This window comes from Calonectris borealis, chromosome 2 (assembly GCF_964195595.1).
Source record: "Calonectris borealis chromosome 2, bCalBor7.hap1.2, whole genome shotgun sequence".
Classification (NCBI taxonomy): Eukaryota; Metazoa; Chordata; class Aves; order Procellariiformes; family Procellariidae; genus Calonectris; species Calonectris borealis.
Window position 1 is genome coordinate 40211514 of NC_134313.1, and position 71765 is coordinate 40283278.

General features: G+C 43.6%; 2 protein-coding genes and 1 long non-coding RNA gene across 3 annotated transcripts; 2 read left to right on the forward strand and 1 right to left on the reverse strand.

Moving 5' to 3' along the window:
- Positions 1 to 25539: 25539 nt before the first annotated feature.
- LOC142078739 (uncharacterized) lies at positions 25540 to 26130 on the forward strand. Its single transcript, XR_012672338.1, has 2 exons — positions 25540 to 25577; positions 25997 to 26130. It is a non-coding gene; the product is annotated as an uncharacterized LOC142078739 (long non-coding RNA).
- Positions 26131 to 31907: 5777 nt separating this feature from the next.
- On the forward strand, positions 31908 to 50779 carry CYP7B1 (cytochrome P450 family 7 subfamily B member 1). Its single transcript, XM_075141765.1, has 4 exons — positions 31908 to 32504; positions 32948 to 33154; positions 39221 to 39399; positions 43378 to 50779. Exons 1-4 carry the CDS (start codon positions 31928 to 31930, stop codon positions 43672 to 43674), a joined length of 1260 nt encoding a protein of 419 aa, XP_074997866.1. The 5' UTR covers positions 31908 to 31927; the 3' UTR covers positions 43675 to 50779.
- Positions 50780 to 58504: 7725 nt separating this feature from the next.
- BHLHE22 (basic helix-loop-helix family member e22) lies at positions 58505 to 59419 on the reverse strand. The gene has a single exon (XM_075140652.1). The coding sequence runs from the start codon at positions 59417 to 59419 to the stop codon at positions 58505 to 58507; it is 915 nt and encodes a 304-aa protein (XP_074996753.1).
- Between the last annotated feature and the right edge of the window lie 12346 nt (positions 59420 to 71765).

Below are 71765 nucleotides of genomic sequence, written 5' to 3' on the forward strand. Positions count from 1 at the left end.
AATTTAAATTCCAGCTAGCACATTTAATAGTGTACAAACTGTTTAGGATAGATTACTTCAGGATAATTCTGCCCAGAATCTTGCTTTTTATTAGAACAAAGTGGTGTGAAAATGGGTTGATTGCATGATCCCACATCTGCTCTGTTGTCCTATCTCTTACTTGGTGTCATGATGTTTTCTTTGCAGTTTCTCTTTCTCCATAATCTTTCAAGTCCACTTGGAAGTATGATCTGTACTCCTTCTCCTGCTCCTTACTGCTTTTAACTGTACATTGCTTAATCACCGTCTTCTTGTCTTTCCTCCTTTCGCTCTCCTTTCCTTTGTAGCAATATTTTATCTATTCTCTTTGTCTACTTTAATAAAATCTCATTGTTGAAGGTCTGAATTAGTGACAAGTCATAGTCCCCTCCATTCATTTACAGACAGTATTTGACTCAGTAAATAGCTCAAGGAGATGACATAAGAAAGCAAAGACTGTTGGGTGGGAATGTTGCCCCGTAATGTTTTTGTAGAACAGCTGCAGTTGGTATCACCTGCAAGAATCAGAAGGTTTCATCCTACTACTAGTGCTAACATCAGAAAGACATAGGCACTTCCTGAGAAAAATAAAGCAGGTTTGGACATCAGAAAACCTGCTGTACCCTCTGAGGTGAGGTGTGGAGATTCCTTCTTGGAGGTGGTACGGGTTTGAGCAGCAGGAAGGCTGCATGTTGGCACTAATTGCACTGAAAGATCGTATTAGCTAGAACTAATAGTCTTTCTTTATATGACCCACAAGTTGCTTAGTTTTAAGTTTTAAGGTGAATAAGTAGGTATTCGCACAGAAACTCTCCAGGAATACAAAGATCTGAAAGAAAGGAAAGAATCAGGTAGATCTTGTTCCTTGTATATGGCTCAAATATGGTTAAAACTTCAGTCAAAACTTCAACTGATGAAGTAAAAAGCTAGATAGGACTGAATTTATATGAAAAATGGCATTGTGAGCAGTAGAGTCAGCACGCACATGAAGCAGTACAATTTTCAGCACTATGGCTGTGAGATGAGACCTCTGCTTCACTAGCTGCAAAAAGCATTTATTGGCTTGTGTGTTTTTATCTAGTGTTTCTCTTTCACAAGTCGATTTTTACAGTGTATTAATACAGAACAAGCAAGCTTTTGGTCTAGGGTTATACCTGAATGAAGGCTGTGTATTCTCTTGTGTCTGTTTCTGGCTTCCTTCTTCCCCTCCCCAAGTCAGAAACCTGATTTATTAACATTTTGTGTTTGTCATTTTATGTTTAAAGGTAAGAATGGTCAAGATGAGACTAGCAGCTCCCCTAGCTGGGTTTCGTGTCGACTCCAGGACCAGCAGCGGGTGCATGCCAGGGAGTGCATGGCAGGATAAGCACACACAGACACATGCCTTTTGCCTCTTCCAGTTTCTGCGAATCTGTGACTCAGGGATTTTCTGACCTATGAGCAGTATTTTTGTAATTTTAGACTTTCCATCCATGGATTTTGCTAATTGTTTGGTTAACATTTCAAACTTTTAGTTTCTACAGTACAGTTTCCACAGACACCCTGCCAGGCTGATTTGATGCCTTCTAAAGGGCAGACCTTTAAAACCTATGGGATCTGGACCAAGTTGATTAAGAGATTTCCTTCTTGTTCCCTGGAGTTCAGCATTTTTATTTCTCTTGTTTTCTGTCTTCCTAGATCTTTGGGTGACTCCCAAATCTATTCCTTTCTTTTTCAGCTTGATGTTCTCCATTGTTTCATTCTTGATCCTGTTCTCCTTTCTCCCTCTTCCCTTTCCTTCTTCCCTCTCCAGGAACTTATCTCAGGCAGCTCTGCCCAGCTGGCTGGTTGGGAAGGTGTCTGCTGTGCTCTCACACAGTAGAGAAGGGACCCACTAGCCGAGCGCTGGGTGTTGCAGGCACATCATGGATGGAGCCAGCGCAGCCACCGAACATGTCTCTGCTCAGTCACGATGTCGAGCTGGGCAGGGAGGACAGGCGTCCTACCAGCACAGCACCGAGCACGTTCTGGTGGTTAGAAAACTGGCATTTTAGTGGGATTATCAGCTCCATTTCTGAGTCAAGAAAGGCTTCTAATTAAGAACATGGGCTTTTAATATGTCAGTGATGTCTTTAAAATGAGATGCTGGCATTGCTGCATGTTGTCTGGGAGCACAACTGGTTTAAAGCCCCTAGGAAGACATCTCTGACTCACTGGCTGCAAGGCAGAGTTGAACTGATGGCTGATGTTTGTTTTCTGTGATGAAACTTCCCATGGATGATATTGAAGGCTGAAGAGCCTTTCCAAGGCAGACTAGAATATTTTATGTAAACAAGTAAGTGGACTGAATGCTGTGCGAAATGGCATATTACAGAGACTATAAGTATTTTGCCACATTTCTTGCACAAATAAGCAGGCTCATAACCATTTATGCACCTGTACTTAAAAATGAGATAATCCCAGCAATTTGAGAAAGTCTTATATGATTAATATCCATTTCCTAGTTGCTTGCTGCAGTGAAAGATAATTAATTGTAAAGACATTTTTAGAAGCAATGCAACAATCTTCTCTAACCAAAAGCAAATGTTTAAAAAGTAAGAAAATTGATAATGCAATTAAATATGTGGATATTACAATAAGCTAACCTCCGTGGTAGAAAGTTGGTGCCTAGGGACACTATTATCCACACATTAAATTGAAATGAACAATAACATTCTCTTTATCATTGCAGTCTAGGAGATGACAGATGTAACATAGCTGCAGCCCTACGGAGTTGTTTGGGTTGAGATTTCAGAGCAGTTCCTGAAGATGCGGATCTGTGTTCATCGGTAGATATTCATAGAAGGTCTGTCTATATAACCTAAAAAGGATGTTTCAGCTAGAGATTTTAAGACTTCACCTAAATGTATTCATAGGCTTTACACTGTAACAATACTCCCTTATTTCACAGGTGGATTTGTATCTAGATGATGGGTTAATGATGCTGTGTCCAACTCCTTTCCAGCTTTAACCTGTTTTAAATACATTAACTGCACAAGTAAGCATTTGTTGAACATGGATTTTTGTTAATTGTAAAGATTATATTTCAAACTTAGCCATATTATTTTCAAAACAAACCTTAATGAGGGAAACAATAAACATAAACACTTGATTTTTAATATGCTAATTTACAAGAAAATAAATAAAAGATATTGTTGGTAGTAGTTATGGAAAATAATACACAGTTACTGCAAGCTGTTGAGCTGAATGTTTTCTTGAAGGACTGTAAACTCTTAACCAATTGGGTATGTGGTTATAATTTACCTACAGTATTTTGCTAATATTACAGATGGCAGTAGAAGCTCAAGATTAAATTACTTATCTGGTATTCAATTAGACTTCAACAGGTTGCTTATAATATAACAAGAAAATGAGCATTTAAAGTCATATCAGTTGTAACAGTAAAATGATAATGCACAAGTAGATAAAATACAGCACTGATAGTAAGGAAAATGGCAGGAATTGAATTGGCTCTGTATAGGTGTGTGTAACAATGTGTGTATTTTTATATATAATGTGAATGTATGCTTTGTTGTTTATTCATTATAAAAGAGAGAGGTCAATATGAGCTTTATTAGTAAAAATGAAAAAACAATATATCTGTGGCAAGTAGTAGGAAAAAGTTTGCACGAAATATAGAGGGACAAAAGGAAGTTTTTGTGTTTGATTTGTTGGTTGTTGATTTATTTGTATGTATATGTACACATAGACATACATTTCTCTAATCCTAAGTAGTCTTTACAGCAAACCATGAAGTGTCTGCCGTGCGATTCTCTTTCCTATGGAGAATCGATATGCCGTTCAGAGGAAGAGTATGATGTGCCCTGTTGTTGGGATGCAGAGCAGCAGAGGCTCAGAAGCTGAAGGCAACATGAAGGAGTGGAGATTTATGAAATAGTTGCTCTGTAAGAACTTTGCTGTATGAGTTTTGAACTTGATACCTGATTTCTGCTGCCTTCCAGCTGACTTCACGTTGTGGTACACACAGTATCTCCTGGCCTCTGCCTCTACCTGGGGGAAATTTGGACTTGCAGGAGCTCCTGTGGGTTTCAGCAGGTATTTGTCAAGAGAATCTGTGATTCTTCTTGTTACAGTTGAAATGGGGCCCAAACGAAAAAAGGGTCGTTTTTTACCCGTACTTGGAAACCATCGCAGATTCATGGATTAGGTGAATGACATCAAGCTTGTCCTTACTTTCTTTTTATGGTCTGTATGTGGCCTGGCCCTGGGCTTGAGCCAAGATGGCTTGAGCTAGCAGAGCCATAGCAAGACTCGTCACTGTGAGTAGAGTGTGTGTTTCACACAGTGCCATCCGTCAGTTCGATCAGGAGGTCATCACCTGTAGCAGGCAGTTCAGAGGTAGCTACATTTCATTTCTTTTTCCTTACAAATGCACTTAGAGCCCGTGCCATAGCACAAAAACTCTTCAAGTTACCCAAGCATCAAATCACATGAAAATAAAAGCATTGCCCATAACAACAACAACAAAAAAAATTTAAAGTCCACCTTTGGATGTTCAGATCCATATTCTGTAAATAGCTGCATGCTTAATTCTGCGGTGTGGTTTGAATGAAACGTTTGCTTGTGTTCTGCAGGGTTTGGAGCCATATATTACACAGTGCTTAAATGTGTTGCTGGCACGTCAAGACCACGATATTCTAATGTACATGTCCTGAATTACATAATACTACTGAGCACCCTTTTTAATTTTCTTAATGCTGTGAGTCGTTCGGCTTCTGGGCATTAGTTAAGTTGTTACATAGATGATTTCCCTCATAATTGTAGACAGTTTTGCTGCCTTGTTTTTCTCTTTTTCTTTGGCAAACAGGATGGTTTCACTAGTGGTAATAGAGTTGCCTGTTGCTATTGCGAGTTTAGCCAGCTGTGAAGCTGCATTTACATTTGTTATTACCCTGCACTTGGTTATGAAATGCAGCCTATTAATTATTTCACTAAAATGTAGCCACTGGGCCCGATCCTGGGGGATATGCCACTTTCTCCTGCAGCTTTACATTTCCATTCATTTTCATGGCAGTTCAGGCTATTTCTTTAGGTTTATGTGTAATTTCCCTTGGCTGTCACTGCCCGTTCCTTCTAGATAGTTCAGTCAATATTTTCCACTGCTGTTTAAATTCAGGTTTCTGCTCGGGAGCTGTCGTTGTAACTTCTGGTCTCTTATTTCCCCCTCGATGCTATAGTTGAACATTGAGGTGTACAGAGGTGGAGGTCAGGAGTACAACACTTCTGATTCATCGTGGAACAGCTTTCCAGAATAATACCCATCTTTAAGCATTAAAATGTTTGACCCATACCCCGCCTTGGTTGCCACATATTATTTGACATAATAGCTCCATTTTGATTTTTTTTTTCCTTTGGCTCTGATTGGTATTGCAGTGGACTTGTTGGGAAGTTAATAGCTATCATGACAATTTTTATTTTCTAAATGAAACAATGCCCCCTGGTGCTCTAGGATTCAAGAGGTCTGATTTTACAGTCAAAATGAAAATAAAACCAAATAAAATCTTTTCAGACAGATACTTCTTGTCCCTAAATCTGCCAGCTACCACTCAAATGCTGTCACTGTCACTCACAGGGAATGGGAAGAACACTGTCAGCACTGAGCAACAAAGAGAAGTCACAAGGAGAGTAACAGGGAATAAAAGCACACTTGAAAAGAGACACACGTTGGTTAGGAAGAGTAAAAGCAAATTACAGAAGAGGAAAATAAAATGAGAGGGTCAAGACAAGAAAGTCTAACGAAAGGAACAGTCAGAGAAAAGTAAAATTAAAACTGTCTGCTTAATGAAATGTAAAATCTAGATAGTAATAGAGAAGAAGCAATAATATTAAAAAATGGAAGTACTTTTTTATAAAAAGATTGAATTTAATAAAGGTATTACAGAAGAAAAGGACAAAGAGGGTAAGTGTGAAAAATATGCAATTGAGAGCATTAAATTAAAATGGTAAATCTAAAAAGGAAGAGACAATACAAGGTATATATTAAGTGCATGAATACTACAGAAATTAGTAGAATAAATGTAGTTTGATATTTTCTGTGCACTAACAAAATAGATTATTGATGCAGAAATTTAAACCAAAGTCCCTCCGGAGTGAAAATATAAGCAAAGCTGATAAGCAATGAAGTGAAACTCTCTTCCGTTTAGCCTGTCACTAGCAATTGATTTTTTAAAAATTAAGATGCTAAATTACAGAATGATTCCTGATGGGTACGGCATGCACGTGAACCACAAGAACATTGCTTGTCCTGTTTGCAGACAGCAAACCAGCGCAGCGTGCCTTCTTGCAGCCTTACGGCTGACGGGAGCCTCAGCTTTTGAAGGCCAATCAATAGAGCAGAGACTGCCATGAATCACCATCTCTGATGGAGCACGGGCCTGTGAACGCTACCAGAGCTATCTGTAAAGCCAAAACAGACAGAAAAAATGAAGGCAGAAGAAAGGCAAAGGAAACCACCCCATTGCTGCAGCTGCAAGATGTGTAAACAGCCCATGCTCTCAGGTTTTTTTTGAGTCGCAGGCAAGGATAAAATAGCACAGCTCAGAAGCAGGGATGTCTGAAAATGGCTTTAAGGGAGCTTTATGTTCCCACAGTCCTGGAGCAGCGATGAGTCAGTCAAGTTCCTCACTGTAAGTTAGGATAGCCTGAAGGCTGCTCTAAATCATTCTGGCTGCCAGTGACCCTGTAACAGCAGAGAGGGGTTGCTGAGGCATAGCAGACTTGGCTGTGCTTCTCTTCCTTTGGCCATGTCCTCTACCCTGGCCAGAGGAGCTGTTGGGAGGGGGCCGAGGGGGCATCGGGGAGAAGAAGAGAAGGGAAAGCATGGAAATGGCCGTGATGCCTGTTCTACTGGAAGACCCCAGCTTCTGCTGCAGTTGGCAGAGGTCCCAAGGCTGGTTGTGGTGGGAACTGGTCCCAGCACAGGCAAGAGAGATTCTGTGGCTCTGCTGTGGCCAGGAGCAGTGGTAGGGTTTGTTTTTAATAATCTGCTTTTCAAAGGTGTTTTTAGAGAGTTCTGCAGATGACAGTGTGTCCCCTTTCCCTGGGAATCTCATCGTGATGGTGACTGGTGTGTAGGTCCTACACATTGGTGGGTGTTCATATTCTGTCACCACCACAGTCAGTTTTGATAGTGTACCAATGTTAATCAGATACTATTCCTTATCCAGTATCATTTGGCCTAGCAATAGCAATATTTAAATTAATGCTGCTATGTGGATTTATACCACTGAGTGTAGCTTGTGATTGTGATTTGGTTTTTATTTACCTGCTCTTATAAACTAAATGTGTATCCCAGATTGGGAGAAAAACATGAGACTGTGATTTGCTCTTTTCCTTTATTTTTTTCTTTTAAGAGGAAATTTCTAAAGAATTTAAATACTAAATATCAGCAATAACTGTTTGTTCAGTAATCCTAACTTCAGATATTTACATTTTGCATTTGGATGGTTTGATGCTGTTGTCAGTCACCTGTGAGGTGACCCTATATGTGATGGAAGCTGCAGTTAATAGTGTGATGTGATTCCAAACTCTTCTGTAAATGTCCCAATCTTGCTACTTCGGTGTTAACAAAATGTTTGTGGCTTAGAAGAAGATCATGATGCTTTCTGAGCCAAAGGGCATACATTCTGAAACCTTCCCTTTCTCCCACTAAGCAGTGAACAACCCAACCTTACTAGTGGGTAGCCATCAGAATTTGAATGCTATCGAACCAATTAGTAACAACACGTAATTGAGCGGGCTGTTAGAGGAGATCCCGTGGCAGAGGAAAAATTATTATCCCTTTTAACAATTCCTTAAAAGCAGTTCCCAAAATTTCATTTTCAGTCAACTGGGTATTCCATGATGTGCAACAGAAGTAGAGTGATTTTTTGAAGTACTGAGCAAGACCATTGGTCTTGTAAGTAGTAGACATCTCCTATCTTGCATATCTCTGCAGTTATGCAGAGACATATGCATAACTGGCACATCCAATGCAAAGGATATATTTTAATAAAAGTGTAAGGAGGTACCTTCCCCACTGACTAAACCTCTGTGAAGGCAGAGCTAGAAGGTCACAGACATTAAGCCACTCACTGCCTCTAGTTATCTCAGGCAAAAGGATATGATCCCTTGACCAGCAAATGGTAGAAGAATGGTAGTTTGTAACCACAGGTGCAGTGTGCATGTGAGGGAGCGCAGATGCTATAATCCATAATTAAATTTAATGCCGTTGATGCTGTAGCTTATAATGTCTTGGCTTTTTCTGATAGTTTAGAACACAAGTTTTTAAAGGAAAAAAGAAAGATGTACGTGTTGGTTGAATGTATGTCAACACTGGTTGACACAGTCAGCAGCTGAGAACTAGATCTTCAGGGTGTAAATTCATTTAGCTCAGTTGATGCCAGGAGAGCTGTGTCAGTCTGCAGTACTTTAAGCTCTGTCCTGAAGACACCCAGTACCATCAGCAGGAACCTCTTACAAGGGATCAGTGTTGTTCCTTGGAAAGGATTCAGTGCTTTCCTGCCAGGAGCTTCAGCACCGGCAGTGGTCCTGAAGATCTAGTGCTGCCAGAAGAGACACATAACCTCTGTCTGTTGCCTTTAATCACAACTGAGGGGAAAATTGTTTCATGTTATCTTCAGGTCTGAAAACTGCTAACATCCCAAAATATTGAAGATCATCTGATTCTGTGGGATTTGCCCGCTGCTGTCTTCTCCCTGGCCTTCTTAGGTAGGACAGATTGCAGCAATTAATGCTAGCGTGTGGGAGATTGTTCCAGAGTCTTACCTGTGTCCATCCAAACACAAAGACCTTCTTCCAATGGTGAGCATTTTATCCCATCCACAGTATTGTCTTAAAAATACCTAGTTCACCAGGTTGAGGAGTCATTGCAGCTAGTTCTGGTTCACAAATCAGAAGAACATTTATGGTAGCTTGGGGGAGGTGGTGAAAACTGGATATTCTCTGCACTCCCAGTTAATGCATAGGGCAGTACTGGAGAATATGTCCAGATGTATTCCTTTGCATGGGAGAACCCACTGAGCAGGTATCTTTGATTTAGCAGCAGGATGGAGCTGAAATCATGTCCTGACATGCAAGCATTTTGGATTATTTAATAGCTTAATTTTTCCTTGAGGATTGATGGCTTAGTCTGTCATTTATTTGTTTGAGATATTTTATGATCTGATGATTTCTCCTCACATATTTTAGTCAGGCATATTATGTATCATTGTTGCTTTATGTTTTCTATTACTGGGAATTAATTTTTCACACAGTATCTTCATTTAATTATATAATACAATCACACGTGCATTTTGCATGAATAGGAAGAATGTGTTTTAATTTAGCCATTATATATTTTGCTATCTTGGGTTTTCCAGTTAAAATTCCCAAGTTTTTTGTTTTAGCATAACAATAAGTCATATTCATTGCTTCTTACATTATAACAAAAGCACTCAGATGTCAGTTCATAGATTGACATAATCAGCTTTGTCTCTTAATTAGAAAAGAGAATAAAGCTGTTTAGGGGTGTCAATAAAATGACAGATGTATCATTAACAGAAGGCTACATTGGATCAAAATGGTGCAAATGCTTGGAATTGAAATGTTAAAATTTTTTACTTATAACCTTTCATTTCTAATTTTCATTTTCTTAGGATTTTTTTCTAATTGAAAAATAATAAAGCCAAAAGTACATAATACAGCATATAAATGGAACAATTATTGGTGATGGAGAACTTAAATTCCTTCTGTAAAGACTCAAGTTTATAACCAAAGTAGAGCTATAGCTGGGAAAATCTGTTACTCAGGATTCCTGCCTTCCCTCAAAACAAAATTCAGCATGACCAATGCACCCTTTGGCCAAGCCTTTGATGCACTTCTCATCATCCCTAGGATGTCACCAATTGTTTGTGAACAACGGGACAGCATGTAGATTTTAACAGGAAATTCAGGACACACCCCATACCTGACTTCTTGGTGCAGCACACGACCTGAAGTCTTTTCACAATTACTCTGAATAGTCAGACTAGTATTGACTTCAGTGAGTCCATATTTTGCACATTTCTCCATCAGTTTACAATGCTGTGGATATCCACCCTTTGGTATAATGGAAGTCCATTGTACTTGTAAGACACAGCGGCTTTCAACTGGAGCAAATAAAAATTGCAGAATCTGATTGAATTCCAAATATTCAAATACTGGGACAATGGGAAGTACATGCTTCGGGATTCAGGCATACAGATGGAAATAAGATTGCAAGCTGCATCTATGATCTATCTGAGGTGGCTCATCCCAGCAGGGTCTGACGGCCAGGGCATTCACAAGACCCAGCATCTCATATCAACTTCACTGGCAACCTGAGCTAGAGGATTTTGACTTCCTACAGATCCAACTGTCTTCTGGCAAGCAATATTAAGGTCCTTCTTGGAAGAAATCTAGGCTGTTTTGTCTATTTAGCATCAGTCATATGACAAAATTTGAGGTGCAAATGGGCTAACTGCTGGGTCAATAGCCAGCCACATGAGAAAGCACCCTTGAGTGTATTCTAAAACACCCACACCTATGGCTTTCTGTATCAGATGAGTGGCTGTACAGCCAGTCTTGGCGGCGTTTCAGCAAGGGGAATGATGAATGGGTGAGACACCTGGCCGTAGTCCCAAGTTTGCATCCATTTCTTCACAGTAATATCAACGTGGATGAGGTGTCCTGAATCTTTGTCTCTTTCTCTGGCTGCATCCACTTTCTTTTCATTAGAACCTGTAAAGCTCATTATCTCCCCAATAGAAATGTTTTAAACTTTTAAGATTTCATGAAGCTTTGACACTTCCATGAATTTTGTGTCCCGTGTATAGACAGCTGCCTCATCTGCTGTTGGGGATTCAGCATTTAATTATGCGGGGTTTCAAAACAGGTGTAATAGTATCCAACTGGAATAGCTGGTTGGAAAATATTGAACATTTCTTTAATACAATTTCTAATTTTCAAATTCAAGCCTTTTACTTGATGAAATATGGAAATTACTGTTACCTGCGCCAGGGAGTTTAGATCTATCCTATACTCTTGAACCAAAGTAGGAACTTACTCAGTGGCCGAGGCGAGCAGCTCTGGTGCTGGCAGGATCCGCACAAACAGTGCTCTCCTCTATCCTTCCAGTTGCAGGGAATGATGAGGGAAGAAACAGGAAGAGCGAGCAGATCAATACCTGGCTCCAAGCCTGGTGTCACTGGTAGAATTCTGGGTTTTTTGATCATGGGTCGGTCTACACGACACCAAGCCTGCTGGCAAAAGACGGGGTACACCTGTCTCAAAGGGGGAAAAGGATCTTTGCACAGGAGTTAGCAGGGCTCATTGAAAGAGCTTTAAACTAGATTTGAAGGGGCAAAGGGATAAAAACCAGGCTTCCTAGGGATAAGCCTGGGGGCAGCACGCCAATGTTTGAGGGACGGTGTGCTAGCGAGGTCCTTCGGTCTGCCGTCTCAGTGGAGGTAGGGGGTGGAGATCCATGCAGCAGCAAAGACACAAGGGTTATGGATGTGCTGGAAACCACGGAAGAGCCTGAGAAAGAATGGTCAGATAGGAATTAGGGCTTCTCCCCCCAAAAAGGTGACAAGATCAATAGCCCAACTGAAGTGCATCTGTACAAATGCACGCAGCATGGGCAACAAACAGGAGGAGCTGGAAGCCATTGCGCAGCAGGAAAACTATGATATAGTTGCCATCATGGAAACATGGTGGCATGAAGTGCTGCGCTGGATGGCTATAAAGTCTTCAGAAGGGATAGGCAAGGAAGGAGAGGTGGTGGGGTAGCCCTGTACGTTAGGGCGTGTTTTGATTGTCTAGAGCTTAATGGTGGTGACGATAGGGTTGAGTGTTTATGGGTAAGAATCAGGGGGAAGGCCAACAAGGCAGATATCATGGTGGGAGTCTGTTATAAACCACCCAACGAGGATGAAGAGGCAGATGAAATATTCTATAAGCAGCTGCGAGAAGTCTCACAATTGCTAGCCCTTGTTCTCGTGGGGGACTAAATTACCAGATATCTGCTGGAAATACAATACAGCGGAGTCCAAGAGGTCCCTGGAGTGTGTGGAAGATGATAACTTCCCGACACAGCTGGTGAGTGAGCCAACTAGGGGAGGCACCCGCTGGACCTACTGTTCACGACCAGAGAGGGGCTCGTGGGTGATGTGATGGTTGGAGGCCGTCTTGGGCACAGCAATCGAGTGTTCGATTCTTGGAGAAGTAAGGAGGGGGTCAGCAGAACTGCTGTCTTGGACTTGTGGAAGGCAGACTTTGGCCTGTTTAGGAGACTGGCTGACAGAGTCCCTTGGGAGGCAGTCCTGAAGGGCAAAGGGGTCCAGGAAGGCTGGACATTCTTCAAGGAGGAAATCTTAAAGGCGCAGGAGCAGGCCGTCTCCGTGTGCCGAAAGATGAGCTGGTAAGGAAGAACACCGGCCTGGCTCAAAAGAGAGCTTTGGCAGGAATTCAGGAAAAAAAGGAGAGTTTAGGACCTTTGGAAGAAGGGGCAGGCAGCTCAGGAGGTCTGCAAAGATGTCGTGAGGTTATGCAGGGAGAAAATGAGAAGGGCCAAAGCCCAACTAGAAGTTAATCTGGCTACTGCCAAAAAAGACAATAAAAATGTTTCTATAAATACATTAGCAACAAAAGGAGGGCTAAGGAGAATCTCCATCCTTTATTGGATGCGGGGGGAAAAATAATGACAAAGGATGAGGAAAAGGCTGAGGTACTTAATGCCTTCTTTGCCTCAGTCTTTAATAGTAAGAGCAGTTGTCCTCCGGGTACCCAGCCCCCTGAGCTGGAAGACTGGGACAGGGAGCACAATGAAGCCCCCATAATCCAAGGGGAAATGGTTAGCGACCTGCTACACCAATTAGACACACACAAGTCTATGGGGCCGGATGGGATCAACCCAAGAGGTACTGAGGGAGCTGGCTCACCAAGCCACTTTCCATCATTTATCAGCAGTCCTGGCTAACCAGGGAGGTTGACTGGAGCTTAGCAAATATGATGCCCGTCTACAAGAATGGCCGGAAGGAGGATCCAGGGAACTACAGGCCTGTCAATCTGACCTCCGTGCCGGTGCAGGTTATGGAGCAGATCATCTTGAGTGCCATCACACAGTATGTACAGGACAACCGGGTGATCAGGCCCAGTCAGCATGGGTTTATGAAAGGCAGGTCCTGCTTGACCAACCTGATCTCCTTCTATGACCAGGTGACCCACTTAGTGGATGAGGGAAGGGCTGTGGATGTGGTCTACCTGGACTTTAGTAAAGCCTTTGACACCATTTCCCACAGCATTCTCCTGGAGGAACTGGCTGCTCGTGGCTTGGACGGGCGTACTCTTCGCTGGGTAAAAAAACTGGCTGGATGGCCGGCCGCAAAGAGTTGTGGTGGATGGAGTTAAATCCAGTTGGCGGCCAGTCACAAGTGGTGTTCCCCAGGACTCAGTATTGGGGCCAGTTCTGTTTAATATCTTTACCAATGATCTGGATGAGGGGATCGAGTGCTCCCTCAGTCAGTTTGCAGACGACACCAAGCTGGGCGGGAATGTTGATCTTCTTGAGGGTAGGAAGGCTCTGCAGAGGGACCTGGACAGGCTGGATCGATGGGCTGAGGCCAACTGTATGGGATTCAACAAGGCCAAGTGCCGGGTCCTGCACTTGGATCACAGCAACCCCATGCAACGCTACAGGCTTGGGGAAGAGTGGCTGGAAAGCTGCCCAGCGGAAAAGGACCTGGGGGTGCTGGTTGACAGCCGGCTGAACATGAGCCGGCAGTGTGCCCAGGTGGCCAAGAAGGCCAACGGCATCCTGGCCTGTATCAGAAACAGTGTGGCCAGGAGGAGTAGGGAGATGATCATGCCCCTGTACTTGGCACTGGTGAGGCTGCACCTCAAATTCTGTGTTCAGTTTTGGGCCCTTCCTACTACAAGAAAGACATTGAGGTGCTGGAGTGTGTCCAAAGAGGGGCAATGAAGCTGGTGAAGGGCCTGGAGCACAAGTCTTATGAGGAGCGGCTGAGGGAACTGGGGCGACCTTATAGCTCTCTACAACTACCTGAAAGGAGGTTGTAGTGAGGCGACTGTCAGTCTCTCGTCCCAAGTAACAAGCGATAGGACAAGAGGAAATGGCCTCAAGTTGTGCCAGGGGAGGTTTAGCTTGGATATTAGGAAAAATTTCTTCACCGAAAGGGTTGTCAGGCCTTGGAACAGGCTGCCCAAGGAAGTGGTTGAGTCACCATCCCTGGAGGTATTTAAAAGACGTGTAGATGTGGCGCTTAGGGACATGGTTTAGTGGTGGACTTGGCAGTGCTAGATTAACTGTTGGACTTGATGATCTTAAAGGTCTTTTCCAACCTAAACAATTCTATGATTCTATGAAATTATGCAATTAGATGGTATCTGGTTTTGGGGAAAAAAAAAAAAAGGATAATATATTTCAGTAAATCTAGCACAGGCAAGTCTTGGACTCTTCAGAAAGATGATCCTTTTATAACCCAAATATTATTTTGTTCAGGAAACAACTTAGGAAAACAATGAAACAAGTATTCATTTGCAATTGTAATGTCTCTGATTATAGTCCCCAAATTGACATTTACTCAATTTAATTAAAAAAAATGAGAATTGTATTTATATTTTCTACTCCATCTTTCACAGCAGAGGGATTTAAAACATGTTCAGACCTACAATGTCCCAGTTACTGTTCCATCTGATAATCTTCAACTGATAATATTTTACTTTCCATGACTGCAGCATGAAAGTGTATTCTTGATTTACCTAAAACTGGAATTAGTTAGGTTACCTAAAACCCACAAGGATGTTGTACATTCCAGAGAACTCACACAAATACAAGACCAGGAGCTTCATTTAGCCTTAACCCTCATGCCCTTGAACACAATAGAGTTTACATAAAAATTTAAGAAGGGCAGCCGCAGACCAGTTAAAGGAATGTATTTTCCAAGCATCGAACCATTGTTTCCAGGCAATACACTGAAGCTCTTAAATTAATACATATTAAATCTGTTACGGGCTCAGCAGAGTTTTAGGCTCAGGGGAGGGAAAAGCAGATGAGAGCACCCCAGGGGGAGGTCGGGCAGATATTGCCTGTGAGACGCACGACCCACCGCTCAGCTCACAGGGTGCCTGCATGGGCTGTGGGTGGCTGCAGGCTGCTCCGCAAATCCGCTCAAGGAGGAGAGGGCACAACCATCCCTCTCGTTAGTCCTTTCAGCATCCTGGGAAAAATTGTGGGCACGCTGAGAAGGCTGCGACTGTCTTCATTCTGATATTTGCTAAATAAAATTGAGGAGCAGCTGTTTTGTGGGAAATATATTTAAGATTTTGTTTTTTATCTTTAAAAATAAAAATGTTTTAAGATACTTCAGAATTTCCCTCATAATGAGAGGTCTAGTTTCAGGCTAGTCCTACCCAGAACTGCTCAGTAAAAGTCTGCACTTCATATCCGCTCACTTCAGACTAAATACTCGATGGGTTGTTGTTACATAGTGCGTAGCATGAATTATAGAATCATACGCATGGTAATACTACCCAGCCCTAGAAAAATAAATTTGCAAATAATCAGGTTTGTTGCCCTGTAATTTTGGCAGCTTGTTAAGGCAGGGACAGGACTTACCTACCTATGAACTATGAGAAAGCCTGGCTTGAAAAAGACCCATGTGTGCTATTGCAGATGGGGTGGAGCCAGAGCAGAGCTCAGGGGAAGAGGAGAAGAAGGAAAGGGTGCAAGTGAAATGGAAAACGGTGTGGTGGAGTTTTGGAAGAAGAGAAGGGATGTGAGGAAAGAGCATAGAAGCACGTCTAGGAAGAGGGAAGAAAAGGAGAGACTTGTTGCAACTAGTGAGGAGCAAAAGAGGAAGAGCACAGATTGCAACATGCTTTCTGCTGAAATAAGTCACCTATAGTCTCTGCTGAGAGAAGTAAAATCAGTTCAGATGGAGAAACTGAGATGTTGATCTAGGCTGGTGGAAGAAGGAGATGAAGCAAGAGAGAATGAATGTGTAGTGGAGTCTTCAGTGACAAGACCGTTTCTCTTAACATGTGTAATAGACTTGTAGCACTGGGAGGAAAAGAGAGAAAACAAGGATCTGGGAAGCAAGTATGTGTAATACTTTAAAAGGGAAGAAGACTTGCTAATACTACGTTCATCTTACAAACATCGAGGCTTTTGAAACATTCACCTGATTATGGTATTCAGTTATTGGTTTACTGCAACGTATGCATTAGCAACAGGATTAGTTACCTTCTCTCAGTATATCATTTCAACTTTGAGTTGTATTTACAAATAAGTGGACTAAGTAAGGTACCTGAGATATTTTTGTATTTATTCAATTGTTCAGACTATACTTTGGAATTTTTCAACACATTTTTGAACAAAACGTGTATGTCCTGACTGTTAATTCTGTAATACAATTCATGAATGTCTGACATCTGAAGCTCTAGGGGGAGAGGAGGGAAATTGCTTGCAAATCGCCATGTGCTGCTGTGCTTCCACTTGGGGAACGCATGGCCATTACTGTGGGAGTCATGAAGTCGTTAATTAAAGACTTCATAGTTGTGTTGCATCCTTTTTTAAAGATGAAATACAAAATTTTTTATTCATCTAAAGCTATGCACGTGCAGATTTTAAGACAGAGTAAGCGGCGCTGTTTCTCTAGTTAATTACCTCGATAAATCAGGAGTGGGCTGCTGGTATTTGAAAATCATGTGCGTGGTAGACAGAGCGAGCGAGAGAAGAGTTTTCTACAGTGTTCTGTGATTGGCCTCTAACGGTATATAACGCACTCAGGTCAAAAGGGTGGTCCTGATACGACACCACCATGGTTATAATATCAGAAGTTTACTGCAATAAAACTAAATATTGCAGTAAAACTAAATGTTTGTGTTACCATTACAAAAAAATTGCAACATCACTCAATTTTTCCTATGGTGAAGTTACTCTCTGTTTGCATATATGCATATGTGTGTGCATATATAGACATAAGTATGCTTATATACACATAATCTGTGTTCATAAATACATGTACACACACACACGCACGCATTCTGAATGAATTGTGCTTGCTTCTTGAAAACGGCTAATATTCTCTGGAAGGGGAAATGGAGAGATGGAGTGATTTTATTGTTACTAGTCAATCTAACAAATGAAGATCAATTTTGCAATGAACAGTGCAGACATACGCTGTAGAAAGGCTGTTCCTATCTCTGTCTAAGACAGGAGACAACAGATGGGTATAGGCAAACAGGAGAGCATGGTGGGGAAACTGGACAAGACTCACCAAGAGCCTTATGCTTTCTCTTTGCCAATGCAGTATGTATGTGGTCTGCAGCGGTGACAGTGGCGGTCAGGATTCAAGAAGGGATTTGACTGAGGATGAACTGGAAGTGAAAGCAGGTCGACAATATTTGGACTAAGAATATATTGCAGGAGGTGAGAGCAGAGGCTCCCCAGATCTGAACAGGAGCTTGGTTTGAGAAGAAAGTTAACAGTGGATGATTGAAGGGGCTGAATGGTGGTGGCAGGTCCACGGAGACACCCCAAGAGGGATGGGGAGGCAGGGTGGAAGTACGCAGGGGGATCATGGGGAGGAGAAAAAAGTTTGCACGTGAGCTGGCCAGGAAAATTGACATAAAAAAACAAATGTGGGAAGAGATGTGACAGAATTCGGGAAATACAGGGAAATACAGGGGAGTCATCCGCTCTTTGCTGCCTAAGCGAGCAACTCTAACCTATCTGTATCGTTGATAAAGACCAATACTTCCAAAAAGCCTCTTCACTCCTTTTCTCGCTAGTGATTATAGAGACCTTAAAAGATGTCTGGCTTAACCAAGATACCAAACTTTTGGACAGCTCAGTTACATGAAATGAAGGGTCTATTTTCATTACCCTTTTTGTTCTAATGAACATCCTGCATTACTTAGCATTCATATGGTTTTATAGGAAATAATATTTGATTTTTACAATTAATTTTTTTTTTTACTTCTGAAATTATACACTACATAGTCAAAGAAAATACAGTTGCTGCACACAGAAGCAGCAATATCTTTCCATCCTCTTTCCTTGTTACCAGGGTTTTTTAAACGTGATAATGTCCCACCACTGTTTCTGAGATTTCCTGAATTTATTTGTTTGCTCTTTATTACGTAAGGAATGATTTCTGCCTGTTTGAATATATTTCTGTGGGGAGTGCTGACATTCTTATCCACACTTCACTTGTCATTTCTAGGCCAGACGGTTAATATGATTTCCTACTATGAGCTACTTACTGCGTACAGTTTTAACATGTGTTGCAGCGAGGCAGTATATTAAAATGCAGAAATGGTTTATGAAGGAGATGGATATTAGGAGAGAGTCGCTGGGTTCTCTTAGGTAAAGTCAGTTAATGTGCAGCATAAATATGTTCGTGATAGTGGTAAAAGGAAATACTGGTGGACTTCATATTCTGATCCCATCCTTCTCACATGAATACAGGAAAAAAAGTGTTTATGTTTGTGGATAATAGCAAAAGCGGAGCGGCTGCAAGCCTGCAAAGGAGGGATTAGCGTTCCAAATGGCGAACTGGAAAACACAGAGGACTAATCAACAGCATCTGGACAGGACCACAATCTTTTCTCTGGGAAAAGGCTGAGGGCTGTAACGGTTCCCAAGCTGGGTTTTTATTAATACGGTGGTGAGTTTGCACAGAAAGCCGAGTTTGTGCTGGGAGGCAAAGCCGGCTCTGTCACCCTCGAGATGAAAGAGGTAATTGCTCTGCTGAGCTCAGTGCAGGACACTGCCGTGGAAATAGGTGTGGGCTGATAGAAAGTCAAGAGGGGAGTGACATAAGTATGTAGAGGTCTAGAAAATAGTTATGAGGAAATACTGGAAGAGATTGAGATTGTTTAACCTAAAGAAGACTAAGGGAGACCATGATAAGTACCTTTAAATACATTAAGTGCTCCTGCAGAAGTGAAGGGAATCATTTATTCTCTTATCCTTCGCAGGCAGAATGAGAAGTAGTGGGCTTGAGGTATGACATGAAAATAAAAGCTAGATGTGATGTGAAACTTTCTGATAATGAGGACAGATTGGTTGGGGAGACTGTAGAGACTCCGTTACTGAGTATCTTCAAGAACAGCATAGACAAATATGAGGGAAGATATAGGTGCACAGAACCCTACCTGGGATATGAGGCATGGAATAAATAAGCTCTCATCATCCCTTCCTGGCCTATTTTTCTTTGATTAAAGCTGAATTAAAAAAGGAGAAGCCCTGGGCTGGGCAAGTGATCTCAAACGTAAAACGTAATAGAATAACCTTGGGCTTGGTCAGGGAAAGTGTTGAGTAGTCGTGGCTGCTCTCATTGACCTCACCCAGAACAGAAACAAAGTAGGATTTCAAGGGTGGGGCCATAAGCACTGAATTTATATTAACTTTAATATTGCTGAATTATTGTTGCATTGGCCAGGTCTTGTCTTCACCGTGACTCCTATACTGGCTGTTATGAAACTTTACATTACATTTTGTGTAGGACTTTTCTGGGAATTTTCAGCCTCTGATAAAACCTGAGCCAAAAGGGCTTTTTCAGTGGCTTTCCATTTTAAAACTGTTCAGATTACTTTCCCACAATGGTATTTACTTGCCTTTTGGCTTTTTAGGCAATGTCCCAATCAGTCACTCAAGTAGTGGTTGAATTTATGGATGTGTCCTTCAACACGCAAGTCTGAAGTGTGAAGAGTTTGTATGTACAATGTCAACCTACAATTGTTGAGATAATTTAGCCTGAAAAACTGCAAAGGAATAAGATTTCCTAGAGAGCAATATTTCAGAGCTACTGAATGAGTTGTTGAGTATTGGTATTTTTTGGATATTTGGGGATAACCCAAATGAAATTACTGGAAGAGAGAAAAAAGAAGAGCCTCTTGTGATGAACGGATTACAACACAAGTTAGAGATCATAGCAACAAAAAGCTTGTATGCTTTTACAGAAAAAAAAAAAAGTATTTTTATTAAAATCCCAGAAGTTGTTGACATGAAAAACTTTCAACAAAAGGATTGCATTTTTCTGTGAAACTCACTGGTTGGTTGGTTTGTTTTCATCAGCATCTCTCCCAGTTTGTCTCACATTACCTCTAGAGTCTGTCTTTGCTGTACTGCTCTTTTTGGGAGTGCAGGTAAACTCCTCTCTCCTTGGTGTGCTTAAAAGTGTATTTGCTACTTTTTCCTAAGTCTTTTTCCTTTTCTTTTACCCTAATGAAAAAGATGAGGTTATCAGTACTGCAGCATGAAATCACTTTACCTAGGCAAAAGTATAGGCGGCGGCAGCATGAGTATTTTTCCATCCCAGGGCTCTTGTTTCTTCTTCTTCGCTGAGTCAATCCGTGTCTGCATCTCTCTGTCAAGACTTGACCTACTGCATCCATTTACTCCACATAAGCCTCCAAATAGTGATCAGATAGGAGCAGCAGCTCATCCTTACCTCCATAGGAGGTATGTAAGCTGAGAATGCAAAGGTAGAAGGCCGTATATTGCTAAAATCCTCATTTGGCTTGTTCTGCAGGGAATACTTTTTCATACCGCATGTATTCAACCTGGAAAATTTAGAGTTCCAGGAGGTCACTGAGGCAGTAACCTAGACGGGGTATTTAAGGCATGCATAATTTTATAAGTATCAAAAAACTGTGTTGTGGACAAATATTTGGAAGATAATACTTTTTTCTGCCCTCACAGATACAAAACACCTAATGCTATGAGCAGGTCTGGGGGGGAAACTGTAACTGCTAAATTAAAAAAAATAGGAAGATAGACGTACTGGCTTTCTCCTGTCCTAAGTTTCCTCTCTCTCATAATACAAGAAGACACTCCAGACACCACATTTCTGGGGATTACCTTTCTTGGAGTTGAAGCCTTTGGCCTCATTCTTTTCCTCACAGTTAGAGTGTTCGTAAGCCTCTGGAAAGACACTGTCTGTCACGTCTTGTTGCTTAAATATTGTGATCGAGCCTGTGAATAATCTCAAACTGCCTTGACATGTTCATAATAGCTTTTGTTCTACTTCTGTACCCATCCCTTTCTGTTCCTTAAAGTCCCCCGGCACGGTGTGTTCCAGCTTGGACGTGGTATGTGATGGTTTGACCAGAGATGCTATGGGAAAATCAGACCAATACCTGTAATTTTTGTGTGTGGTGACAATGATTTGGAAAGTGGAAAGACCCCTCGGTGGCAAATGATATTGCTAGACCTTTTTCTCCCCGGCTTGCTGGTTTTTTCACCCTTTGGTGAAAGTTGTTGAGAAGTGGTCAGCTGAACCGGAGGTACCCTGCCGAGCGAAGTGTTCGTGTAGGGCTTTTTCAGCTGTGCTGTGTGCAGTGAAGGCTGCCTTAACACCAGATGCCAATCATACACCACCAGTGGATTTGCAAGATTATAGGACAGGAAAAAAGATGAAGGTTAAGCACAGGGCACAATAGAGATTACTTATGGTAATGAATTGTATAATTTTTCTAGACAGATCTGGATTAATGTTTATCCCAGGCAAGAGATTACTGTATGTCTGATTCTAGTTGTAAACAGACATTATTAAACAGAAGGTTTATGTTCATGAAATGCGACTATGGGTGTTAAAGCACTTATGATTTATTATGTGCAAAGAGAAAAATTAACCTGTTCATCTGCTATAGTACAAGATGCACCGTGGATTTTTGCATAATTTGGAAGGCATCTGCTCCTTTGGAATACAAATAACCAGTGAAATGAGAAGGATTCTGCTCTCATTTACACTGATCCTATGCCCTACACTGCAGAGGAGCTGAGGTGGTGTAACCAGCAAAAGAATAGTCTTGTATGCTTTTAAAAAGCAACAATATTTCTATGAGAAATAATGTTGACAAAGTCTATTTGCTTGTGAATCTTTAGGGTATTTGCTTTACAATTAAAAAAAAAATGTTCAGAGAGCTTAACAAATTACATTATTTGGGTTTCCCAAATAATTCCCTTTCATTAATTGAAAACATAATGTTTAGAGACGTTGAATTTAAAAAATATATTTTTTAATCTATTTTTCACATAATTTGTGTTGCGGACAATTTTCCTCCTGCTTTGTTGCATCACTGCTGCTTTGCATAAGTGAGACATAGGTACAATATCCACAATTTTTAATACTGCTTTACCTCAGTAGCTAAATAATCACACCGGAGTCAGTGACTTCTGTGTTTTGGGTGAGCTGAAAAATCTCCCTTAAACAAACTCCAACACTTTCCTTCTTTGATCGAGTAGACATTTCAACTTTATTACTTGCTAACAAGGAAGTATCTTTTCTCTGTGAAAGCAAAGAAAAATTACCGTTATCAAAATCTGTTCATTCTATTTATGGGCTGTATTTGTAGCCGGCTGATTTTTGCATAATGCCATTTGAAATTATCCATTTAACAATGATGGATGATACAACTGCGTTGCTTTCCCTCCACTTTGTAACTGATCTGTCTACTTATAGATTGCATTGGACATGTTGCTGATGCTTTATTTGTAAAACTCACTCACATATGTGAGAAATTTGTCCGTTGAGTCTTACTGACTTCAGAGAGGCTTCTCAGATAAGTAAATGTATTCCTGTATATAAGCAAAAGCAGCCCAATCTGTAAAAAACATAGGAACGTGGAGCGAAAAGGACAGGGAATATTACGAGGTGTGTTAAGTGAATTAGAATTTAAGCAGTTGAACCAGGACTGCATAAAACGTAATCTGGTAAGATGTTCTGAATGCTTCAATTTAAAAAGTTGCAGTCTTAAATTGCCATCAAAATGCTTCATATTGCTTTTTTATATTTCTTAACTATATTTTACGTTTGATACAAAAATAAATATCACGAGAAAAATTTAACTTTAACATTTGTAATATTTTGCTTAATTATCAAATTTTACAACAGCTGTGAAGTGTGAGTCCGGAGTTGAAGTTTGTCAACAAATTAATTAACCAGTAAAAGTTTCTGTGGGCTTTGTTAGTGGTTCAGTGTAGCAGGTGAAGGCGATGGGAACTTCAGGAGATACCCAGGATGCGGGTGACGGGCCTGACGGAAGCCGGGGTCAGCTGAACTGCACTGCCTAAAAGTTTGTGCAGCGAAGCATTGTATTTTGGGAGGCACTAAAATATACACGGCGCTCTTTTCTTTGCTGTGTGTTGGCAGACGTCTATAAGTCATGAAGATGACCTCCATCTTCCAAAGAGAAGGAAAGCTAGAAATGAAGACACATTTCTGTTATCAGTCTGCTGTGGGTCGTAAGTTGAACTGGTGTTACATTTTCCTCTGAAAGCCGCGTAGCCTTGACACGGTGTTTAACAGTGTTAAGCTTATTGCTGCTGAGCTAAACATGTCTGAAGCGAACGATGACCCTCACGTCTTTGCGATAGCAAAATGTCTCCCTGATGTGATCCCTCAGACTTGGAGCATTAAGTTAATTTTCCCCTGGATTTCTGAGCTGCCTCCTTTTTACCCGGCGGAGAGCTTGTGAAGAATACAGCTTCTGACCGAATGACAGAACGTGGAGGGTGAAATTAGATGTATTCAATTAGAAGATGACAAAAAGCCTATCTAAATATCTGTCAGGATGCTACTTATGGGATGTAGTGTCCAGCCCGGGAAGTGAAAGGAGGCCACTCTCGGGACTTAATAGTCTGGGGAGGAAATGTGTAAATCATCCAGATTCTTTATGGGCTTGGAGAGTATAATTGAGGGTATCGAGTGGGCTGCTATGCTTCCAGGGCTGGTGATCCCTCTCCTGTAATCTCAGATTAGTTCTTTTCTTGTATTCACTTAATACAGAATTAGCCGTAACAAAGTTTTCTGGACCACTTGAGTAAATAGTGTTGTTATCTGACTGCTAGAGGATGGATAATGCAGTGGTTTATGGGGGGTATTGAAAAAAGAGGCACTCCGCCTTCTCCACAATTAAAAAAAACCCGCCACAAAACAAACGAACGAAACCGCAAAGCCACAAAACCCAAAGAAACAAAAAAACCAGGGCATATGTGTCGCCTGTGAGATGGTCGGGTTTGGACCCGAAGGTTTACTGGTTTTCCAGAGGACAGAGAGATGTTCTTGAAAACTGACATTCAGAATTAGTAGTCAGTTAAACAGAAAGAGATAGAGATATGCAACTCAGTTTGGCCACATCTGTTTATCTGTAAATTAAATTTATAGCAACTTTTTAAAGAGACCAAATCCCTTGTAATTTCCTGCTCAGAAAGTTTTAATTACGAAAATAAAAATTTTAAATGCAGCAGATCATGTTGACCTTTTTTTTTTCCATTTCTGTTATAGCAGTTCAAGGGAGAATGTGACTATGATAGGGTTAATCCAGCTACATAAAAATCCATGCTGTGTATGATAGTAGTAAAGCTTGTGATCCCTTGATCTTTGATTAGATCCAAGCTAGTAAATATCTTGTGTTTAATCAGAATGAGTTGTTCTGCATGTAGTATAAGTCACCTTCACAGATGGGATGTAGCAGCAGAGTTGTTTGTGAATATTTGTTTTAATCTTTTCCAGAGCAAGCACGCTTTATGTTTCTTTGTTGTAAATCAGATTCAAGCAACTAAAGACCAGCATGAAGGAAAGACATTTACTTGCAGTCAGGAATAGGACAGTGTGGGAACCTTTCTTCCTTTTTAATGAAAAATTTAACTTACTAGATTCTTAAAAGGTATTTTATACTATTCCATAAACATAACTAACACACCGTGGCTGCTTTTTTAGGCTGGGATGCAAATATCTTTATCTAGAATTTCATCTTAAACTGTTCATACACATTTCTAGCTTAGGAGACTATAAACATACGGAGACTAAGATTTATTATGGTAAATGTTCAGCCTCTGTTATTATTCTATATTTTAAAGTATTTAGTTAGAATGGTAGCTGGTCGGTGTGCTGGTAAATGGAAATTCTTAAAACGTTATCTGTAAGGCTAGTTGTTTTGTGTGGTATGTCAGCGTCCTATTTACCTAAATCTGTCATAATTGCCTTCCGATACATCTTCCTCTGACACGCCAAATATTGAAAATGAGAGGACCCTTTGCTGGGAGATTTTCTACCGAATGTCATTTTTCTGCGTTCGTAACTTGATGGTAATAACTGGACGACCTGTAGTTAAATGCATCTCAATTTCTCTCACTTATTTTTCCTAATCACCACACAGAGCCTTCTGTGCTCAGTGGTGTGATTAGATTTAACCTGCCATCATATCTGAAGAACTTTCTGTACGACATATTATACATTGCAAGAATTATATATGTAGATGGTGGGTCTAAGTGTAATATATAAATAGATACAAAGATGAGTTGCTCTCATGCCGAAGTTAATTCCTGATGATTTTTTTTTCTATGTTTAACAGGAAGACTGGAGAGCCTCCGCTAATAAATGGCTGGATTCCTTACCTTGGGAAGGCTTTGATTTTTAGAAAAGATGCTTTCAAATTCTTACTGGATCAGCAAAAGAAACTTGGAGATATTTTCACTGTACATATTGCTGGTGAGAAATATTTTAGTATTTCTCTTGATTTTTTCCATCAGTGAGGCTAAATACTAATTCAAATGTTTAGTTTAGTATCTTCCTTAACCAAAAACATCTTTGTGTAGCTTAGGCCAACAAAAATTACTTAAATTAACATATATTGTATGCATAATAAGTATCCATAGGATATAATTACGAGCATGTGGATTTATATACAGCTATAGGTATATATGCATATTGACAGAATTTGTAGACATGTAATGTATGAACATAGATTTTGCCAGCACATTTAATTGTGTATTGTTTTTTTTTTTCCTAAAGAAGGGAGAACTAACATCATCTTGACACCGCACAGAAAAATATCAGATTAAATTTAGAAAACACTTAAGAAAAAAAGTGCAGAATATGTTCTCACACATTTTACAACTGGTTGACAGGAACACAAGGGAATGAATGACACATTGACTCAGTGATACAATCAGGACTGGAACACAGAAACTTCCCGTTGCCAGCCTCTTACTCTGATCATGCTTGCTGAAAATAACAATATAATAAAATATGATACAACCTTGCTGCTTTCTGTATTTATAGCTGTATTACTATACTAGCTTGAATACAAACATTTGAGTTCATGTAGACACTTAGCTGTAAAAGAAAAACATAGAATGAAACTGGAATCTTGAATGAAACTTAAATATATAAATTTACATATATATATATACACACACACAGATGTACTTTTTACTAAAATAAATTTAAAATTCAGTATTTTCCTCTGTTCAGAAAAAGGCAAACTCTTCTTAGTGTAGGTGGATGTAATGGATCTTTTGCCCCTTTACATGCTGATATCCGTGTTCAAATGATCAACTTTAGAGTTAAGTCTATCTCGTTTTTAGCTATTCCTGTATTTTTAGGGAGTTTCAAATAAAAATGTAAAGTATAAAGTTTGCTTTGTAATTTCATGGCAGTAGCATTAGCTTTATAATTCCATATAAGTAATATTTTGCAATAAAAATTATTTTTTTCTTCAAAAGTCAATTAATTAAATTGCAAGCCGTATGTTTAATTAATAAAATTTTTTTTTCCTCTTACCAAATCTGTTCTTTTTTATCTTTGGAAGAGCATTTTTACTGCTATTAAATGTGTGAGTTTTTTACTCATTCAGGGTTTTTTCTTTGGAAACTGGTATGCTCAGATTTTTTTCCATCTTGAAAGTGAGTTTGACACATTACAAGACCAACTTTTGTTGAAATACAATCTTTTTTATTGTTAATGTATATTCACACTGCATACAGTTGTGGCTTCTTACGAATAGATATTAATAATTATAATTCAGAGACTACCTTAATACATTCATAAAACCAGATACAGTCATACTTAAGAATCCTTATTGTGTTTAATCAAATATTTATTTCTCTTTCACCTCTTTATTATTTTATGCAAGACTATGTTTAGAGATTTGTGTGTTTAAGCAATCTACGAGTGTAATTTAGTTTCACGAATTTCTGTTTGCATGGTAAACAAAATTCCATTTCAGCTTGTCTCCCTGAGTTCAGGTATTTTGAGGAAGCCTTCCTTGATAGAGACTGAGGTAAATGGAGTGAGTTCTGGGTATCATTTCAGCCTGATGCAGGGAAATCTTTGATTTTGTGAATTTGTCGTATCAGAGATACCACTTCAAGTTCTCTTTTTTCGGTATAAAAATACTGACCATCAAGACTTCACTACGGAGAAACAGTTTGTCATCCACAAGTCAAGGAAGAAGCCGAAGCTAGTTAGTACCTCCTATCATGTCCTGATCCAAAGACGTACAGAATTTCTATATGTCTTACTGATTTGACAAAGATGATGTTTATACGTTCGGCAAACATAGTGTAGCCTGCTGTATATGGACTATCATTACTTTACCCCCCTGGTGGGTGTCTAAAGGTCCTGTCAAAAAATTCTATCAATATATATTGTTCTAATTATTGGTTCTCAAACTAGTTCATTTGGAAAATGCGGAACGATGCTTGGAGTTTCTGGCGTTGCCCCGTACCGGTAATGCGATTTCGCTGATTGTACTTTCCCATGTGATGAGCAAATGATTGTCATCCCTTAAAGTCGCAAGGGACATGGATGTCATCTTAATAAAGAAATTAAAAAGCACATCTTTCTATGAGAAACAATGTAAATTCCTGACCTGTCGCAGAAAATAGTTCTCTAATTGGTTTTGTGTGGTGGTGCAGCAGAATCGTTTTCCCCAAACGTCACGCCGGCGAAGCACCACTGTACATCATTGTCAGCAGTTCAGCAGAATCTCCCTAATAAGAGGACGATTACGTAAATGCGATAGTCTTCAAAAAAAAAAAAGATAAAAGAAAAGAATAGGGAGGGGAAAGACAGAGAGAGAGAGAGAGTCTGTGGTGTTGAGGTGATCATACTTCCCAAGCCAACCTCTCTGCTTGTTAAGGGTCAGCAACGTAGGCAGACGGCTAGGTAAGAACTTAAAGAGCTTGAAACAGTTTTGTCATTATTTCCCAGGATTAAACTTTGTCTCCTTTTCCTGACAAGTTATTAGGAATGATACCGAACCTTACAACACTCTCTCTGAGACTAACTCAACTTTTAATAAAATAATCTTAGGTTTTTTTACTAAGCACACGCCTTTTCGAATACTGCTGCTAAGTCATTCTTTTCTTGTAAATCATGATACACCTCCAGTAACATATCACATTTTTCTCTCTTAGGCAAAAGGTAATTTACATTAACTCCTTACCAAGCTGAAGCCTGCTGCAAGCTTTACTGAAATAACATCCATCATTTGATGCCATCTGAAATGCTTGTCTTTCATCATTAGCATTAAAAAGCTCCAGAATGCATTATTAGAGTAATTTCTTAACTATCATACAAATACTGGCTTCTGTGCTCGGATTTACCAAAGTTGACAATTTTCATATTTTCCACATCAATCTTCTATTTCTAGAAGACTGTATAAACTAAAGGGAGATAACCAGGCTATTTGCAGCATGGGTGTCATGCAGATTGAAGGATTGGATGGGAAAATATGAATTCTCTATATCCATATTAAAAAAAAAATCAGAGGGCTTTTTACAGAAAGAAGCATACCTCTTTTATTTTGTCTTTTTTCTACGGTACTAAATAAAATAGCTCAGTGACTTAAACTATTGGGATTTGGAGTGTGACATTTCTGTATGGACATGTCTACTTAGTTTTTTGTGTTGAAGGATTTTTTTACAATCTAACAAGGAAAGGCTTGGTCCCCAGCGGTTTCTGTATAAATACCTTCAATATTTAAGGCTTCCTGATTTGTGGAGTGTGTGATATGCCTCCACTTTTGGCTGATCTGGCATTTACCTTTACCAGTACTCTGATGGAAACTCATGAGCATCAAGATTTTGGTTCGGTTTCAGAAAAGGCTACTTTTAAGAGGTGGTTCTTGGCATTAGCTGCAATGGAAAGGCATGGGAGGGGAGGGGGAAAGCTGCATTTTAAAATACCGAATATTAACTGGTAGCTTCAGGAAAGATTTGCATTTATTGGTCTCTGACACCAGCAGGGACAATCAGTGGGAAGAGACCTCATCAGGGACAACGTCAGGATTTAAAAAGCAAAATTAAGAACCATATTGACACTTAAAAAATTTAAAATCATAACTTGAGGTGAGAAAGTTTGTTCCAGTTCGGATGTTTGCTGCTCATGGTAGAGGGGCATGGTTTTGTAATTAGCAATCTGTTCCTGTATGGAAGAGACTGGGGTAACCAGTGCAGTCGCACAGTGCATCTGTGTGCGAGTACGACTGTAATTGCTAAAGGCTCCCGTACCCACTTTCACAACAACAACTTACTAACTGCAGTTAATTAGCTCTAGATTTTAGTCTTTTTCTAATTAAAAGATCCAAAGTTAGATTCTCGGGGAGGTACGTAAACAAGCTGCCTTTGTTGTAGAGGGGTTCCACTCTTCTTACTATATAGACCTTTACTAAATGTGGTAGCAAAAGTATTTTGCTTTATGTGTTTATATATATTGTTGACTTGCATTGATGTGGTCTGGAGCCTGAACTGATTCTACAAAATGGATTATATTTTGGTACATACTTACTTTTTGCTACCAGGAACCTGATGAGAATAATAAAAATCAGGATCTGTGATATTCTGTTTTGCAGAGATTTTTTTTTCAAAGTACGTGCTAGTGTTGCGTGAATTTTGATTTAAAATTATTGCTGAAATAGTTTGTTTGTCTGAAAACTCATTTGCTGAAAATCATTTTCTTACTTAAAAATGATAAGAATTGATGTGCGTTTGCTAAGTGTCTGATTAAAGATCACAAAGAAACTCATATTTTGCATCAGAAATAAGCAGATGGTGGACAGATGGTTTAAATTAATATTAATTAAAAATCTTAACTTAAATTGTTTACCCTGTAAATGCAAAGTTAGGAAGCCAGCTTTCATCTTTAGGGTTAATAACACTCCAAATCTATTTATTAAAAATTGCTCCAATGGGCATTCTTTCCAAGCTTTGATCGCAAAGATGGTAGCCTCAATAAAGAGCATGACAGTGGGTGAAAGCTGGAAAGAGAGTGCAATTCTAGGACTCTTAACAAAGATCCCACAGAGGTCGAGACTAAAAATTCCTGACAGCCCCTCTGGTCTGGAAGGAAGAAATGGTCAGAAAAGAGGACTGGGAATTCAGGATCGCTTTTTCATGCCGGTTTCTTCATATATGTATTCTTTTAAAAGGAATTTACATCTATGATTTGTTATGTTACAGTAAAGCAAACTCTAAGAGTATCTTAAAAACCTTCACACACTGTTGACAAAAGGGGGTCAAATTCTGTCTCGACTTATCCCTTGTCTTTCCTTACTGGTTCGCTGGGATTGCAGTGGATGTAATCGGGGGGGAAATTATGGCAGCTGGTAATTGCAGAGGAAGTCCAGGGCGTGCCCAGCTTTACCATAGAGCACTGTGTATATATACAAGTCAGACTATGGAAAAACTATGATAATTCAAATATCACTATATGGTAACCATGGATACTTGTTGACATTTTTAGTGGTAGTGACTACTTTATCTCAGGACATCTGTCACAGAGCCAAATTTGGTCCTCAGTTAAGCATGTAGTGTTCCCATTAAAATCAAAGGAGATTTGTCCCTTTAGTGAGACAGAATTAGACTGTGAGTGCTGGAAGCTTTGCTATTTTCCTGAGTTTATAACTGGGATATTTCACAGAGGATGTGTACATTTTAATGGGTACCCTTTTTCCCTAATGCACCTTTCCATTCAAGTTAAGAATCAAGAACTTTAAATTTAGACTTAACATGGGAATCATCTATAAAGAGTTAATTGAGCTTTGGGAGCGTTAGCATTTTGATTCATGATAGTTCGCCAAAATGCGAACTTTAGTAGTTGACTTACAGTTTAGGGAGAAATTGCAGGATTTTTCTGGCATGGGCAACTCGAAAAAGCATCAAACTTGATGCAGTCCTGTTCCTCTGTAGAGGCAGCTGAAGGTACGGCTGTGTCACCTCACTGAGTACCGAGGGAAGGGTGGGAAGTTGTCAGTGCACTCTGGCACAGTGGATGATAGCGCTAGGACAGTGCCTACTCCAAAATGGCACCCATGTTAAAAATGGTACCTTACTCCCTTGTAACCTATGGCTTCAAAATCAAATCTTGAGGTAGTCATTTTACGGATGCTAAGCACGTTCTTAACAAAAAGTTAGTAAAACTTCAGGAAAAAAAACAGATGTGAGAGGGGCTTTAAATATTGGGGGGTTGCAGTGTGCAGTTAAGCCGTAACTGACAGATTTTGAGTTTCTGTGTCATCTTGCTTGAAGAAAAGTGGCCTAGGAGGCATGTTTTCCACTCCAGCCCCCCCCTTCATTTTCCTCCATGCAGGTGAAATGTGTGTGTTTCTCCCTTTCTGCTGGTAAAAAGCTACGATTTTCAAATGCTGCTACGAGTCCACATTGTATTTTCATGAATTATACCAGAGTAGTAAATTATTTATTTCAGAGTGCCACAATTGCAGAGATCACACCCTACTGTTGGCAGAACCAGTAGATCAGTCTACATGGAAATGGCTTCATGCTGATTTTCGAAGAGCCATAAAAGTGTACACAGGTGGAATCTGCATCCTGACAAAGAGAATCTAAGTAAAACTTGTTTCATCTTCCTTTTTTCTTTCTTTTTTTTGCTTTGCAGATTTCTTCACAGATCTTTGCTTCAGGGATTTTCCGCGTGCTTTTTTTCCAGACATTGTCTTATTTTCAGTTATTACTTCTGAAAGTGTCACCAGATTATAAAAGTGCACGTGTCTCTATTTTTTTCTTTTCTTGTATTCAGGTAGATATATTACCTTTATCATGGACCCATTTCAATATGTCTATGTCATCCGAAATAGCAAGCAACTTGAATTTCATGAATTCGCTGATAAAATGGCTTCCAAAACTTTTGACTACCCAGCCTTGTCGAAAGGAAAATTCCCTGATCTCAAGGAAAACCTGCACAGAATCTACCAGTATCTACAAGGCAAGCCTTTGGATATCATTTCTGACCACATGATGAAAAATCTCCAGGATATATTTGAATGGAAATGCTCACAAGCAACAGATTGGGAAACAGAAAAAATGTACAAATTCTGCTGCTCTGTAATGTTTGAAGCCAGTTTTGTAACACTATATGGAAGAGTTCCTGCTGCAGATGGCCACAAAGTTATTAGTGAAATCAGAGACAAATTTATCAAGTTCGATGCCAGCTTTCCCTATTTAGCTGCAAACATACCGATTGAGTTGCTAGGAGCTACCAAGAAGGTTCGGAAGGAGCTTATACATCATTTTTTACTTCAGAACATGACAAAATGGCTGGGAGGGTCAAAAGTGGTCCAAGCCAGACAAGATATATTTGAGAAATATGAGCTGCTTGGAGATTATGACAAAGCAGGTAGGAAACTTATGAATGATTGCTTGTCTAAAATAAAATAATTTACTATAGACCTTTGAAATAAAAAGGCAAAATGGCGACCTTGAAATTTTTTTATGTTCTTTCTAATTGGCTAATGATAAAATGTTTTACTCTGAAACAACCCTCTATGATAATTGATTTTTTTTTTGTGCTGAGGTGGTAAAACAAGATACTTAATGGTGATAATGAGAAAGATTATAACTGAGCTGCATTTCCTCCCCTTATCCCCCCCACCCCCCCGACATTACATTTCAAACTATTCTCATTAAGCAGAAAATTAGACTTCAGAAGCCTATTGGTCCTCATTAGCATTCACTGATCCTTGGCTGGGTCTGTGTCCTAACATCTTTTAATTAGCACACTGCAAATCTAATCAGTGTAATAAACGCTATTAATCTTCCTTTTCACTTATTTTCTCCCAGCACATCATTTTGCCTTCCTGTGGGCCTCTGTGGGAAACACGATTCCAGCTACATTCTGGGCCATGTATTATCTTCTGCGGCACCCAGAAGCTCTTGCAGCAGTGCGTGACGAGATTGACCATTTGCTGCAGTCAACAGGTCAAAAGAGAGGGCCCACGTATAACATCCACCTCACCAGAGAACAATTGGACAACCTGGTCTACCTAGGTAATTTATTTTTATCTGTTAGGAAGAAAAGAGGGGCTCTCCCAGCAAACTGGGTTTATCACTCATTTCTGTTTACTGAGAAGGTGGAGGACACAGCTGCCTAATTGACATAATAACACCCATTTACATCAATTATAAATTATGTAGTTTATAGCTGTAGATACTCTCATTGCATGTAAACATTAAAGCCTAGGTAATTAACTATGCAAGGTATGCAAAAGGCTAAATCGAAGCTTTGCAATTATTTGAAAAAAAGTTGATGCCTATTAAGTTGTTTGATTCTGAGCATCTGCCGAAGTGTTAATGCATTTCAAATACTTCTGTATGGTACTGCCAAGAAAGACCCTTTTCTGAAATTAAAGTGGGATAATGTATTTAAACTGCAAATGTAATTTTTTTCACAAGCAGTTTCTTTCTTTTTCTCTCTTTAATAAAACAAAAAGACTTCTAAAGCGGGCTTCAGTTGAGCAATGCCTCTGAACAAAATATAAGAAGGTAAAGCTTTACAGAGTAGAAATGGCGTTTCCAGTATTGAAAAAAGTACCTTGATGCAAAATAAGAGAGCTTTAAATGAGATACAGATCTCCCAGTTCTAGATCAGTGTTTCAGAGGGAGGCCTTTGCCAGTTGCTGTTAGAAGCAGTTTGATTCAGGAGCTGGATAGGCCTTCAGAGCATCAGCTGATGGTTTCACTTCGTTTGCTAGTGCACAGGCACTGGCAAGATAAATGCTAAAATTAGCCCAAGGGAAGGAGAGAGGGTGTAGAGGGTCGGAACCTAACCTTTAAGCATCTGAAAGTCTCTGTAGGTAGAGTTAGCAGGATAGAGCACAGATGAATAAAAGCATAAAGGTTCAATATTCCTCTATTTTTTAATATTGAAACCAGTCCTCTGTTAAAACTGAACTCATGTCTATATGTTTTGGTAGCTCATGGCCTGAACTGATGTTCCACTCTTAAAAGACGCTGCATCACGGGAGGGTGGTGGAGCAGTACCCTCTCTAGGCTTGATTTGGGTATAATAGCTGCCATTCTCCAGGACTACCCAATGTGGCATGTATCAAGAACCTGTGTTCAAACTTGAATTGTTTCTCATAGTACAAATATAAAATCGAAATTGATCTGGTTGCTTTTTGTTAGAGCATTAATGTTTATCTTCTGTAGCATGAATCTAGTACGTTGGTTTCATTTGGAGTCACGGCTGTTTTGGTGCAGATGTATCTCTAACTGATGGAGGATGCTCTTGAAGTAGGGAAGATATCTGATGACAAGAACACTTCCAAAGAATAACATGACATTCTAAGCATTTAATGTACTTCTAAGGAATACAAGTAAAATTGCTTCACATCAGTTAGCATCCACCAAAAAATAATAGAAAAGGAAGGTTACTGAGCATCAAGAAGATCAAGAGATAATTTATTTTGTATTTAGAGACTGAGATGGGAATGCAAGAAAAAAAAAAGAAAAAAAAACACCAAAGCACCCCAGAAGTGTGGGAATAAGGAAAATAAAAGCATGTACTTCACTAAAACCATCTGGTGCAAAATGGTATGAACAGTTTAAAACATTAACTGTGTCATTCCTCTGCTGCTCCTTGAAATTTTGAAGTACCTTGGTAACATTTGATTTATGTGTTGAGAGGAAAGTGCCACATCCTACTTTGTAGTATTCTTGTAACACTTTTGTTAAATTTTATAATCGCGTTAAACGTAATGTGGTATGAACAGAAGCTAGATTTCAATTCTTCTGGCACTTAAGTCATAAAGGGCTGGATACTGTCCCATAAAATAATAATATAGAAAAAAAATCTGTGCCATAAGAGAATTAAAGTCATGCTTCAGTGGAAAGGGGGAAGGGATGTTTTGTTAATAAATGTGTAGGAGGGACAAAGGTCCCAATTTGCATTGCTTGCGCACCAAAAATCCCATGTCGCAGGAAGGCTGTGGGCCAGCACTGCCTTTGCCCTCGCTGACCCCAGCCTCCGAGACTGAGCTTCTCCTCTTCCCTCTCACTCCCTGTGCCAACCCAGAGCACAGAAAACCGGGATTTGTGCCCCTGCTCTCAAGTAAGGCAGACCAGGTGGGGTTCTTGTATGTTCATCACCTTGTCATCTCATTCTCCTGTTTTAAGTGCTCTGATTCTCCGTCCTCTTTTTGGCCTACTATAACAAGAGCCTTTTTTTTGATTCCTCATGCTATGGAGAACAAGCAAGAATTGCTAAAAAGCCTTTCTCAGGAAGTAACCTTGTTATTATGGTCAGATTCTTTGGGTCTAGGGAACAACATGGCCTGATTTACTTCTAAATTCAAAGCACAGGTATGTGATTTTGTATTTTTTTAAAAAAAAAAGCTTTCAACCCACAGCAAAACTAGCAAATTTTGGCTCTGATTATTTTTTTCTGATGGCATTTCTGGGGCAGCACACTTCGTTTTGTCTACGTAAGACTTTTCCAGAAACCCAAACGCGCCTATTTGTGTGCACAGAGTAACATACATTATTAGTCGTTATGGCTCACAACGGAGCGCTAATATGGTAAACGACACGTGAGAATGGTCTGTCGGTTTTTATGGTTATAATGGAAATGCAAAGGGTAAAGCAGAGATATGCTTAGTGCATGTTTAATGCTAGGCATGTTTAGTCAGTTCGTTTGTTTAATATTAGTCCATTCATTTATTTGGTGAAGTATTCTTGCCCCAGGTCACTGCTGAATCCCAGATATTTCCTGCGAAAAGAGCACAGCTTGAAAAATTGTTTCATACACAGGAAAGGGTAGGAACCCAAAACCAGCTAATACGGAGCGCGTAGTCGTAACACAAATGCTAAGCATTAAAATTGTTGGTTGGATTGAGAGAAATGAATATATTTTCCTGGAATGGGCTGGGCAGTACCATTTAGTTCTTAGTAAGATGGAAATGTACTTGTTTCAGGTCATCGTTTGTGTTGGCACACCGTGATGCCTGTGGGTAAATGACCCCCCCCAAATATTTGCATACTCAATAGCTATTTTCCTACAATACACTCTAATAATTATAGTACCCTATTACCTGCTATGTGTTAGTGTAAAATTAACAATCCATTATGCACAATAAGTTTTATAAAACATTTACAGATAGGGATCATGTTTAATTAAAATTAACTTGCCTACGAAAGCCAAATGCACTTATGATTCGCAATGACCTTTTATTACCTGCAGTCCCTTGTTTTGGCTGGATGATTGACAGCTTGCTGTTTGGCTACCATGTTGTATTTCAGCTGACAAGACTTTTCATTTTAACTCAATTTGCCTGCCTATCACAAGCTGGTGGCAGGCCAGGCTCAAGTCACCCAGCTTTGCCTCAGCAGCTTGCTCTATTTCTCATTAGTACGCATTTATTCAGTGGAAATTGGAAGACAAATGCTTGAAGGCATGTGAACTAAGTATAGCAAATTAGGGTTTAAAGACTGAATATTTATAAGTATATTGAAACAGTTTTTAAAAAAAAATCTAGAATGAATTGGAAGCTGAGTGCTAGCTTTAGTATAAGAGAAACGAAGAGAGAAGTGGGAGGATTCTAAGAATAACAATACTATGAGAGAGATATCTCTCTCCCCCCCCCCCCCCCCGAAAATATGTAAAATCTCTCTGACAACACCTTATCAAACAACAGCCTGGCTTCTTTATGTAGCACTCGCACAGTGAAGTTTAGCATCTCATGTGTGTAAGAAGGGGGGAAAAAATGAGGGTCATGTTCATTTGCTGCTTGGTTATCCCTTGGTATGCTTTAAATTGCCTTGTTTGTTCGGCACAAGCACAGAAACAGATGTTGCTCTACCGTGCTGGATAATTTACTGTACCTCACGGTGCAGAATGGAAGGCCTCCCAAGCTACCCAGCTGGTCTGTCAGCAGCGATGGCTGGTGTCTGCTGAACTATGACAACTGCAAGTAAAGGCTGCAGTTTTATTGTGCAGTTGTCATTCCTCTCAATGTATAGCTCCAGCATTTGTGGAAAGCTGACTGTCTATTTTTTTAATGCGAGCCTGCAAAGCCATATAAGCTCCATTCTCCTTTGTTGATCATAATGTGACTCATTACTTTTGTCATCTAATGATTATCGGCATGATCGCTCAGAGCGAGAGCCAAGCTCGCCTTCCACACATAACTGGTACTGGAAGGTAAAACAGATTTGTCATTTACGATCTGACCGCTAAGCCACACTTTGTGCTCCATTATTGTGATTAACTTCTGCATAAGATATGCTGCCCAATTGTCATTTGGGATCCGGCAGCGGGCAGGGACTGCCGTGTTTTCTGGGAGGGTGTCCGCCGATAGAATGTGACCGCATCGCTTGGGCGCTTAAACGTAAACCTGCTATTTCGCAGCGGTGCTTCAATAATTATTTTTCTTTTGGTTTTTTCCTTCCCCCTTCCTCATTTGATTTCTGGTGTCGCTACCTATGTCACCACCATTTCCAAATGGTGGACCGGCGTGGAGTCACCAGCTTCATTTTCCGCAGGTTGAAGACAGTCTGGGAGCGGAGGCTGGACCCTTTCTTTCTACCGCGTAAAGTTTTGTTGCCAGAGCGCTGCCAGTTGAAATCTATCGTGTCAGGTGCCTTGTGGCTATCCGCAGTAGAGGCCATCTTCTGGAACCAGGGTTCTTTTCTGGCTTCGTCACCAACAAGCCGATTTGACTCTGCCTGATTATAGTAACGAAGGCAGTCCAAAAGAATATGCACAGACTCACTGTACGTCACATTGAATCACGGCGCTGGCCACACAAAGCTGACCGCAGCCTCATTTCTTTAGACAAATGCATGCTTAAGGAAAAACCTCCTGCAAGAAAGCATCCAGGGCCACTTTATTTGCTATGCATGCTGCACCAGATTTAATTTTTAGTGAAAGAATATTTGTTATTATTTTTTTTCAGAGGCATCTACACTGGGTAGCTACTGTCTCCAATAAACTAACCTTTTGGGTGCAGCAGTTACAGTGCCTTGGTGAACACTTAGAGAAGGCTTATTTGATATCACAGAACATAAATGCAGACGCCAATGGATTATTATGTGCAAATGAAACCCTATTTTAGGCTATTTTTCACACTGATGATTAGAAGGAATCAAGTCACATATAACAGCGCCCATACACGCTGGTGGAAAAATAGTCAGTTTTGATTACAAAGTGAGAGATGCAGCCCTAGACAGGAGCTACATGCTGATATACATGCTATCAGAATGATTTATGCAAATTATGCATATTATTCCCAAAGGAATTCCTCCTCAAACTGCCAGGATAAATTGCCGGAAATTAGCCATAAAATCTGTCGTGCTAGGAGCAAAAGGTGAAGGCCACTGGGAAAGCAAGGACATTCAGATTCTGGAGCCTTCCAGGATGTGGTGGTGGAGACAGAAATCTTACTTTCCCTAAGCCTGAAAGGACTATGTTTTATTTTCTCTTGACCAATTAAAAGTGTCTTTCTCTCTTAAAATTACCAGGCAAATAATGAATTGCTTTCATTCACTCTGACCATAACAGACACTTATCATTTGGCAACGTAGCGCATTGAAAAGAAAATAAATAAATTTAAAAATCCTCAGAATGACTGTGGAATTAACAAGTGAAATGATTTTTTCTAACATACAGTCCTGCCATTACATCCAGCAGCTTTCGAAAGGCAAGCTAAATAGCTCCATGGATGCTTTCGCTGGTATTTGCTTGCAGCCTCCAAAATATATGTAAATGCATAAAGCGTTCGCATCTTTTGATTGCGTTGTTTTCAACGTGGTGCCTGAATAATGACTTTCCACCCAAAACTCAGTGCTGCCTACAGCCGACAGGATTTCTCAGCACCATCAGTGAGAATCACATCGGGAGGTTCAGTGTCGTGGCTCCCCGCCCCAGCCCTGTGGGGTTGTTTATTGCTTCCTCCTGGTCTCTGCTTTATGTTTGGTTTGTGGTTTTTTTTTCCTTTTTTTTTCCTTTAGCCTGCCCCACTAAACCTGTCGAGATTCAGCAGTGGTAGCCATGTATAACTTCCAATCATCTCCCATATTTCTGATGCTTCCCTCCCCTCCACTTTTGTTTAATCACAGAGAGTGCCTTAAACGAGAGTTTACGAATGTGCTCGTCCTCCATGAACATTCGCATCAGCCAGGAGGATTTTGTTCTCAAGCTTGAAGGGAATCAAGAAGTCGGTTTGAGGAAAGGAGACTGGATAGCCCTTTACCCGCAGATTTTGCACATGGACCCTGAGGTCTATGAAGATCCTAAGGTAAACATTCAGCTGGTGCTACTCTTCCTACTCCAGGCACATCGCAGCAGCCAAGCCTTTTGTGATCTGTGGGGGTTTTTTTTATACTGTTGTTCCTTCTTGTGGAACAAATCTTCCTACTTTCAGCTGTATTTTCTAGGGCCCTATAGGTCAAAGGATTCATGGCCTGAAGAGAGAAATATGGTGATGAGACTGACTTGGACTGCTTTCAAAGGAATTGACAATTGCACATTGACTACCATAAACTTTAGGCTAAATGTGGGTTTTGTTTGGCAGTGGATCATTTGATACCCAAGGAGGGCTGAATAATAGAAGGTGGTTTAAATAGCAAATAATGTGGGCCATTTAGCTAAATGCCCCCAAAGCATCATTGACTCTCTGAAGCCCTATAATAGCAGTGTCTTACTTGAGCCTTATGCTTTTTCACCTCCCTTCGTAGGGATTCACCCCTTCTTGATCAATTAGTAGAGTGTTGTGAACTTGAGACTGTAAAGCTGTTGCTCTGCAGCGAAGCTCGGAGGGTAATTGTGTCATCTCCTTGTATTTTTCTCTGACGCTCGAGTTAATGAATATCAAAGACTCGAAATTAATCCACCCTGCCTCAGCCTTAATACGGCTTCAGAAGTTCACCACCTGCATGCAAATTGAATAGTCCTCGTCTCAGCTAGGTTGCTCCCCCGGATTGCTGTCCCCAGCCCAGGGTGCCACGGAGGAAGAGCGAGGGTGCACGCTGAGGCTGTTAAATGCCTCCTCTGCCTGAGAGGCAAGAGCTCGTACCTGATCCATTCCTCATCCCCATTTTCCTAAGAAAATGGCTGTCTCCCAGCCATGCTGATTTCCGTCCTTGGCATTTGAGCCAAAGAATTGGGTTTTTTCACATGTTTATAGAAAACCCACGTTAGAGGCATTGCTCCCCGAGGCTCTCCCTTTCAGGAATTTAAGGATATGAGGAAGATGAGATTCAAGTGCCGTGTTGGTGTGGGACAGCATCTCGCTGTGCAGGAACTCCACCAGCCTCGGTGAGAGGAGGTGTGGAGTGTGTCACGAGTCAGAGCAGCAGTAAGGTACCGGGATGAACACTGGAGCCATGAAAATGGAAGTGACGTCCAGGAGCGCTCTGCTGGCTGTTCCCACCCAAAAATGAAGACAAAACCCGCTGAGGGTTTTAAAAAATAATCCATATATTGGCAAATAGTTGATTAATATTTCTATACTTAAAAAGTCACGACTAACAAATAAGCTTTTTCTCATTTTATTCTTAACACTTTATTTTGGAGAACATTATTGATTTGTCAAAAGTCCATCTGTTTGTTTAGGTCCTAGACCAAAAGCGTCAGTGTGGAAACTGATCCCCTCCCTTATCCAATAATTGCCGGAATATATTACCATATTTCCATTGCTTGAATATATCTGCTTAGTATCAGCTCTGCTCAGCTTTCACAGTACAGCTTTAGTTCATATATTTTATCTTTTTGATAGTGAATGAGCAATCCACACATTGCAGTACATTGATTTCAGCACATGGGCCCTCTCGAAAAGTGGGGAAATCACTGTTCTGTTTGGTTCTTAAAATATGCAGTGTGCTTTCAACAATAACTACTGAGGATCAGATAGAGATGGAGAATGAATTTTTTGAAAGGTGCAGTCTTGAGCTTGTCATGTATTTAGGGAAAACTTTCCTGGGAAAACGGGCAGCTTGACGAGATAATTTTGTAGCAATGCTTTTCTCCTGGATACATAAATTTAAGTTCAAGCTATCTTCTGCTTTGGCACCATATTGTGTAAGTGTAAGCATATATTGTTGACCTCTTTCTCCACTCATCAAAGCCTAAATAAATAAGTCAGTTTTCCATAAAGTGGATAAGAGAACCCCTAAACCCTAACCCAGCTAGTTGTAGAGCTCAGTAAATGAACTCTGCAAATCCCATAGAGTGAAACATCAGGAAACCCTGCAGGAAACCCTACATGGTGGCTTCCCAAACAAAGCTAAATACGAGATGTGACAGAGAGAGACTTATATCAATCACAAGAGAGTGCTCAATTTTCATAATACTCTTAGCAGACCATCCACACAGAACTTCATCACCTGTTCTTGCTCAGTATTTTCACCTTTTCCTTGCCATCAGCCACCCTGTCTCTTCCAAGGAGGCCTTGTCCGTGGCTGAAAGTTCCTTTATTGTCAAAAATTAGTCTTTATTTAGCCAGCGAACTAGCTTTTAAGGAAACACTATCCAACCCGCGGGGCTTCAGCAGCACAAGCCTGAGTTTGATGTCACTATCATTGGCTTCATTCCTGTCTCACGCTTGTTTTCTGCTTTCCCAATTCCGTAGACACCAATTTATTTTTTATTAAAAGCAATTACAACTCTCAGATGGCTCTTAAGATGACAAAGAAAGCATAAGGTTTGACCCAGTATGTCTATGTGTTCAATACCACAGTTCTTAATTGCTCCAGACGCCAGGAGTGCACCTTGTGGAAATGTTCCAACAAAGTGAAGAGCTCTGGGTTGGGTTGGGTTGGTTTTTTAAGCTATGGCAGTTCATATTTAGCAGTGCTTTTTTAGACCAGCAGGATTTACATTTCAGGAAGTGAATCTTTTTTAAGGAAGAAGTGGTATTCTGGGCTTTCATTTGTTACTGTGCTTCTTCAAATGAAGCAATAACTTACCGGGAAAAAAAAATAGCATGCTTCCTTTTGGCTGGGGTGTTCAAAGAGACTGAAAAGAATTACTTGTCAGTGGAAACATGCATATAATCACCTTTATCTTTGTGGAAAATCCAGGCATCTGCCATTTAGAGAAGCAAGCTCCTGTTCTTCAGCACCCAAAGTTACATCCCCTCCAGTGCACCTTGTACTTGTTCCCTTTCTTATAGACCACCTCTCCTGCCACTGCTTTTTCTTAACAGCCAGACTTGCAGTGCATGGTTTTCAGAGCCTTTAATCTAATGGGTAGATCAGTATCAGTGTATTTTTCATTGTGTGGCTTTTTTTAATCAGTTGAGGTTGGTTTCTGTCTGACTGACTTGTTCCCAGCCAGCTCCAAATGGCTGCTGCTATAGCAGATGTATGCAAAGCAGGACAAATGCTAATGAGTGACCATAAGCAAGAAGTGTCTGTCATTTTTATTCAAAGCATGCAGGAGGATTTTGTAAGTGGTTAATTTGCTGTTGACTGAGTGAGGATGCCAGATCTCCTTCATTCAAAAACATGAATTATCTCTAAACAGGGATCCTGCTACTGGAAAATAGTCAGAAAGATGTTCAATTTATGGAATGTAGGTTACAAGTGCAACCTCAAGCCTTACTTGAAAGCACCCTCTTTATAATGGTCAATCACTGGCGGTTGTCCTGCTTTGCACACCGCTTCCGGAGCAAAACATTTGAAGGTCAGATGTAGCAAATTAAGCAGCAACCATCTCCAACTGAAGGGAAAATTGACTGCAAAGCATCGGTCTGGTTTTCGAATAATCTGCACCACTGGGTGCAAAAGAAGGATGGATTTTGCTCTAGCTTGCAAGAGCAAGATCAGTGCAATGCATTAATTTATTCATAGGCATTTGGAGAATTTGGCAGATTAGCCTTATTCATGATGTACGTACCACACTGAGCGCGTATGATGCTTTACAAGAAAATTGTCCTTCCACTAAGGTTCATTGTCCCTGCTACAAAGCGGTCAAAATCTAATTACAATCAATATAGGCCAGACAGTCAGTGGATGAGACGTGGAAGTTGAAGGAGCTTGATGTAAAAGGACTAAGCTAAGTAAATGGATTTAAGAAGTGTTCTTTGCAGGGAAGATAATGTGAGTTAATGAAAATTGAGGGAACCAACTAAAAAGGAGAAGCTGTCAGCTCGTTGTCTTCCTCTTTATCTTATTTTCTGGGTTTCAGAAGCGTTACTATTGTGCAAACAAAGCAACTCATGTAACTGCCTTGTTAGATACCACGCTCTCTCTCTCTCTTTCTCTTTTATTTTCAGGAGTATAAGTTCGATCGATACATAGAGAATGGCAAGAAGAAAACCACGTTCTACAAGGCAGGAAGAAAACTGAAGTATTTCCTAATGCCCTTTGGCTCTGGGATCAGCATGTGTCCAGGGAGGTTCCTCGCAATGAATGAGATGAAGATGTTTCTTTTTTTACTATTGGCTCATTTCGATGTAGAACTAGTGGAAAACAAAGCTGTCAGACTTGATAACAGTCGTATGGGCCTTGGTATCCTCCTGCCAGACGTTGATATTGCCTTTCGTTACAAGCTAAGGTCCTTCAGAAAGTGAGCGTCTGCCTATATGCCTTCTACTAATCTCCATGTTTGCTCTGTTTCATCACTTCGCTTTGTATTTTTTGAAACGTTTGTTTTTCCCTCTCTGCTTTTACCTCCTTCCTATTTGTTTCTAAGGAGAAAAGCCCTTGGGCTGGAGATAGATACCAGATGCAGAGACATGCAACCTCAATTTGTCCTGCCTGAGTTGCGAGTAGCGAGGTGAGATGACAAGAGTTTGGCCAAGTAAATAGCCCAACTTCCCTACAGGATGGACCCCCATACTCTTCTTGGCCATGAGTTGAGTAGGATTTACAGGGAGGACGACATCAAGCTGAATCCAGGCCATTTATATAGAAAACGGGCTCAGCAGCCCTCTGTCACAGGGGTTCCCCCTTGTCAGATTGGGAGGCCCCATACACCCACCATCTGGAGGCATCTCTGCATCTGCTCATAGAAGCATAATAGCAAGAAAGGGGGAAATTAATTCTAGGGAGTGAAAAAATCTTTAGTGATTATTATTCTAACTTCTTATTTACTCTGTTCCTTTCATGGTCGTGAATGTCTTAGCCCTTATTTGGGAGATGTGATGGCAGCTGTGTGGGGTGGTGGGGGATGATTTGCAAGAATGTCTTACTGGCAACACATTTCTGACTTCAATTTTATGTACTGAGGGTGAATGCTTTGCTATTCTTCTTTTTCTTTTTTTTGGTGCAATGCAAAGAAATTAAAATCTGTGATTTTTTTCTGCAGTCATTTAAAGTCAGAAGGGAGGTTCTATTGATTTTAATAGGCTCTGGATCAAGCCTAAATTATCTATTTTGGCTTTTGAGCCAAAAAAGTATATTCTTCAGGGAGAAAATATATGAGCCTGTTTGAAATGATTCTATCATCTCAAAAATTACCTTCTGTTTGTCTCACTGTTTTCCTATTAACACGTCCGTGTGTTTATTTTGACCATTTCTTGTGTTTGTTCGTTTCTTCAAAAAGGCAAAAGAAGAAGAGGGCTTCAAGGGCAACTGTGGTGTCTAAAACCACTTTTTAATAGTGTTTTACTGTGCCTAAGTTATGCATAGGCAGAGTAGTGTGACCTATGTTTGGAAACAGACTTGTCCATCTACAAATTGCATTTTCCCTGGGGCCAAAATTTGAGCAAGTGAAAACCCTGGGCAGCCACAGAAGTTATCTGTATACTGGCTGCCCAACCTGTTTCACTGGGTGACCAGCTCTTGTTTCAAAAATGAATTTCCTAGTGCATGGGATCTGAGATTTTTAGACCCTGTCTCTCTTCCCAGCCATCACTTCAGAGACCGATGAGGATTCTCATGGCTGTCCAGTCTCAATTTGCCAAGATGATAATTGTGATGGGAGAGTAGCCATGTCTGTGGGCCTTGCCTTGTGTTCCCAAAAAACATCTCTCTTTGGGATGTGCCAGTGTAAGTAAGTCTTCTAAAATTAGAAATTTTACTCATCTCTAAAGCACTTGATGGCCTATGGATGGAAACTGCTACGTACATACTAAGGATTAGAATTATTTATTGTTATTTGTGTAGAAACCTGTTTAGTTATTCATGTAAAGCACATACCCTAAATAAGCATCAGCATCAGTAGAAAAGCTTTCAGAGATTGGCACAGCCACATTCCAAATCCTCCGAGGAGAAAATTGTGTTTTTGTGAGATATATTGGATAAACATTTTCTCTTCATATATAATATCAGTAATGTCTACAGTGTTGGAGTACACTTACATTAAATGGCTTTGCAGTTGATTAAATGCTTTAACTTTGCTTCAACATTTAATCAACAGCAAAAGCTGATTATTGCTTTGTGCCACAGAATAAAATTTGTTTTTATGGAGAGATTCTTGTACTCGAGTTACTTACTGCTGTAGTTACTCTGTAGGAGCCATTCAGTACTCAGCCATAGCTCACAATCCAGTTTGGACGTTAGAGCCTGGTTTATTGAGAGAGGAAACATTGATATCATTATACTGTTGACTGTATTCCATTATTGCTTAAATATAAACTGTAAAATGTCTCATGCCACAGTTATGATAAATCTTTCTTTGGCATCCAACTTCGAAACAAACCTGAAGCAACGGCGAAAATAACAGTAGGTATTTGTTTTAAACAGCAGACTTTTTTTTTAATAATTGTGTTCTATTTTTAGGATTTTGAATTAGAATATCACAGGCTGCTGCATAATTTGGTAAGACATAATAGGACTGTGCCAAAAGTACATGAAAAACATTAGTGATTTCAGATTAATTGCTGATCAGTCGCATAGAATCATAGAATCATAGCATCATAAAATTGTTTAGGTTGGAAAAGACCTTTAAGATCATCAAGTCCAACAGTTAATCTAGCACTGCCAAGTCCACCACTAAACCATGTCCCTAAGCGCCACATCTACACGTCTTTTAAATACCTCCAGGGATGGTGACTCAACCGCTTCCCTGGGCAGCCTCTTCCAATGCTTGACAACCCTTTTGGTGAAGAAATTTTTCCTAATGTCGAATCTAAACCTCCCCTGGCGCAACTTGAAGCCGTTTCCTCTCATCCTATTGCTTGTTACTTGGGAGACCAACACCCACCTCGCTACAACCTCCTTTCAGGTAGTTGTAGAGAGCGATAAGGTCTCCCCTGAGCCTCCTCTTCTCCAGGCTAAACAACCCCCGTTCCCTCAGCCACTCCTCATAAGACTTGTGCTCCAGGCCCTTCACCAGCTTCGTTGCCCTTCTCTGGACACGCTGCAGCACCTCAATGTCCTTCTTGGAGTGAGGGGCCCAAAACTGAACACAGGATTCGAGGTGCGGCCTCACCAGTGCCGAGTACAGGGGCACGATCACCTCCCTACTCCTGCTGGCCACACTATTTCTGATATTTCTCATGTTCAGCCGGCTGTCGACCAACACTCCCAGGTCCTTTTCCGCCGGGCAGCTTTGCAGCCACTCTTCCCCAAGCCTGTAGCGTTGCCTGGGGTTGTTGTGGCCGAAGTGCAGGACCCGGCACTTGGTCTTGTTGAACCTCGTACAATTGGCCTTCAGCCCATTGATTCAGCCTGTCCAGGTCCCTCTGCAGAGCCTTCCTACCCTCAAGCAGATCAACACTCCTGCCCAACTTGGTGTTGTCTGCAAACTGACTGAGGGAGCACTCGATCCCCTCATCCAGATCATTGGTAAAGATATTGAACAGGACCAGCCCCAATACTGAGTCCTGGGGAACACCGCTCGTGACTGGCCGCCAACTGGATTTAACTCCATCCACCATAACTCTTTGCGGCCGGCCATCCAGCCAGTTTTTTACCCAGCGAAAAGTACGGCTACCCAAGCCATGAGCAGCGAGTTTCTCCAGGAGAATGCTGTGGGAAATGGTGTCAAAGGCTTTACTAAAGTTCAGGTAGACAACATCCACAGCCCTTCCCTCATCCACTAAGTGGGTCACCTGGTCATAGAAGGAGATCAGGTTGGTCAAGCAGGACCTGCCTTTCATGAACCCATGCTGACTGGGCCTGATCAACCGGTTGTCCTATACATGCCATGTGATGGGACTCAAGATGATCTGCTCCATAACCTGCACCGGCATGGAGGTCACACTGACAGACCTGTAGTTCCCTGGATCCTCCTTCTGGCCATTCTTGTAGATGGGCGTCACATTTGCTAACCTCCAGTCAACCGGGACCTCCCTGGTTAGCCAGGACTGCTGATAAATGATGGAAAGTGGCTTGGTGAGCACTTTCGCCAGCTCCCTCAGTAGCTCTTGGGTTGATCCCATCCGGCCCCATAGACTTGTGTGTGTCTTAAGTGGTGTAGCAGATTGCTAACCATTTCCCCTTGGATTATGGGGGCTTCATTGTGCGCCCTGTCCCAGTCTTCCAGCTCAGGGGGCTGGGTACCCAGAGAACAACTGCTCTTACTATTAAAGACTGAGGCAAAGAAGGCATTAAGTACCTCAGCCTTTTCCTCATCCTTTGTCATTATTTTCCCCCCGCATCCAATAAAGGATGGAGATTCTCCTTAGCCCTCCTTTTGTTGCTAATGTATTTATAGAAACATTTTTATTGTCTTTTTCGGCAGTAGCCAGATTAACTTCTAGTTGGGCTTTGGCCCTTCTCATTTTCTCCCTGCATAACCTCACAACATCTTTGCAGACCTCCTGAGCTGCCTGCCCCTTCTTCCAAAGGTCCTAAACTCTCCTTTTTTTCCTGAATTCCTGCCAAAGCTCTCTTCAGCCAGGCCAGTCTTCCCCGCCGGCTTGTCTTTCAACACATGGGGACAGCCTGCTCCTGCGCCTTTAAGATTTCCTTCTTGAAGAATGTCCAGCCTTCCTTGACTCCTTTGCCCTTCAGGACTGCCTCCCAAGGGACTCTGTCAGCCGGTCTCCTAAACAGGCCAAAGTCTGCCTTCCACAAGTCCAAGACAGCAGTTCTGCTGACCCCCTCCTTACTTCTCCAAGAATCGAACACTCGATTGCTGTGCCCAAGACGGCCTCCAACCATCACATCACCCACGAGCCCCTCTCTGGTCGTGAACAGTAGGTCCAGCGGGCGCCTCCCCTAGTTGGCTCACTCACCAGCTGTGTCGGGAAGTTATCATCTTCCACACACTCCAGGGACCTCTTAGACTGTTTCCTCTCCACTGTATTGTATTTCCAGCACACATCTGGTAAGTTAAAGTCCCCCATGAGAACAAGAGCTAGCGATTGTGAGACTTCTCGCAGTTGCTTATAGAATATTTCATCTGCCTCTTCATCCTCGTTGGGTGGTCTATAACAGACTCCCACCATGATATCTGCCTTGTTGGCCTTCCCCCTGATTCTTACCCATAAACACTCAACCCTATCGTCACCATCATTAAGCTCTAGACAATCAAAACACTTTGCAGCGGTACAGGGCTACCCCACTGCCTTTCCTTCCTTGCCTATCCCTTCTGAAGACTTTATAGCCATCCAGCGCAGCACTTCATGCCACCATGTTTCCATGATGGCAACTATGTCATAGTTTTCCTGCTGCACAATGGCTTCCAGCTCCTCCTGTTTGTTGCCCATGCTGCATGCATTCGTATAGATACGCTTCAGCTGGGCTATTGATCCTGTCACCTTTTTGGGGGGAGAAGCCCTAATTCCTATGTGACCATTCTTTCTCAGGCTCTTCCGTGGTTTCCAACACATCCATAACCCTTGTGTCTTTGCTGCCGCATGGATCTCCATCCCCTACCTCCACTGAGACGGCAGACCGAAGGACCTCGCTAGCACACCGTCCCTCAAACATTGGTGTTCTGCCCCCAGGCTTATCTCTAGTATCTATTTTGAAATTAAAAGACGAGCTAGATATTGTATCCAAAATAGCAAATTAAATCTATAGGGCATGCTTCCCTTTAAAAAAAGAATAAAAGTGCCAGAATCTTTCCCAGGTGTTGCAGGAAACCTCCGTGAAGGCTCTTGGAGGCCTTGCATCGGGGTTGGAGAGCATGCTATGCACCACTCAAGAGGATAACATTTTGCTGGGATAAGAGTTAGTTGCTCTTTTTGCTCAGGGACAAAAATAATCAAACTTAAAGCTGGGCCTGCCCAGCTTGTCCTGGAACTGTGTCCCTGGTAACTCATGCTCCTGGTGGTTTAGTTTTGCTGGTAAGCAATGCATCACTACCTTAGTTTACCCCAGCTGCAGAGGAGGTAAGCTTCACCTCCCTGTAAAGTCACGAGTGCTAGAGCAGGACAGAGGAAATGTTAAGCCTTTCTGGTCCAAGTACTCAGCAGCTGAGGAGGTGACTTACTGAGAGTCAGCAGCTGGTCTGACCAGGAGTGACTCGGTCTCCGTGGAGCAGGGAGTGAAAGGCCCACGGTGTCAGTATCCTGGTCAATAAGCCGTGGCAGCACGATGGGATGAGCGTGCACCATCCCTGGAGGTCCCAGCTGGAGCCAAGCTGGCTGCAGCGTGCTGCACTGAGAAGAGCATGTTTCATGACATAGGGAGCAATACGGTTTTTGATGACCTCCTCTGCCGCAGAACCCAGGACCGATCAGCTCTTAGTGTCTGTCACCGGGGCACTAAGATGGCAAAATCATCTAAGCAGAAACCGCAGTACTGTTCTCAAGCGTTCAGGTGCCAGTGGTGCTGCAAGGGTGAGTGGTGGGAGGCAGTCAGACCTTGTGCTTCCCTGTCCCTCCTCTCCACTTCAGCAGGGGGGTCTGCCCTGCAAGCCCAGCAACGCCTGCTTGTCTCAGCCGCTGACCCGACAGGCGTAGGGTCAGCCCGGAGGAGTGCGCGGGTGCCCCTTGAATTTCTCTGCTGGCCCTCTAGTGAAATGGTGCACTCACTGGTCAGTTTGAGATGTGACTCGGCTGGTCAGTACCAGCCTCTGACTGTAAGTTGTTGCTGCCTATGGCTATATTGATAATATCTTCTGCCATTTAAAAAAAAAAAAAATCATTTTTTCTCATATAAAATAAGTTTATTAAGTCAGTACGGCCCTTCATAGCACCTGAGAAGAAAAGTGAATTCATCATCAACTAATGTGAATGCTAAAATGTGATTTTTTAATTATTATTCTTATTTTAATTTACAGATTGTATGTTCTCCATTTTCATGCTGGCAGTCAGTACTGCTATAAGCTATTGTAAACTTTTTAAACTGTTACATTACTTAAAAGACCATGCTAGTCTATGTGTACCTGTTTGCAAATTAGACTTTCACATCTCTGCCAATATGTCCTAATGTGGTAATATAAAAACGTGTAAGAGTTGTTCTTTAGTTTATGCTTCTAAGCCAGTTGCATGTCACTATTTTTGGCGTTGCTATTTTTATGAATAATTACTGGTCTGTGAATTTCTCTGGTAGAATTATAAATGATCTTTTATTTCATCGTTATTGAACTTTCTGACGTTCAAAAGATTGTGAATTGCTCTTAATTGTGCAAACTGACATTTTGTATATAGATGAACAACGGTTAGGTTCTATTTTAATAGTTAATATCCATCATTAAGGCTCTTAGATCGAATAAGGTATATTGTGAATTTCTGAGCAAGAAAATTGAAACTTCATTATTTTAGTAATCTAACATCTTAAGTGAATTTTGTATTTCAAGGACACAATAAAAATGAATATATCTATTTTAATATTGAATGACTGTCCATGGTATTTTTTTCCAGCTTACTTTTACACTTTTCTCACAAATTCACAACTATTGCTTTCATTTTTTATATTATTTATTCAGCATACCGCATTTTTCTGTTACTTGATCTTGAAAGGTATTTCTGTAAGGAAAAAAAGTCTGTAATTCAGCACTGGCATGGAACAACTCCTCTGAATTTAGGAAATGATCAAGTCTGTTTTACCTACCATCGAACTTAAGCGAGTTCTTATCAGGTGAGAAAAAACCGTGGTACTTCTGACATTCTTAGGACATTATTCAAAATTAGTATAAAGATCTGCAATCCACTGATGATTCCTAAATACAGCTCCTAGGCTTTTCTTTTTGCAAACCTCTGTGTAGTACAAGACGTACTACCTAGTGTAAAATATTCTGTCCTCTCAGATCATTCATTTTGAAAGGGGAAATGAATGAAAATTGTTACAGCACTGCGCCAGCAAAGCACAACTTGGCTTTTCTAGGTATCACTGTACCGAGTGAGTTCTACAAATAGGTATTTAATATGAAGGTTGTACCCTAAAGACATCAGTGTTTCTTCATTCCTTCATGCAGAAATGCTTGTCAGGTATGTCTGTGAGGGTTGTTGAAGATACATCCTAGAGAAGATAGACCTGCAGCATTTTTCTAGGTTTGATAAATGTGTTTATAACTGTGCAATTGCTTTAACTCCAGATTGTATTAGAAGTTACTGAGGTTTAAAAATAAAAAGTGGCATTGTTTGAGATTTCTTGAAGGGCACATTTCTGAGTGAGCTTTCCACGATGGTCTGAAAGATAGCTTGGGGGGGGGGGATTACTAAGACCTCTTAACACTGTATTTTATCTAATATTTGTTTTGACACTAGGTGCTTTCTTGATGTTACTTATATTGCACTGTATTTTAAAATCATTCGACATCAATTTATGCATGACATATGCTTAGTTCATATGAATAGAGCTATTTTAACTGTCAGACCATAGAAAGTGAAGTATTTTCCTGCCTATTACCTGAACCAGCCTATGAACCTTGGCTAGTCATGTCCCGATACCCACAACATATCAGAAAAATGATCTCATTACAAAAACACCCCTTAAAACTACCCTTATGAAAGTATTGTGATCCTTAAGTTATTGTCTATGTTTATGAATAGTAATAGGTATGAAGAAATGGTTGCTGCATATATAGAAGCATATAAAAAATAGAAGGTGTTCCATTTGAAAGCAAAGAATTAGACTGTAATGGGATGCTCATCCTCATATAAACCAGTACTGTGTCTACGCAGCCTTTGCTATATGCATCAGGATTGCCTGGGATCTCAGGTACTGAGGTTGTGGAAATACATCATTTGTAATAGCAGAAATGTGCTTGTCTTCAAAACTATTTACACCAAAATAAATAATCAAAAGAAGCCTAAGCTTCAGCTGTTCCTGCTAGGAGCCTTGCAGGATTCTATCCTGCAAGATTTTGTTAAATCGATTTTGACACTGATGCGTTGCTTTGTATTTTTTCCCCCCAAACAGCAGCTACGAGTACAGCAAAGTTGAATAAAAGTCTAGGTTCTGGCTACAGCGAGGGTAAAAGACAGTAAGCAAATACCCTGTGATGACTTTTGACAGTGACTTCTTTCCTATCAGCTCATCTTTCCAACTACCTCTTTCTTCCAAATAGTTTAGTTGCTAATCTCCTACAGGCAGCATGTCTTTCCCTGTTTAATTTCCATCTTGTGAGCCAGTGAATCGGCTATCTTCCCAACGTATTTTTCAGTTGCCTTCTAAAAATGAAGCAGCTTCTTGCAAAATCGGCATCGCAGGTAGCTACAGCTGAGACAAGTGCCGCGTCGCTAAAGCTTTGAACCTGAAAAGTGGATGGGCATTAGTGGAGCTCGGGATTGATGAAGGGATTGAAGCACGGGGGGGATGGCTCCGCACCGGGATGGCTCCGCTCCGGGATGGCTCCGCTCCGGGATGCCGCCTCGGTGCGCCCCTGGCCCGCGGCGTGGCGGGGGGAGCCGCACGGTACCCGCCCGCCCGCCAGCCTCCCTGCGCGCTTCCCGCCGGGCGCCCGGCGCCGGCTTGCGCTCGCTGCGCTCCCAACTCCCTCGGCCCCCTACAAAAATCAGGCGGAAAAGGATGGGAAGGGGGTGAGGAGAGACTCCCGCCGCCCCTTCCTAAAAGCAACCCGTGCTTCCAGGGATGCTGGGGCGGGAAAAGGGGACAGGACCCCCGGGGAGGTTCCTAGGGAAGCGGTCTGGGTGTTAGGTGCGTTTGGAGGGCTTCGGCTGGCGGAGAGGAGGTTTACTGCGGAAAGGCGATTGTTTGCCCCTAATCCTCAATTATGAGGATTTAAAAATAGTATTAGAGGGGCAATCTGTTCTGCAACTTCTCGGAAGAAATAATTGTTGATTTAGATAAGCACCGATCTCTTCAGTGTTTGATGAAGACGTTAATTTATGGCTGTCTAGCAGTTTATGGCTGTCATTAGATTTTCAGCTTTGTCTCTGTTCGAAATGTATCTTTCCTTTTATTTCAATCCGAGACAATTATGTAAGAAAACGGTTATGTTTGATCTAAAATGCATCATTTTCCTATAGCATTTCAAATTATTCACAGATCATAGTTCTTATATGTGCATATATGAATTTAAAAATACAGCAGTAAAGTGCTTGAAACAGACCATAAATTTGCTTCATATTTTATTACACGTCTCTGAATCAGGTTGAGAGGACAAGGGCAACTAGGGGCTTGGGGAAGGATTTAACCCTTCCCGAGGCTGGAAAACCAGCCAAACCAGAGCAAATCCCCCTCCGGGGCGCTTCGGGGGAGCGGGAGGCTGGGTGACACCGAGCTGATGAGTGACCACGGGGAAATGGGGCTGGCTGCAGCTCTTTGCTCATTTAGCAGATGTCCCTTCTGCGGCGTGGCCGGCTGCTAGGAGCCCCCGAGTCAGGCCCGGGGCCGGGGCGGGGGCCGGGGCCGGGGCAGCAGCGCTGGCTCCCGCTCCCGGCAGCGGCTCCTGCCTTGGCTCCTGCCCGGGCCGGGATGGCACCCGAGGCGGAGGGCAGGAGCGGCTTAACCCCTGCGGCACCTACCTAAGCCAAGCGCAGTACTTCATAGGGAGCCAGCATTAAGCCTCCGGTGGGCTCCGCCAGAGCCAGAGTCCCCCAGGCGGGGGCCCTGCCCCGCCGAGCGGTAGCGACCCGGCGGAGCGGGCGGCGGGGGCCGGGGCCGGCGCGGAGCCCAGCGCGACTTCCCCAAAGTTTTGTCCCGCTCCGGTAAGGAGCTGTTCAGTCATCTTGTTAAAGCCTCTGGATCCCTCCGGCCTGTTGGCAGCGGGTGCAATCAAAGTTACAAATGATCCTGGAGAGAGCCGCGGAGTCCTGACTCGTTGATTTTACCCCCCAACAATCCCCTTCCGCCACCACCACCGCCAAAAAAAAAGTGTTAATTGCTGTAAAGTTTCTGAGCACGTGGATAATTTACTTTGACTGCTGCGTTTTAATTAAAAGCAAACTTATTTATGTTTCTGATGTTTATATTACGCGATTTAATTACGTTTAGAGGCAGCGTCGCACTTTTTTTTTCCCCTTGCACCCTAAATCACATTTTCATTAAAGGTTTTAATAAGAAAACTCACTTGACCACTATTCATTATCTAGTCCCCTCCATGCACACAAGTTCACTTACCCATTCATTTATTCACTTACTCATTCCAGCAGATCCGCTGCAACTGCTGCTAGCAGGGATGTGAACACTCATAATTATTTGTCAAAGTCTGGAAAGTGTATTATCCCTTCTTCTAGTGGTAATTAGTTACCATAGCATCTAATACGTAAATGTGCCCAGAGCACACCATTAACAGTTAAGCGGAGGATTCAATTTAACACATGATTATATCTTTCATAAGTCATTACATTAGGAAAGCCAATGTCACTCGTGCTGGGACAATTTCGGGCTCAGGGCCGGGGTAAGGGGCCGGGGGCAGGGAGCCGGGCTGAGCGGCGGGGGCAGAGGGAGCCCTCGGAGGAGGCTGGGGGAGATCCCGGTTCGGTGGGGCGGTTGGAAAGGTGGAAGAAGCTCTTTTGAAGGGGGACATGTTCATTTCTGGTGAAGTGACCTATCAAGCGTTAAGAGGGGCGGGGGAGCCTCTCTCCTCCCCCCACCCCCGACACACACGGCGCTCGCACCGGCAAGAGCTGCCCGGGGACCGGCCCAGCGGCTTCGTGCCGCTTCCCAGCGAGGCTGCACGGTGCAGAGGGACAGGAGTGAAGGGCCAGGAGGGACAGCACCTCCACTCGGCGGAGACCCCTCTTCCCCCTCCAAAGCAAGCAAGGAGGGAGCAAGCGAGCCCAAAGTCGGGCGGCAGCAGTGGCCAGGAATGAAAAGCCTTTTCATCCCGCTTTCCCGTCGCTCCGAAGCAGAGGCAGACGAGAGGTGAACGGAGAAACCGCCCGATGTGCCACAGACGGCAGCGGCCGCCCTCGCTCCTCTGAGCCGACTGGGAGCAGCCCCGGCTGGGCCCGCACACCCGCGCCTCGGCCCCTTCCCACGGGAGCCGCGAGGCAGAGTGTGGGCCTCCCACAGCCCTTTGCCTTCCCCCAACCCAGGTCCCGGCCGCTCCAGGAGTTTGCTGGGATCTCGCTTGCCTCCCCCGTCCCACGCCCGGTCACAGCCGAGCAGCGCCCGCGCCTTCCAGGGGAAGCTCTCCGGGAAGGCTGCTCGGTAGCCAGAGATATTAAGCGGTAAATCTTGCAGCAAATGTGTCCTGCGATGTTATATGCACGAACACACACTCTCACACACACACACAGACACAGGCACGCACCACGCCAAGCTGGTGGCGGTGGTTAATTCCTAATCAGAATGATGGACAGCAGAGACAGAACAATACAAACTAATGGCTGTGTTGCTGATCACTTTACCCCTTGATTAAAGACACCCAATTATGGCGCAGAACAGTGTCGTAATTATGTTCCTTAATCACATCCAGGAGGTTTAATTGCCTTAACGATGTGTTTCATTAAATGAATTTAGGTATTATAGTCGACAGTTTTCATACACAGTTGTTTTCAAATTAACATAATATTAGACATCGTCATGGAAATTGTTTTAATAATCATAATTAGACGCACCCAGCCTTTGTCTAGTAAATGCTGAGAGACGCTTCTCCTTGCGCCTGGGGGCTGATCTGCCCACCCTCTCTGGGCTGCCTTCCCACAGCTCCGTGGCACTTTACAGTTATGTTTCCTGAAAAGTTACAGGTTCTGATTAATCTTTTTTGATGGGAAGTGGAGCAGAAAATATTTATCCCCTTCCCCCGCGTGTGCTGCTGCCCTTGGGAGAGGCGGCTCCGCGGACACCCTGCGCCGGTCCGGGCGGCCCGAGGCGGGGGGGACCCGGCGGGGCCCCGGCTCTCGGCTCGGCCGGGACCCCGGCCCGGGCCCAGCGCAGGGCGGGCAGCTTTGGGGAGCTGCCTGCTCCCTCTGCCCTCTGGTTTGGGGCAGGGAGGAGGGGAGGGGTGGCTCTAAAACTCGAGGGGTAGGGAGGAGGCAGGTCTCGCAGCTCACCCCGGGAGCACCTAGCCCCACGAGTCGGGCGGCGAGGGGCGTGCGTGGAGCCGCTGGACGGGCGGGCAGGGCCCGGCGCTGCCCCACGGCTGCCCCGCAACGCCGGGGTCCGCCCGCCACCGGCGCGGGAGAAACGCACCGCGGGGAAGGACTTCTTGTCCCCCTCCCTGGGACACCCTGAGCCGGGAGTAGGGTTCCGGGGGGGTGCTGGCGAGCATTCAGAGCAAGGCAAAGGAAAGCAAACGACCCGTCCCCGCCCCCCACCTTCTTAAATCTGGAAATATATGCTTAACAAAGCACAGCATAATACAAGGGTTTGTTCAAAATATTTTAATAAAGATTCTTTCCGACATAGATACACATACAAACGATCGTACATTGCTGTCATAATCTGATTGACCTATTTAATATATATCACTCTTTACACATCCGTGACCTGCCAACAGATCCATCATGGCTCCTATTTTGCCATCCAACCTGACAGTCCGAATTTGTATTATCTGCAAGTAGTGGAAAATAGCAGGACTCGTTTTTGAAAAGAAAAAAAAAAAGAAAGAAAAAAATCTTGATTTACAAATGGCAGAGAGACAGCCACCCAGCCATGCAAACTCAAACTGAAGGCTCACTTTGGGTAAATAGCTACTTCTTGCTTTTCATCTCTCATTTTTCTTCCAGAAAAACCCACCCTCCCACCCACCCCCACCAGAAAAAAGAAAAGAGAAGAATTCCACGCGTTCTGTAAATCAGCCTAAAGTATTTTAAAGTATTTCAACTTAAATAATCATCCACAGTCAGAATAATTTACATACACATTAAAAGCGGTTTAAATTATACCTTTGAAAACACAGCACCTGGGAAAACATTGGCTTGGCAAGTGTTCTTGTAGCAGCTATTGCTCTGATGCCTTGTAAAAGTAAATAGCTATTACCTGTTATAATGCAAAGAATACCCTTTCAAAAATCAGTTGGTTGAGCAATTAAGAATACACCTTTCCTGTAATTTTTGGACTGAAGCAATTTATTAAAGCTCAATTTAAATACAGGGATGATGCAACTTAAAATCCAGATGACCTTTCATAAACCTAAGCAGCTCGGATACATCAACATTTCTGGTTATACGTTGTTGGCAAATAAACGTTTTAAACACTTGGCACACAGTTTAAGTTAATCTATAAACAGAATTTTAGAAGCATTTAAAGTAACTGCACATAAGACCCGTGACCTTAACACATGATAAATATTGTTGGCATGGAAGGGTCATTTAAAGAATAACAAATAAATAGCATGTCTTATTTATACATCATTGCAAAGTGGAAAGAAACAAGGTGCACATAAATATTTCTTTTAAAAATGCGATACTTTCAGCCACACGGAGTAGGGGGTTTGATCGGTTATTTTTTGTCTTTTTTTTTTAACTCTGTCGATTTTTTTTAAATCACTCTCACCAAACTTTGCGCATTTTCACAGGATCAAAGTTTAGAGACGATAAAAAATACAAAGTCTTCCATAGCAATGCTCCAGTCTCTTTGTTTCTGTGAGTCGCTTAAATAATAAGTTTACATTTCAAGTTTGTTTGTTTCCTGGCTCAGAATAATAATAATACTGCTAATAATAATTAAAAAAAAAAAAAAATCTATGTTCAAGTGCCCTCTCTGATTTGTCCCATCCACTTCCGCGCCCGGGTCGCTGCGGCCCCTTCCTCTCGCCGGGACCGGGGCCGGGGCCGGGGCCGGGAGACCGGGGTGGGGACCGCTCTCCGTCCCTCTCCCCGGCGCTAGCCCCGGCTCCCAGCCCGGCCTGCTATCCCTCGGCCTCCCCTTTGTCCGGGCGCGCAGCGGTCGCCCGGCGGGAGCGACCCCCCCCCCAGCACCCCCTGGGCTGGGGCTTCCTCCCCGCGGCGCCCCCGGCCCCGCGCCCCCTCCCCGGCGCCGCACGCACGCCGGCTCCCGTCGCCGTCCCGCCTCGGCACAACCCGAGGAGAAGGGGGAGGCGAGGCGAGGCCGGGCGGAGGGAGCCGGGGGCCGGGCAGCAGTCAGTCCCTCCGCCGCCCCCGCGCCCCCCGGCCCGGGTCCCGGTCCGGGTCCGGGTGCGGGCCGCCGGCTGTCGCCGCTCTCCGGGGCCGCGGCGGCGGCGGGGGGCGGCAAGGGCGGCGGCGCTTAAGGCTTCTCCGTGCACTGTTTGCAGAGGCTGGAGGAGACGCTGTTGAAAATGGCACATTTCTCCGGGCAGGAGGTGGCGGGGGGCAGCCCGGCGCTGAAGGGGTAGCCGGCCGCCTGCTCGTAGGCGCCGAGGGCGGGGTGCAGCGCGGCCGCCGCCGCCGCCGCCGCCGCCGCGGAGCTGGGCAGGGAGGCGGCCGAGATGGCCTGGCCCTGGTTGAGATAAGCCACCAGGCGCCGCATCTCCTCCAGGGCCTGCGCCTGCATCAGGATGTAGTTCTTGGCCAGGAGGAGCGTGGCGATCTTGGAGAGCTTCCGCACCGAGGGGCTGTGCGCGTAGGGGATGACCGCCCGCAGCTCGTCCAGCGCGTCGTTCAGGTCGTGCATCCGCCGCCGCTCCCGCGCGTTGATGTTGAGGCGCAGCGCCTTCTGCTCCTTGGACTTCTTGCTGCCGCCGTGCCCGTGGCTGTTGGAGCAGCCGCCCTCGGCCGCCTTCAGCCCCCCGCCCCCCCCGCCGCCGCCGCCGCCGCCGCCGCCGCCCGCCGCCGGCGAGGCGACGCGCGGGTCCCCCCCGGCGCTGCGCAGCACCAGCTCGCAGCGGCCGTCGCTGTCGTCGTCGGGGCTCTGCTCGCCGCCGCTGCTCTCGGCCACCGAGCTGCGGCTGGCGCTCTCGCCGTACTTGACGCAGACGGAGCCCGGCGGCAGCGCCAGCGGGTCGCCGCCGACGCCGGGCTGCAGCAGCGCCTCGGGCTCCGCCGCCTCGTAGCAGGCGAGCGGCGACGGCTGGCGGTCGCGGGGGTGGGAGAGGTCGAGCCCCGGGGGCGAGCGGAAGGCGGACTCCATGCGCTTGGCCGAGGCGGCGAGGCTCTTGTGGAAGAGGTCCTCTTCTGCGGGCAGCCCCAGCGCCCGCTCCATCGGCGCCCCGCTCGCCTCCGCCTCCGCCTCCTCCGCCCCCCTCAGCTCCCGGCCCGCTCCTCCAAGGCTCCGCGCCGCGGCGGGCGGCTCCCCGGCGTCCCGCTGGCAGAAATCGCCTCCCGGCTCCCGCCGGGGCTGCGCCGTGCCCGGCGCCGCGGCTGCCCCTGCTCCGGCTCCGGCTCTGGCTCCGGCTCCGGCGGCGGCTCCGGCGGCGGCTCGGGCTGCGGCTCCGGCGGCGGCTGCGGCTGTGGCTCCGGCTCGGGCTGCGGCTCCGGCTATGGCTGTGGCTCCGGCTGCGGCTCCGGCTCCGGCTCGCCCTCAGCAGGCGCCGCGCTGGGGCATTGTGCGCTGCCAGCGGAGCCGCTTCCACCGTTTATCTTGCTTGGATTCACCTTCAAGAGATTTCCGGACCCATCAACCAGCAGCCGCCGCAGACGGGGGAGTCTTTTACATCATTATCTCTGAGAGTAGGTTATTATGAAGAAGACTCGCCTGTTGGGACAGAGCTTTCTACCCAATCAGGTTAACGTTTTAATTAATAGGATTAAAACGGTAACAAACAATCCCAGGCGCTATCTGGCCCTGAGTCTGAATAGTTTCATTTCCCAGGTCTGAAGACAGGCAGCAGCTAGAGCTTTATAAGAGGCGCCTGCTCCATTATTCTCCCTGCCATCTGTATACACAGCTTAACGCATATGTTTGCAAGACGTTGTGTCCTGTTAGTAACCCAACAACTGCCTTTAGCTTGACATGTGTGGCGACTTTCACTCATCAATGAGCACACTAAAAGCCCTACTTAGATCGAAGGATGTTCTTTGCCTCCTTCAGCAAATTACAGCCCTGCACTGCAGGAAAGCCCGCTTCAACACTTCCCCTTCCGAGTGCTGCCAGCAGACTTCTGCTAACTTAGCCATGGAGTCAGGAGTGACACCCTCTCCCCCCACCCCAGCCCACCCACCCCCTGCATTTACATTAACTTATAGCCCCCTCCCACCCCCACCCGTCTTCCCGAAAAGCATCGCCTGGGAAAGAAGAAAAGAAAAAAAAATTTAAAAACCCGGACCAACCCGAACCGCCGTGCCCACCCCTGCCCACCGCCAAGTCCACCTTGCTTCCCTGGGAGGCGGATGGTCCCCAGCCCCCTCTCCCGCCCTCCAGCAAACGGAGACCAAACTACGGGGAGGTTCCCCTCCTCCTCCCCTTAGCCGTTCTCAAGTAGCAGATTGCCGCTTTCGGGTGATTATCCCCCGTGTCCCTATAAAAAATATAAAGCCCCATCCGTTACCTTGAAAATGAACCGATCTGGGGAGAAAGAAGGGAGGGCGGGGTGAGAAAGGGCAAAACCCACCAAACTTTTTTTTATTGTGATTGACCAAGTCTTTGCATCTCAGCTCCCTCCCTGCCGCCCTCCGGCGAGCCCGGCTCGGTGGGAGTACCCCGCTCCGCTCCCAAACGCCGGGATGCCGCCGCCGGTGTCAGGGAGAGAGCGGCCCCAGCGCCCCGGTTACCCTGGGCATGCCGGACCCCTGCTCTCCTCCCGGGGCTTCTCCTCGGAGCCGGGCACACGCTCTCCTGCGCTCTCCCAGAAGCTGAAGTGGCAACCCGAGGGTTGGTCTGAATTTTGTCCCACTGCTCCTCTAACGCTCGAGGCGAGCAGCTCGCTCTCGTTTCACTGTTAGCGCTCAGAGTATTTAGTGGCAGGTTTTCATTCTTATGACATCAGTAAAAACAATATTTCCCAACACTTCCAGTAAATCATTCTTATGTGGCAGAATTACTGAAGGCTATGAAATTTTTTGGTTTCTCTGGTTTCATTAAAAACCTTTTAATTGTGTCTTTCTGAGTTGGCCCCAGGTGTTGGACTCTTTTCATTACATTTTGCTCTAATGTGATGAAATTCTAATTCTCTCCTTACCATATGGTTAAATTTCCCCACTGAGAATTAGTTGAAAAAGGAGAAATAATCTATTAATCTCTGTAATAGATTCACAAATGAGGTTTGCCACAGAACCTGTTTTTGAATGGTAATATCAGAACAGTTGGGTGCCTTGTTTCAGGAAAGAAAGGACCAGGCGACAACAGAAAACGTTTGAATTTTCACCTGGAAAGAATGAAAAGAAGCCAAGCTGCAGATTTCAAAGTAATTGACTGAGATTTCATCTAGCGGGGACATGACTACAATGCAGACCTTCCCCACCTCGTGTCTCCGGATCAGAGCCGAACATAGAAGCCGAGTTCTCCGAAGAGGGGGGGGTCTCACCCCCCGCCCCCCCAGCCCCGTTTGGCTGCTGCGCTTGTCCCTGGTCGCCGTCCAAGCGCACAGTCACCGAGCGCCTCGCTCCCCTCCCCCTTTCCTAGGGATGCCACCGTTAACCTCTATCATTATTAATCCGAAGGCATTTTAGGTTTATTGTTTTCCAATTAGCAACTTCATTTTCCCTGGGATCATAAACAAAGGGCTTTATAATCGCAATAGGGGTTTTGGGTTTTTTATTATTATTATTTAATCTGTTTAATATCCAACTTGTAAAACTCATGTGGTCACTTAAGGATGAAGGATACTGTTATTACAATTTGATGGCAGGGGGAACATTTCATCCCTCGCAGCTTATTTCTTCGAAGACGGAGATCTCCGGCTCGATGTCTCCTGCTGATCCGTAGGTTCACTAGTGCTACCCCCCCTCTTTTTGCCTGCAACTTTGGGGACGGCGTAGGCTTCCGCTCCGCCGGCGACGGGGCCGGTTGCCCCGAGGCTGCAGCCGCCGCTCTTGCCCCGAGGGGCGGCGGGCGCTGCCGGGCCGCGCCGTCGGGGCGGGGGGACGGGGGCACCACGGCGACCTCCGGGAGATCCCGGCCGCCTCCTCTTGTCCTCGGCTGTGTTCGCTCGGGTGTGCGCTCTGAAATTTCCCTCTTTTCGTCTAAGCTTTCTGCTCATCCTTGTCCACCCCCCAGCCTGCCTGCTGCTGATCTGTCTGCGGATCTCTCTATGTGCCTCTCCCTGCTTCTAACCGTCCATTCATCCACCTCGCTTTTTCTTTTATTTCTCTTCATCCTACCCTTTCCCTTTCTTTCTGGGTCTGCCCCCTGTTCTTGAAACATTGATGTATCCCAGTCATCTTGCCGATGCATTCATCTGTGACTTGCCGTGCTTTAATGATGCCAACTTTCTACCAAACTTTAGCTTGGGGGGGTTGGGAGAAGGAAGTGGAGGAGACAAGAAGAGAGCCCCTCTCGCCTCCCCCGGACCCGCCTGTTGTGATCTGTCTCTCCCTCCCTCCCGAAGAAGCGGCTGTTTAATAGTCTCCGGGAACTTTAGTTTGGAAGCAAGCAGAAGAATTTATAGAAGCTTTAAGTGCGGGGCTTATAAAAATACCGAGGAATGGTCTTTGAGGTTTATGCACTCGTAAACTTTTGCTGATTGCTTCTGGGAAGTTGTCAGGCATTTAACACTGCGTTTATCTTACAGCGCAATGAAAACACATCTGCCCAGCGTCTCGTTACCTGGTTTAATTGTACCGCAGCCCTCTGCCACCGGCTCCACTCCGCTTGGGTCATTATTGCGGGAAACGAGCAGCCCGGAGCGGAGCTGCGGAAGGGACTGTGCCGGCCGCTCCGGAGCATCACCCAGCCTCCACCGTGAGCGGCCGGGCTCGAGAGGCATTTTGTTCTGCTCCCCACCTAGGAGAGAAGTTAAAAACCCCGTCCCTCTCCCCAGGGCTGGGCTTCCCGTTTGCTGAAAAGCCTCCAGGAGGAAGGATGCTTTCCAAATTATCCCTAAAGGCGCCCAGGAGCTGAATACCGGCGAGGCAGATTTTAGACAGATGAAGGCAGCCTCTCTCTGCCTGCTCTGGGCAGAGGCACGGCGTGCCCGCTGCTGCAGGACGGCCCCCGCAGCAAGCTGAGGGCTTGGGATCACCTGCAAGGTCCCGGTCCTACTTCCAGCGGCTCAGTCCCGAGTCCCTCCTGCCTCCGGCACACAGAGCCTGGGAAAGAGAGGAGCCGGGAGCCGAGCTCCCCATGCAGCGGGGGGCAGTCCAAGCTGCACAGTCTGCCCGGTTTTCCAGCGCTAAGTCAGGTGTCGGAGAGTGCTTTCGTCCGCCGCAGCTGGTTGTGTGTTGTCTTCACTCTTAGGCAAACTTTATTTAAGTTCCGGGTGAAGAAAAGACAGTAAAAAGAAAGAAAATTACACCCCCCGTTGCATTCGCTCCTAGTGCAAACCTCCTCAGAGGCTTCTGTCCAGAGGCAGCCCCGGGATGCCGGTGAATTCCCAGCCTGGGAAGTGTTTCCAGCATCGAACAGGAGCCCGGCAGCCCACCGGGGTCTGGGGGCCGCGTGTAGGGGAGGAGAAGGGGGCGATGCTCTCAGCCCCCGGGACGCCCGGAGCAGCATCCTGCTTCCTGGGGCCTGGGGTGTCGGGGAGCGGGCAGGGTGGTGGGACGTCGCGGGTACATGTGTGCAGCCAGGCTTGGAGGATATTTACACGGCGAGGGGCTGCGAAACGGAGGACAGCATTCCCCCCATCCCCGGTCCTTTGCAGGAGGAGAAAAACTACATTGATAGACTTGACCCGACAGCGTAGCAGAGATGAGGCATCTTGGGGTGAGGGATGTCACCCATAGACGGGGACGGCTAAAGATGGAAAGGAAAGTCTGGAGGGTTGTAGAGGGATCAACGGTAGCTGAGGGTCCCCGATGAGACCCGCCGGGTGGCCGGTAGGTCCCCTCCGGGCTCTGCGGGGACCTACCGGCCACCCAGCCCCGGCCCCGGTCGCTGGGCTCCCGATCCAAAATCCACAGCACCATCTCCTGGGCAGCGGGAGAAATACATGGCCCGCCTCGGAGGCGTCGGGGTTGATGTCGGCGGTGGAAAGGACAGTCGTGGGGCTGGAGAGATAGAAAATTACACGGAAATGTAAAAAAAAAAGATTACATGAAAATGTAAAAAAAAAAATACATGGAAATGTAAAATAACTCTGCAGCGTGTTCTGGCATGGTGAACGAAATAATTATTCCTCTGGTCTCTTTTGAAGCTGAAGTCTATGGGCTGAGGGCTGTGCTTGGACAGGACTCAAGAGGTTCTCAGGAGGTATTATGCATTCATTTACATAGACACACACAGCAGGAAATATATTATGGCTGGAAGAGCCTGACAGTATCCCAGTTTCAGGGACAACACTGGGTGCAATGACAAACCTATGGAGGCGTTACACTGAGGTTTGTGGAGAAAGACTGAAAGATCCTACCACAATTCAGTGTGCTCTGTTTTGGTTTTGGGACGTTTGAGACATTTATTTCTTCCTTTCTTCCTTCCTTTCTTCCTTGCTCTCTTGCTCTCTTTCTTGCTCTCTCAGCCTCTTTTACTCCCTCTTCCTTCCCTTCCTTCCTTCCTTCCTTCCTTCCTTCCTTCCTTCCTTCCTTCCTTCCTTCCTTCCTTCCTTCCTTCCTTCCTTCCTTCCTTCCTTCTCTCTGTCCCCCCCTTTTCTTCCTCTCTCTCTCCCTCTTTTTTCTCTTTCCTTTCTTTTCTTTCCTCAGAGAAGCCCCTTTAGGCCCTCCAAGCCATTACCCTCCTCATGCACATGGTTCCCCATGCATGTGCATGTTTTTTGGCTTTGGCCAAACCAGGATTACTGGTGTAGCTCCCCTTAGCAAACCATTCTCTGGATCAACAGAGCTACCTGTTACGCTTATTTATCTACTTCAGCCTGAATTCCACCTCATGCAGCTCTAACTAAGTGCTCTCCTCTTGTTTCCAGCTCTCAGAGTAAGTCCTCATTCTCTCTGCTCCTTTCAAACACCCCCCAACAAATGTCTCGGTGGGTCTCAGCAGGAGCAGAGGCCAGAGCTCTGGCCATGTACAGTTAATATTTACTCCCTGTCTGGCTTTCACTCTCACACCTGACCCTATTTTGTTCGTATTGGAAACTTTCCACTGTAAGGAATGTGGCACTGAGCTTACTCTTCCCACCCTTGTGTGGCCAGGCTATAGACATTTATTTTCAGTTAATATTTCATCACTAAACAGTTTCTATAGATCTTTCCTTTTCCTTCCATGCTTCTTGAACTCCTTCCAGTTCACCTTTATTGGTACTGAAAGTACTTAAATCTGAAAGCAGTAGTCGAGGTGCTATCTCATCAGTATTGTATACTGAGAGAGACATCTATCACTTCCCGGGTACATGACATGATGCCTCTGTGTTAGAAGCCCAAAAATTACATTAGGTTTTTTTTTTTTGTCACACTGCTAGATCCTATTTAATTTACTGAAGCCCATACATCCAAATCTATATGTTGGTAGGCACGTATATTACACCTACTGTATTCCTTTCAGTCACCACTTTGCAATTATAGGAAGAAAAAAATGCTTGCGTGTGCCTTTCCTCCATTCTTTATAAATCCATGCTGTTTATTGGTTGTGGATCCATTCTCCCCTAAGTGCTTAGGATTTTTAGCTTTTAATATTTTTTCCACTATATTACTGCAGACTGAAGTTAGGCTTACCAGATGGTAGATGACAGGTTCACTCTTTCTCTTCCTCTTCCCCTGCCATTTTTAAAGACCAGTAACATGCTCCCCTTTCTTTTCAGACCTGTTAGAGCTCACTAATTCTCCAGGAACCCTTTAAAATAATTGTCAGTAGTTTGGATAAGTTCATTAGTTAATTCCCTTTCCTCCCTATGCTGCACATCACAGGGATATGCTGAGTTTCACATCCTTAGTTTTCTCCCCCTCAACCTTCCTTGTGACCTTCTCTCAACATCCTAACTACAAGGTTGTTTTTCCTAATTGTACTTTATTTTTCATAAAAAATGCAATTCAATCCTTTTGCTAATTTCAAATCATTGCTCCTTTTGTTCCCTTCTATGTAGAATAACAAACCTCTTTTATTCCTAGCAATTTCTTTTTTCCTCTTGTAATTAAAAGAATCTATACACATCTAAGTAGTTGCTACATTGAAAAATGGAGGCACTATCACTAGCAATGCTGTTATACTCTATAAATAAGGCAATTTTATATGTTTAATAACTTATCATGGGCATAAAATACAAAAATGTGTTGAAATACAGTTCAGTAAGAGTCAAAATCCATATATTTAACAGTGAAAAATAATTTTGTTGTCAAACTCTTCCTATATTTCAACTATTTTTGAATTAAAGTGTAAGCTCATTTCCCATTACATCACTTCAGTTGCCATGATAAGTAACAAGAAAGAACAAAGAACTTCCTTCCTGGATTACTTTGCTAAATTCATACTTTAATCTTTTGGTAGACGATGTTTTTCAAACACACTCAGATGTCTGATTGTCAGCTTTATGTCTCAGGAAGTATTCCCAGCAATTCAGGTACAGTAAAGTATCTACCTCTAGCAAGTCTCTGTGTACTATATAACTTTTATAGTCATTATAAAAAGTAATTTATTGAAAAAACTTAAACCTTTTCCAACTCAACTGACTTCTGATTTAAAGGTGTGTGCTCCTGGTTATGGTAATCAGGTATGGTAGGTGCTTTTTTCAGAATTAGGTTTGCTGTTTATGTCACAAAGTTTAGAAGCTCTGAGAGTAACATCCTCTAAAACATAGCATGTTCACAGAAACAGAGATATCAGCTCATGTTTCACTGTTACAGTGCCTGGAATTGCACATAATACAAGGCAGGAGAACTCTTCCCTTTTTTAGATCACATTTTCTCCTGGGTATTATTTCTATTTGCCTTCACTGGAGTACAATACAGTGATTCTGGCTACAGGCTGGGTCTGGAGAAATGGCATTTAACAAAAAAGGGGAAGCAACATAGCTCATTGGTATTCAACTGTATTTATCTTTCTTTTTCTTTCTTTCTTTCTTCCTTTCTCTCTTTCTTTTTCTTTTCTTTCTTTCTGTCCTTCTGTCTTTCTGTCTTTGTCTTTCTATCTTTCTCTCTTTCTTTCTTACCTCTTTCTTTTTCTTTCTCTTGCTTGCTTTTGCTTGCTTTCTTTCTTGCTTGCTTGCTTCATATACCATATGGCCTTGCTTCATTTTAAAAGTGACAGGACCTTTTAATGACAACAGAGCTCATGACCAAGAGGAAAGCTCCTTGTAACAGTGCCTAGCTCTGATTAGCACTGTGACATTCACTCATGATATTTTTGAGCCAAACCATTGCAATGGGATTTGAACTTGTTTTTCAATCCAGAGAGGAGGATGCTGCCAGCTATGGTCCCAGTCCTGTCGTTGATTCTGCGTGGGCAGAGGCCTGCTGGTGCAAACTAAAGGACTCCACCTCACTGCAGTCACAAGGGCAAGGGAAGGAAAAGCAGGGAGGCATGAGCAGGTGAGGCAAGGACCCTGTCGTGCTCCTGAGAGGTCCAGCTGCTGAGCTCTGACATCCAGAGGTGCCTACAGCAGCGTTGGTGTTGCTCTGCATTGTGCTGGTAGCTCAGTTAGTCCTTCATTCAAACCCAGGATTAGCACACCTACTGCCAGAGTTCAGCCAGAAGCCAAGGTGGGGTAACCACAGAGGCCAAATGCTATCCATGGAGAAAAAACCCGTACAGTTCAGTTTTGTGAGGAACTTTGGCTTTCAGAGTATTTTGCAACACAGCCTGTTATTAAGAACGGTCCAGGTACCACAAAGCTTACACACAGCTTCCTTTCTGAGGGTAAGACTGAGTGACCAGAGAATGCTTGAGGGCTGACAAAAGCTTTTAGTGTCCTTAGTCCCGTCTAAGGGTGTCACAGAGACTTACTGATGTTTACTTTGCAGAGTTATTTGATTATTCCAGGAGAGGACTGCTGGAGGCGAGGGGCTCCATGCACTTACAGGCTGAATCCAACAAGGTGACAGTCATCTCTGATGAGGCAAGTTTGCACAGAGATCTGAACATATTTCAAACTGATTTACTTCATTATTGTCCCATTTCTCTCACTTGCCATCCGCTTGGACAACGGTTTGGTTTATTTGAGTTTAAATGGGCATGAAAACAAACAATGTGGCTTGAGGCAAGGCTAGATGCGTCTGATCTACAAAACATGTAAGATTGCATCTGGGGACTTGTGAGCTGAGGCATTGTCAGGGAAAGGGTCCAGGCAACCTTTTCACATTCCTGTCCCTGTACGCGTCTACATATAGCAGCAGACCATATTAACAAAGGAAAGAACCCTGTTTAATGTAGTGGTTGGTTACCTACTTCTTGTCAATAACCCTGAATTAAGAGCTTACTGAAGAATGACATGCAGTTTTTCTGAGGTGAGTTCACTGAGGTCAACTTTATACTAGTCTGACCGGCCATCGGACTTGGAGGAATGCTTGCTTGAACTACCAAAGGTTTCCTGAGACACACTTTTTAGACTTCCCAAAGAGGGCATGGGATTTTCCCTGCCTCCCTCTCTTAACTGTGGCCATAGGAAATTACGCAGAAATTTCCCTGCGTAACAGCAGAAGGATGGGAGATGCAGGCTCCAACACTGATGTTGGCTCTGATAAACCCAAGTCACCCTGGAGATGCATGTTCTGTGTCCTATGATACACATCAGGTTTGACCTTTGGGCATCCAGGCATCTAGCCGCTTGGTCCATGTTTTGCTTTTTGAAATTCGGCCTCCCTTTTTTGTACTATACCATATAGTTTCCTTCACGATTCCTCCACTTCTTAGGGTAGGTTCTCTGTAGTGCTCACCTGAAGTAAAACAAAAGAAAACAACTCCACCCAAAGATAAAGACTCAAATGCTTTCAACAGTGATCATTATTCCTGCGTATCAGATGAAGCCCACGATGCGGAGCAGTGCAGTTTCAGTGTGCTTGCTAACCTGCTCGTGCATGGGATGAATCTGGACCCAAGTGCTCACACATCACAAGATTTGGGCATCATTTTTAGTGATAACTTCAGAATTATGCTGGCGGTGTGAGACCAGGCACAGTGAGAAGCATGGAGTCTGCAACACATTGTTATCATATTCATGCTGTTGATTCTGATTCTCTGATAAAGTTAATTGACTGAGTCAGGGCAAATTTGCTCCACACCTGCTCTGGACAGAGCAAGCTCAACCAGCTCTGATCAATCACTCTCATCAGGAAACTGGTGCAAATGATTTTTGTTCAGCTGGTGCCAGCGGCTGATCTCTGTGGCACTGGTGCAATCCCAGGGTAAGACTGTGGGATGTGCAAATTGCCCTGGGGGAACCACATCAGAATCTGTCCCTAAGCCACTTTATTTTTTACCCTTAAAATAGTGCGTTCCTTGAGTCTTTCTAATAAGCTTTGCTGGTCTCAATGCCATTCAGTTAATGCTCTGCCAGCGTTTCCTTCAGAAAAAGTGTACTTTATTGCATTTGCGACCTGTCCATTATCAAATCGATTCTAGGATGGACCAAGGGAGGATCTTTCCCTCTGGTGCCCACACTCAAACTCCTCATCCGAGGGCCTTCAGCAAGGAGGGATGGCTGCGCTTTGCTCTGTGGGTAGGGCACATGGGCCAGGAGCCTGAGAAACTGTGCCCTGCATTTCCTGGATTTACACATCAAGAGATTCACCCCAGTTAGGGCATGTTTAGAAATGGCTGTTAGACACACCCAGAACCTGACTCATCCTTTGCTTCTGAATATTTCTGAGCCCTTTTACCTCTGCCCTGCTGCCTGCACACAAAGCACTCCATCCAAAATCTGTGCCTCTTCCCAGAGGGAACCTGTATCTAAAGACTCTGGCATGAGCCCAGGGAGCCCGTGGCTCTCCTGTGCAGCAGCTTCCAGGGCAGTACGTGGAATAGTTGGACCCAAGCCCCGAGAGGAGCAGGGCTCTGCCAGGCCCCTGCAGTGGGTTACAACATGGGATACAGCAGCTACGGCAAACCCAGGACCTTGAGCTAGGCAGAAGACTGGTTGAAACCCCCAGCAGAACTGAAACTCTTTCCAAGGCAGGTGCAGAAGGTTACACTCCGTGTCTGCAGAGAGTGGGTAGCTGGAGAAAGGAAGGTGGACAGCAGCAAGCCTTATAAATGACAGTGCTCGCTTTTGAAGCACTTACATGTTTTAGTGGGTTTTAGTTAACAGAGAGAGGAGCCTGACCAAGACCCTTCCTTTGGAGTTAAGTCAGACCACACCACAAACAAGGCAGAAGAGAGATGGACATCATGCTCGAAGAGATTTTGACAAGGAGATTGGTAGCAGCAATAGCAGCTGCAGAAATCCTATGGGGTAATGGGCAACTCCTTAGCAGGAGACAAATGGACTGCAAAAGTAGCAACATAAGGATAAATTGTGGGGAAAGACCATATACACATTTGGATCCTGTCAGTTCTGTGTTCACATTCTGTGGCTACAGACCCTCATCCTATGCTAAATGTGGGTTTGAGTAAATTACTCCCTATGCATTGTGGGATCAGGAGCTTTAACTAGGGGCAAGTGGGCACTCAAGGAGTTCTCATGGTTTGTGCTCTGCATCATGATAACTTGCTTGTGTGTCCAGAAGCTCAATAAGAAAGCAAGGCGAACATTTAAGACTTTAAATTGGACACTAACAAACGAACAAGGGCATGGGCAGAAACAGTGCTATCAGCCCTATTGTCTTCACCCCAGCTTTGATGGGCACAGTAGTGGTGTGCTTCTCCCTGTGCTCTGAAGGCATGAGAAGGAGTTCAGCTGTCCCAGTGAATTTAATTCCTTGAACATCTGGTCTCTGTCTGCTATAGAAAAGATGGCAGGCCAGATGAGAACATCCTAGTGGCTGTAGTCAGCCCAGGGGACACCTACTGCATTATGCTCGAAGACGTTTTGAAAATGATAGATCACAGAACCTGAAGAGCTTTCACATAAAAGACCTAACGTTACTGTAAAGTTAAATAAGGTGTAATTTTTTTTTCTTTTGTAAGGGAAAGATGTTGATATAGTAAGAGGCAAAAGCAAAAGATATATTCACTATAGATTCAGCAGGTAGACCATGCTTCTAGGTAAAGGAAAACAAAAGGCAGAGAGTAAGCCAGGGTATGGGCTGTGCACACTGTTTAATTGGTAGTACACACCCTGCCTCTGCTTACCACCATTCCAGCTGGCCACTTCCAAAATAGAGTTTGGGAAGAGAAAGGCTGGAGTAGTGATCCCCTGTGAACCTCATGAAGTTCAACAAGGCCAAGAGCAAGGTCCTGCATCTGGGTCAGGGCAATCGCCAGTATCAGTACAAACTGGGCACAAATGGATTGAGAGCAGCCCTGCTGAGAAGGACTTGGGGATCCTGGTGGATGAAAAATTGGACATCAACCAGCAATGTACACTTGCAGCCCAGAAAGCCAATTGTACCCCGGCCTGCATAAAAAGAAGTGTGGCCAGCAGGCCGAGGGAGGTGATTCTGCCCCTCTATTCTGCTCTCATGAGACCCAACCT

Excerpts from the sequence above, each read along its gene's own strand:
- CYP7B1 (XM_075141765.1), top strand. The coding sequence starts at position 31,928 with ATGGACCCATTTCAATATGTCTATGTCATCCGAAATAGCAAGCAACTT. Across the intron at positions 32,505-32,947 it reads TGGAGATTATGACAAAGCAG|CACATCATTTTGCCTTCCTG; the intron begins GTAGGAAACTTA and ends ATTTTCTCCCAG. Across the intron at positions 39,400-43,377 it reads AGGTCTATGAAGATCCTAAG|GAGTATAAGTTCGATCGATA; the intron begins GTAAACATTCAG and ends TTTTATTTTCAG.
- BHLHE22 (XM_075140652.1), bottom strand. The coding sequence starts at position 59,419 with ATGGAGCGGGCGCTGGGGCTGCCCGCAGAAGAGGACCTCTTCCACAAG.